Source organism: Arvicanthis niloticus, chromosome 10 (genome assembly GCF_011762505.2).
Source record: "Arvicanthis niloticus isolate mArvNil1 chromosome 10, mArvNil1.pat.X, whole genome shotgun sequence".
Classification (NCBI taxonomy): Eukaryota; Metazoa; Chordata; class Mammalia; order Rodentia; family Muridae; genus Arvicanthis; species Arvicanthis niloticus.
The window spans coordinates 26309786-26381874 of record NC_047667.1 but is presented as its reverse complement, the minus strand read 5'-3'; the positions used below and the strand labels follow the sequence as shown (position 1 = coordinate 26381874).

General features: G+C 40.4%; 1 pseudogene; it reads left to right on the top strand.

Annotated features, from left to right (window-relative positions):
• The first annotated feature begins 27034 nt into the window (after positions 1–27034).
• On the top strand, positions 27035–51378 carry LOC117716460 (heat shock cognate 71 kDa protein pseudogene; annotated as a pseudogene).
• Positions 51379–72089: the final 20711 nt, after the last annotated feature.

Here is a 72089-nt window from a genome sequence, read left to right as displayed (position 1 = left end):
TTTGTGGGTTCTTTTTTCTCCCACCTGTCTCCACCCTATCTAACACCAGATAGGAGAGTGAAAAAGGATAGAAAGGAAAGGGGACAACATTCTCATTAGGCTACTTCCTGATGATTAGGGACATCGAGTCCCTTGGGGCAAATTTGATCTTCACTGTCATCTTCCTCTTCCTCGTCTTCTTCCTCCTCTTCTTCTTCATTTTCTCCTCCTCCTCCTCCTCCTCCTCCTCCTCCTCCTCCTCCTCCTCCTCCCCCTTCTCCTCCTTCTGCATTTTGGGGCCCAAACATTTATATACCTTCTGAAAGGTTCCCAGTATTCAAAAAAATCACACAATCATAAAAACAATCTGCCACTAGCAAAATCATACTCCCAATAGAGCACAAGGCAAATCATAGTTGCCTCCTATGGACAATCTGAAGCATCCCCGTATCCCACACCTGGGATTAGAATGAAAACATATTTTCATAGTATTTCTGTGTTTTTAAAAGAAACTAAAACTCCAAAATTGTCCCTTTGGAGATCTAATTGGATAAGCAGCAACAGACCAGTAATAGATGGCAAAGTATACCAGCAAAGCAGCGTACATAATGGCCACCAGTTTGTAGCAGCCCAATCCACCATTCTTCTAAATAATTGATCGGAATCCCACTCAAAGACACCTATAAAGGACGTGTACATTGTGCTGGGTAGTACTATGCCAACTTTACACAGCAGTCATTTGACAAGAAAAAGCCTTAACTGAGAAAATTCTTCCATGAGATCATCTTGTAGACAAATCTAAAGTGTCTTTTCATAACTAGGGTTTGATGGGGAAGAACCCAGCCTACTGTGGGTGGTACTACCTAAGGGTGGTAGGTGGTCCTGGGTGCTATCCAAAAGCAGATTGTACAAACCATGGTGAGCAAGCCAGTAGGTAGCTTCCCTTATGGCCTCTGCTTCAGCTTCTGCCTCTAGGTTCCTGCCTTGAGTTCCTGTCTTGACTTCATTGGATGATGGGCTACGAGGTGGAAGATGAAACAAACCCTTTCCTCTACGATTTGCTCTTGACCATAGTGCTTTACCACAGGAATAGAAACCCTAACTATGACACGTATGGGTTCCTTCAGCTGTATACTGCAATGGTTAGAAAAATCTCATGGCCGAAGCTTTCTCTTATTGTCATGTCCAAATTAATGGAATTTTATATAAGAAAGAAGAAAAGGAATTAGTACATTTGCAATTCTAACCCTCTTTTCTCTGGTAAAATAGAGGAAAATGATTCCTGGAGACTAATTTCCTCCAGATGACAGAGTAAAACTGTTCTGAGACTGTGGCCCTAGGTGGTGACAAACCAGCGTCCCAAATGATTTCCACTCTGAAAACACAACACATGCTACAATGAAACAGCCAATATAGTATCACAAAGTTCCTTAAAGATGCAATATATATTTATAAAAAAATATACAGAAAGCACTATTAATGTGTTTTAATATGGCTGCATTGGTTAAAAGTGAATTTGAATCACAATACGTTAAGAAATTAAAATCTCAAAGTCACTCCCTGCCTGAACACTGGTTCCTCCCTGTCTGGGCCAGAGCACTGAGCAGATCTTGGATGGCAGCTCTGCCCCCAACCTCTAAGAACCCAGAGGAAGCAGGGAGCCCAGGCGCTCTAACTTGGACAGTGTCTTAGAAACTAGTTCTCAGATCTGAGGCCTGGATCAGACCTCTGCCAGGTCTTCTATTGTGTGGACCCCGGATTCCACCTGAGACATACTGGAAGGTCCACTCAACCCAGAGCCACAGAGGAACAAATGAACTCAGAGCTTCAGACAACATATCCTGAGATATTCTAGAGGAGACACTACACCCAGAACAGCAGATACCTAGCTGGACTACTACCTTGGAGGCACCATATCCTGAGGCATCCTAGAGGTACCACTGTAATCAGTGCAGCTGGAAAAGATCACAGAGACATCTGGACCCCTAGGAGATCAGACAAAAGCTAGATAACTAGAAAGACAAGCTTCAGTCAGAGACAGCAAGTACAGGCAGCACTAGAGTTAACCAGATGGCAAAAGGCAAGAGCAAGAACTTAAGCAACAGAAACCAAAGTTACATAGCATCATCAGAACCCAGCTCCCCCATCAGAGCAAGCCCTGAACACCCCATCACACCAGAAAAGCAGGAATCAGAATTAAAATCACTTCTCATGATGATGATAGAGGGCTTTAAGAAAGACATAAATAACACTCTCAAAGAACTTAAGGAGAGCACTGGTAGACAGATAGAAACCCTTAAAGAGGAAACACAAAAATCCCTTAAGGAATTGCAAGAAAATACAACCAAACGGGAAAAGGAATTAAACAGAACCATGCAGGATCTAAAAATGGAAGTAGAAACAATAAAGAAATCACAAAGGGACAATACCCTGGAGATAGAAAACCTCAAAAAAAGATCAGGAGTCATAGACACAAGTATCACCAACAGAATACAAGAGATGGAAGAGAGAATCTCATGTGCAGAAGATACCATGGAAAACATTGACACAACTGTCAAAGAAAGTGCAAAATACAAAAAGCTACTAACCCAAAATATACAAGAAATCCAAGACACAATGAGAAGGCCAAACCTAAGGATAATAGGTATAGATGAGGGGGAAGACACCCAACTTAAAGGACCAGTAAATATCCTCAACAAAATTATAGAGGAAAACTTCCCTAACCTAAAGAACGAGATGTCCATAAATATACAAGAAGCTTACAGAACTCCAAATAGTTTAGACCAGAAAAGAAATACTTCCCGCCATATAATAGTCAAAACATCAAATGTACAAAACAAAGAAAAAATACTAAAAGCAGTAAGGGAAAAAGGCAAAGTAACATATAAAGGCAGACCTATAAGAATTACACCAGACTTCTCACCAGAGATCATAAAAGCTAGAAGATCCTGGACCGATATCATACAGGCCCTAAGAGAACACAAATGCCAGCCCAGACTACTATACCCAGCAAAACTCTCAATCATTATTGATGGAGAAACCAAAATATTCCATGACAAATCCAAATTTACACAGTATCTCAACACAAATCCAGCACTTCAAAGAATAATTGGTGGAAAACTCCAACACAAGGAGGGAAACTACAACCTAGAAAAAGCAAGAAAGTAATCTTCCAAAAACCCCAAAAGAAGAGAGTTACACAAACATATCTCCATGGATGTTAGCCCAAAAGCTTGGATTAGCGAAGACTCGACCCACAGACCACATGAAGCTCATGAAGAAGGAAGACCAAGAGGGGATGCCTCAGTTCTACTTAGAACAAGAAACAAAAATGCTCAAGGGAGCAAATAGGGAAACAAAACATGGAACAGAAACTGAAGGAGGGGCCATCAGGAGACCATTCCACCTGGGTATTCACCCCATGTACAGCCACCTAAGCTAAACACTGTTGTGGATGGCTAGAAGTGCATAATGTGAGGAACATGATATAACTGTCTCCTTAGAGGTCTGCCAAAGACTAACACACTCAGAGGACGATGCTCACAGTTAACCACTGATATGATCAGGGGTTTCCCAATGGAGAACTTAGAGAGAGGACTGAAGGAGCAGAAAGGGTTAGTGACCCCAGGTGGAAAGCAATAATACCAAACAACCAGAGCCCCCCAGGGTCTAAACCACCAGCCTGGGAACACATAGGAAGGGACCCAAGACTCCAGAGGTATATGTAGGGGAGGATGGCCTTGTTGGACATAGGTGGGAGAGGAGTTTCTTGGTCCCATAAAAAAAAAAATGAACACACAGTGAGGGGGGATGTGAGGGCGGGGAGGGGATAGTGAGGGGGGGTAGGTGCGGTCACTGCCTCATAGAAGCATGAGGAGGGGGATGGGATAGGAGGTTTCTGGGTGGTGGGAGGAAGTAGGCTAAGGGGATAAAATCTGAAACATAAATACTACAACCAATTTTAACAAGCAAAAATAAAAGTCTTCAGAACCAACATCTTTAAAAAACAATGTCAGCCCCCTGGGGGTGGGAAAATTTTTTTTTCTTGATACTAAAACTTGTTCTGAGAATTGTATATTGCAGAATACACAGCCTTGGTGTATCTACTCATCAAGCATACTGAGCAGACCTGCCCAAACCTCTGATGTCCTGGAATTCCATCTGGATTCAGTGAAGACACAGCATCAGAGGCTTATCAACTTACTCTTCCCCCCACCCCTCTTCTAAAATCTCAACTCCCTTAATCAGCTTGAAGAAGTTAAAGAAGAGTCAGCGCCCCTATTCCCTGAGCTTGGGGACTAATGTGGTTAATAATGGTCTGTCTTTCTAGGGACAAGTAGTGGTTTTGTTGGAACAGGGGGGATTAGCTAGGACTTATTGCATAGCCATAACCTATTGGTAGAAATCTGTATAATTATTATCAAGATGAAGTTATAATTTCTCAAATGGTACAAAATTTACTTTGATCTCAAATTTAAGGTTTTCATTGGTACAAGCCTCTTATTAATATAAAAATGAGATGAATATTGATATTCTCATGGGCATTGTGCCTGTATAACACATTTAGGAATACAATGCCTAGACCCAGCCCTTTTTTAACTTTTTTAACTGATTTGGGACAGTTAACCTATGAGTTAAGGGACTATAGCAAATTCATATTTTGAGTTTATTGTTAGGGTGTTTTCCATATTTTATTTAGAAATAGCTGAGAGGAGTTAACAGACAACAGTCCAGGTTACCTTACATGGATAGTTGGTTTTCAAAACATCAGAAGTCCATAGAACTGACGCTACAAATATTTATACATTAATGTTCATATTGATTAGAGACCTGTCTGCTCCTGACAGCTTCCTGTTGTGGCTTCTAAGAAGAAATTGAGCACCCTTGGACTTACTCCAGTTGTGTGGTAACAGCCACTAGGCAAGAATTGCCTCTCTCCATCTACAGACAAATTACTGTCCAGAAAAGGACACACATGCAGAATAGTTGACTGATTGTGTCTGCCTAGACAGAGTAATCAGTCCTTAATAATCCTGCATCACTGAGGTCTGTCAGATGATTCTGGGCCAGAAGGCTGAAGATCTGATGCTCCAACGTTCGGTAGTATAGGGGCTTTTCAGGTGTTCAGAGGTCTCTATAAAGTGGCTAAGTTTTAGAAGCTATGCTTTGTGCTTCCCACAATTATACTTAACTCAGTCATTCTGGATTTCTGACAGGGTTGAAAACTTATAGCTATTTACCGTAAGAGAAAAGATTTGAGTGGATGGTCGTCAGCTGACATTCATCCTAAAGCCAGGTTCAGAACTAAATGTTTTAGTTAGGATAGATGACAGAGGTGCTGGTTAGTCAACAAAAGGATGGACGGGGTATTAGGACTATCTTGTACCTCACTGGTACAAATTGGCATAATTATGCTCTAATTGTATTTTGAGAGAAAAGTTTCATTTTAACAGGAAGGGTGATGTGTAGGAGGAGCTAAGGTAGGAGGAGTACTGAGAGGAAGAAAAGGAGTAAGAAGAGGAGAAGAAGGAGAAGAGAAGCTAGGTGATGAAAGAGAGAAAGGGGGGGGAGACAGGGAGGCAGATATTCATGTATCTCCACCAGTCAAAGATAGTTGTTATATCTAGGTTGGTCAGTGGGTTACACCTCTGATTGAACAATTCCAAACTTATAAAGCTTATGATTAACATTATTTTAAAAAAATGTATAAATGCAAAAAGGAAAAGGGGGCATGGGTTAGGGGTTTTCTAAGGCGGGGGGAATGGGGAAAGGGGCTGGCATCTGAAGTGTAAATAAAATATCTAATAAAAAAAGATAAAAAAAAAAAAGGAAATTAAAATCTCTTCATGGTGGCCAACATGGCATAAAGTTTACATTAACAAAGTTCCACAGTAATACCTCCAATCAGGTAGCTTAGATAGTAAATGTCCCCAAAGCTAGTCTTCTGTATGCTCTATCATTTTCAGACAAGTTTATTTGGGTTTCTTTAAATTTTTGCATAGTAAGGAAATTGAGACATTTTCTTAGACAATAAAATTAACAGATTACCTTGGGTTTATGACTCTATTACTTGTGACTCTTGGTGATCTCAGAATGATTGTAAGATTCCATTCTAATTTTGGGCTGTTTGTGTCCTTTTCTGAGTCAATTTCATGTTGGAAACACATTCCTACTATGCACACAGCCTTGACACACAATCCTCCCACAATGAACTCAAATGTACTTTTTAAATAATGATGTTATTGGTGGGTATACATATACCAGTTTTGGACAGAACAAATGAAAGACTGATATACTTTAAAAAATATCAGTTTCCTTTCCCTCAAAAAATAACAATAACACTAATGTTAGCTTCATGTACCAAACTACAAAAGACCTTCTTAGACATTTGTCCTCAGGGTCTAAGCTACCCTGTATTTCCTACATTGTACTAGAGATGAGCTAAAATACACTGTTTAAGTCAACATTAATGAAATGTAGAATAGAAAATGGTCTTAATGTCTTCAATTCTAGATTCAATTTATAACACCCTTTTCATTAAAAAAAATAGTGAATTGTTTATTTTATGGGTAATTCTAAATAATTCAACTATCTAGGGCTTGAGCCATTGAAAAAATACAATACATAAAGTGCATGTGCATAGATTAACACAAAAAGGGAAAATCAGACTTGGTTTTTTAAATTTGCCTTTCAAGTCTTTATGTAAATAGATTTAATCCCACATAAAGACAAGAACCAAGTATATTAAGATATAAGACTGGTAACAAGAAGATCACCTATGAAGCTACTGGGGACGAAGATAAAGAGTAACTGTGAGAATCTCTAGCCCCCTAGCAAACCCTAAGTATTTACACTGAGTATACTAATTTATCTTCACCTCTGCAGAGCACTTTTCCCCATTTAGCCCTTGTTCTTTGTTCTACCTGTGTGCAAACATGATGTCTTCCCAAAGCCACAATAGTGTTTATGTAGTGATCCTGAGTAAGTAGCACTTGGGCCCAATAAATGGGCCAGGACTTCCTGTCTGCACACTCCCACCAAATGAATACGAGCCTACATGTACAGAACTGTAGATGGAGGAAGGTCAGCTAGCACGAATGTGGAGAACAGCAACCAGCCAGTAAGCAAAGACTGAAGCGAGCAGTCAAGAGAACACTTAGCTAGCCCTGGAGAGGGCTATCTGGGGATAGTCAAGTTTCCTGTAAGATAAACACAGAATGTATGCGCATATGCACAATGGTTTTCAGTAAGATAAGTTCAGGGTTGGCCTAAGAAAGGCTGGGCAGCTCAGGGAAGCTCCCTTGAAGTTCTGAAGGCAAAGTGGGTGTGGGGTGCAGTGAGAGAGGAATGACTGCTTCTGGGTGGCAAACAAGAAGGGAAGTAGGAGTGTATCTGAGCAATCCTGGGATCCTGAATGAAACCCTACAGAATAGGAAAGCAGAGAGCAGTGCATAGGAATTCAGTCACAATTAGTTGTTCAGTGGGTATAAAGAGATCCTTAGAACAAATGAAGTTTAAAGTTAGGAAAACTAAGGAAAACTACAGGTAAGATGTACAAAGAAGAGGATAAAGGGGAAAGCAGAAAGGAAGCCAAGTAGGAATGAGGGTAAGCTAAGAGGTAAGAAGATTCACAGGGAGGACACAATAGACACACTAAAAGAACATTCAGAAAGCTTAAGCAAGAAAATTAAGAGGAAATAACATAATTAAAACTAAATGTGAGAGTAATTTTTAATTTAAAAATGAAGTTAAATGAAAATACAATGTCAGTCAGTATCTCCTCCTTGTTGGAAGAGATGGAGATTCCTTGTCCCTTGAGCTGGGGCAACATTGCACTTTTGCAGTTAACACTGAAGGTGGAAGGACCCGATGATGCTGTTATCTCTGGAGTTCAAACAGCTAAGACCAGAATGGACTGTGTGCACAGGCTACCCACTGTCTTCCTTACTGGGTGAAATTCACCAGCAGTAGTCAGCACTCCCAAGAGATGGCTACGAGCACAAAGCCCACCCTGTCAGCTACTGTTTCCATGTCCTCCAGCCATGCTTTCTCCGAGATAACTGAGCCCTTGTGTCTGTTTCTGCAGTTCAATATCCTCATCTTACCAGGAGTTAGGGCTGCTTTTATGCCAGCATCCCAGTCTCATGCCTGAGAATATATGTGTCTACTGCATTGTGTCAATATCGTCTCCCATGTAGTGTTCATGTGCACCTCAGTATCTTTGCACAGTCAGTTAATGGGAGAAATGGTAGTCTGGGTTTTAAATGTCCCTGCCCCTGCTGCCCCTGCCCTGCCCCTGCTGCCCCTGCCCTGCCTCTGCTGCCCCTGAACCTGCTGCCCCTGCCCCTGCCCCTGCCCCTGCCCCTGCCCCTGCCCCTGCCCCTGCCCCTGCCCCTGCCCCTGCCCCTGCCCCTGCCCCTGCCCCTGCCCCTGCCCCTGCCCCTGCCCCTGCCCCTGCCCCTGCCCCTGCCCCTGCTGCTCCTTCCCCTGTCCCTGCTGCTCCTGCCCCTGCCCCTTCCCCTGATGCCCCTGCCCTGCACCTGCCCCTGCACCTGTTGCCCCTACCCAAGATTGAGGCCTGGAGAGTTGCCATGGGAGGGAGTGGGGTGGAGAACTCTTGAGCTCACAATGGAAAGGAAGGAGGACAGAGACAGAGACAGAGACAGAGACAGAGACAGAGACAGAGAGACAGACAGACAGAACAAAATATCAATCCCTATCTGACATACCCTACCCCCAGCCCTGAACTTGAGGGGCTGGGGTGTCCTTCTTCCAGAGGCTCCCTATATAATCCAGATATTTTTTTCTGTCTGTCTGTCAATTATTAGCCTTAAGGACACCCATCTTAGTTCCTTTTCCTATTGTTGTGATAAAATACCCTGACAAGAGCCACTTAAAGGAAAGGGTCTTATTTTAGCTTACAGTTCATCTCTCCTAGTGGGGAAGGCATAGTAGCAGGCAGAGAAGACATGATAGGTGGAGCAGGAAGCTGGCAAGTAATACCATATTTCTGCTCAAGAAACAACCAGTGAATAGGAAGTAGGGCCAGTATATACATAGTCTTAATCCATGCCTCCAATGACCCACTCCCTCACAGAATGCTTCCTCCTAGAGGCACCATAGCCTTCCCAAACAGTGTCACCATTTGAGAAACAAAAGTTCAACCAGACACATAAGCCTATATAAAAGAACTGTTTCTCTCTCTCTCTCTCTCTCTCTCTCTCTCTCTCTCTCTCTCTCTCTCTCTCTGTGTGTGTGTGTGTGTGTGTTTGTGTGTGTCTGTCTCTCTGTCTGTCTCCCTCTCTCTCTCCCTCTCTCCTCCTCTCCTCTCCCTATTCTCTTGCTCTCTGCCCCACATTTCCCCCCTCAGCCTCTCTCTCTCTCTCTCTCTCTCTCTCTCTCTCTCTCTCTCTCTCTCTCTCGCTTCCCTTTTCCCTTCTGGCCAATAAGCCTTCTCTATATTAGGTTTGTCTTACAGCTTGATTTCTCAGAGGAATACTTTGGCTTGTCCCTTCCCAAGCTCTCCCTTCTGTTGTTTCACCACCGCCATATTATAAAGCACATCATGGTAGACATTTCACATTTAAAACACACCATTCCCATTCTGACTTCTATAGGCTTGTGGCAATATTTTGATGCAAAATACATTGAGTATAACTTTAAATATCCCCATAAGCTGATAGTGAAAATACCAAAGACTATACAGTTCTGTGTCTGGCATCTGGGATTCATAAGATAATCATGACAGTCTGAGCACACACACCGTCTCTCCTAGGTTGTCACCCCTCTTTGCATGTACTGTTCTTAGGTACCATCTCACAGTCCTGACAATGTTAACAGTCTGGAGTCTCCACTACAGCTTTGGCCTGACCTTTACAGCTTCACAATGTCCTCTCAGGGCTTCCTTTCTCGGACTCCAGCTCTGATACACATTGTCTGACTGCAGCTGCGCTCTGAAACTCTGAAGTAAGACTCCATGACAGCCTCAGTTTTGTCTTTCATGCCTCCAAACTCAGCATCATGTGGACAACACTGTCAAGCTCTGGCACCAGCTTTGAATAAATAGATCCTGGGTCTCTTGGACCACAGTCGCATCTGCTTCTGTGTGCTGAATCTGGGGACATACTCTTCTAAGAGGTTGCTTTGGTGGAGTAGAGAAACCTCTCAGATTCATTTCTAGTTCATGGTTTCTCTTTTCACAAAATTTGCAAAGTGAGAACCTTTGAAAGGTGGACTCTTGCCCAAGACCCCTTTCCTAGTCTCTTAGCGTAAGAAGTCAATCTCTTTAGCGGTGCCAATCTCTTTAACAATCAAAGGAGCTTTGTTATCTGCAGTTTGCTTGTAAGAATTTTTGTATCTCATCAAAGACAAATTAATTCATTGTCTTTAAATTCAACTTCACTCTGATTCTCAGGACATAGGCAAGATAAAGGCAGATTCTTGGCCAACAGCGCATGAATGGCCCAGAGCTAAATTCCTTATTCTTTCTTTGCCTATGAAACCCTAAGAGCTGGATGTGCCTCCACTGTTCACATTTCTCCTAGCACTTACAATGTCTATGCCCCCACAAACAAAATGGTGAGACACCTGAGGGCTCCTCCAACCCAAGACTCTAAGCTCCTCCATAAGCCTCCTGAAAATCACCTCCAGAGTCCAAGAAGCACATGGTCACACCAACCTCAGCAACAGTTTCAACTTCTGGTACCACTTTCTGTCTTCGTTTCTTTTCCTGGTACTGTAGCACTTTACAACAACTCAAGAGAGAAAAGGTCTAGGCTGAATCAAGTTCAAGGCATAATCCACCATGAAAGGAAAGTCAAGGAAGCGTGAGCCTGGAGGACCTGAACAAACAGTGCCTAGGTCAAGGCACAGAGGATAAATGCACGTTTGTTACTGCCCAACTCCTCTCTCCATCTTGTACAATCCTTGTTTAAGGAGCGGTCCCTACAATTGAGGTGGATCGTCCCACAAAACTGAATGTGGGTTCATTTCAGAAAGTCTATAGCTATTATTCAAAGTCTAACTCTACATCGTCTTTTCTATTAAAAATAGTTCCTACTGGATGTCTTTCCCCTTGTACCAGATGAGGATCAAAAAAAAAAAAAAAAAAAAACCCACCAAAAAAACAAACAAACAAACAAAACCCAATTACCTATGAAAGAGAGGGTGAGTCTTCATCAAACAACATCAGCTAACACCTTGACCTTGACCTTGACCTTGGACTTTCCAGTCTACAAAACAATGAGAGATACATTTCTATTATTTTAAATGTCATCCAGCTTATGGCAATTTCTAGCCCATGTATAAGAGGACTACATGATTTATTATAACAAGATAAGATTCATAGTATTAAGTGGTCTTTTGTTTGTTTAATTTCATATATATATATATATATATATATATTGTCTGTGGAAGTGTTTTGCCTGCATGTTTGTCCATGCTGCGCCTAGTATCTAAGGAGGCCAGAAAACAGTATTGGATCCCTGGCATCTGAAGGTACAGATGGTTGTGAACCACCATGTGGATGCTGGTGATCAAATATGAATCCTCTAGAAGAACAGACAGTACTCTTAACCCCTGAGCCATCTCTCCAGCCCCGGCTCTCAGTGTTTTGCTATTAGGTTACTCTCCATACAAACGCTCACGCTGTACGTACATGGTCCTCCTATATGTCTTATAGAGAGGCAATTCATGAACTTCACTTTTACACCGGCCATAACACTTCCTAAACATCTTTCTTATTGCTTTTGTAAAAATCACATTAATCTGCAGAGGTTTAATTTTTTTTTTTGTCTTCATTTCTTTTCAGATTCTCAGACAGTAATAATAATAATCATTCATTGTGTGAAAAACATAGTAAATCGCTCAACGAAGAAAAATATTTAAAAAAAAAATTGAGAGAAGACAGGAAGCTTTTAAAAATCTGTCCCAAATGTCTCAGACACTTGGAGACTTTAAGAAAATATTCAGTTGATGTCGTGTCCTGTGATTCGGAAGGATATCCGAGGCATTGGGTTATATTCCAAACTACGTTTCTAAGTTGGTTAGACTGAGATGTCACAGAGATTGAAAGAGTAAGTAATGAAAACTGTCAGCATCCTGGTGAAAAACGTTGAATGGGTAGCAAAGAGGCCAGAGATAAGACTGGTTTTATGTACCATCTTAATTATTTGGAAAGAGGAGTAAACATTTACAGATTGCATTCTGAGATGGTGCTTACTTTAATGGTGCTACAAAAATAATTAACGAGGGAAATAAAATGTGCCATGGCCCAGAACACTTGGAAATATGATCAATGAAAGAAAAATAGATTTAAATTAAATAAATGGAAAAAATAATTCTGACAGTTATTAAAGAATAATTTTAAAAACAATGGTTCTGGGAGTTTTATAATAACTACTGAGGCTGAATATGACCAATGAAAGAAAAATAGATTTAAATTAAATAAATGGAAAAAATAATTCTGACAATTATTGAAGAATAATTTTAAAAGCAATGACTCTGGGAGTTTTATGATATCTCCCGAGGCTAACCACTTGTTTTACATGTAAGAAATGGGATAGTATGGGTTTCCACAGCTTTGTTTAGTTCACTCAAAGTCGATATGGAAAATTGTCTCTTAGAGTTGTGTAGCATCTGGAGGACAGGGAGAAAAACTTTGAAGGACTTTAAGGTTTCAGAGCTAACATGTGCTTTTTGTAATGGAACTGAGCAAGGGTTATAAATGTGTGTTGTATAAAGTGAATATTAAATGTTTTGCAATTGAAAAGATCCTTAGTTGGTCTGCTGGCTCCAAACTTCATGACCTTCAAGGACTCTTTATGACAGGGTGTCTTTAGCACTGGAGCCATTAAAACAAATGCCTTCTGGTTCCAGCAAAAGGGGGAGGTGATCAAACTTGACATCTTTCCTGCTATGACCATAAAATATTAAAGCATTTCTCTATTTTGATACACTTTTAAGATCTAAATTTAAAAAAAAAAAAGTAAAGAAATAATTCTGCATTCTGAATAGAAGAGAAACCATAGCATGAAGATCAAGCAACCAAGCTACTCCTGCATCTGCCCAAGGTGCTGCATGGGATGAGCAGCTTCTAATAGCTGTGTCTTCTCAGGAGCAGTTGAAGCAGAGTCAGCCCTACACCCTCAGGCTGAGATGAGGAAGCTGCACTCTGGGGGAGTGAAGGCTGCAAAGACGTTATCACTAACACGAGCACAAGGAGACAAGCAAGTTTGTTTCTGCTTGGGGTCTTGAGGAAGGGGAGAAATCCTTTGAAATTACTACATTACACCATTACTGCCATCTCGCACATGATGTGGTCTGAAGACCCAAATCCAGAAACCTGCAAAGTTTGACGATTCCAAAGAAGAAAAATTAGCATTTAAAAATATCTTTTACCTGGGGGCTGATGAGAAAGCTCATGGGGCAAAGTGCTTGCTCCATAGGCATGAGGAACTGAGTTTGGAACCCCAGCACCTACATAGGAGCGGGGCATAGAAGGATGCCCTGTAACCCCAGACCTGAGGAGGAGGGAGTGAAGAAAAGCAGATCCAAGGAACTCAGCCAGACTAGCCTAAAATGGTAAGCTCTGGGTTCACTGAGAGGCCTGTATTCAAAAGGAAGGTGTAAGGTAATAGAAGGTACCAGAGGTCAACCTCTAACTTCCACGTGCACAGGCAGGAGATAAAAAAAAAAAATCTCTGATACAGACTAACTTATAATACAAACACAATCAAATCTCAAATTAAAATAAGACCAAAGGAAATCATTAATCATGAATACATTTGTCCATAAAAAGCAAAAAAGTTGAGAAGAGAGAGGCAAGGGGAGAGAGACAAAGAGAGAGCCTTGTACTGGCTGGTTTTGTGTGTCAACTTGACACAAGCTGGAGTTATCACAGAGAAAGGAGCCTCCCTTGAGGAAATGCTTCCATGAGATCCAGTTGTAAGGCTTTTCCTCAATTAGTGATCAAGGGTGTGAGGTCCCATTGTGGGTGGTGCCATCCCTGGGCTGGTTGTCTTGGGTTCTATAAGAAAGCTAGCCAGGGGAAGCAAGTCACTGTGGCCACTGCATCAGCTCCTGCTTCCTGACCTGCTTGACTTCCAGTCCTGACTTCCTTTGGTGATGAACAGCAATGTGGAAGTGTAAGCTGAATAAACCCTTTCCTCCCCAAACTTGCTTCTTAGTCATGATGTTCTGTGCAAGAATAGAAACTCTAAGACAAGCTTTAAATAATAGTCTTGCTTGTTAGAGATGCCACAACAATGTACCCTAGATGGAGGCACTCACATAGTAGAAACATTGATTGTCTCAAGGTCCAGAGGCTTGCCACAGTGCCTATAGGACTGGTTTCCTCTGGGCCTCTGTCTTTGGGTTAGGGGCCATGCTTTCTCACGTCTTGATTCCATCTGCCTCCTGCATGTGAGCATGCACTGCACTGAGAGCATCTTTAGTAGGACTGTGTGGTCCTCACCGCATCTCTATCTTTCTTCTGGAACTATTAATTGTTTCAGTGTCTCACTTTGCCCCTTGTGCTACCTTTGCCTCAAGTTTCATTTCATCAGCTGATGAATGATGTCACTTAAATTGTCTCTTTAAAGACCCTGTCCACATGCAGTCATAGACCAAGAAAGTAGAAATGAAGAATTCAGCATGTAAGTGAGGTGGTGGGGAGGGACAGTGAGGGTCGTAACTGCGATTAACAGACAGGAAACAATGAGAAAGCAAGCAGAGCAGAAAAGAATTAGGACTGTAGAAAATATTCAAAGGGTACTCTAGAAAAGAAAATAGAATCAGTGAAAATAAAAAATCTATAACTGGCTGGGCAGTGGTGGTGCACGCCTTTAATCCCAGCACTTGGGAGGCAGAGGCAGGCAGATTCCTGAGTTTGAGGCCAGCCGGGACTACACAGAGAAACCCTGTCTCGAAAAACAAAAACAAAGACAAATCTACAGCTGGAAGAGCCAATTAGATATAAAAGAAAATGAGTAATTCAAGGGACACATTTGGAGAAATTATCTAGTCTGCAGCAGAGGTATTTAGAGGAAGAAAAACTAAAGTGGGGGCACAGAGGTCAAAGTTTATTTTTAGAAAAACAAAACAAAAAGAATAAAACCTGTATGTCTCAGGTGAGCTCATAGTAGAAGGTTTCAGAGGAGACAAAGGAGATAGTGGTTGGAGACACGTTGGATCAGAATGCTTCAAAACTGGGACGTTCTAGAAAGACACAGATGAGAAGCTGTCCCTGTGTAATCTGGGAAAGAAGAGTCAGGCTGGAGAGGTAGAACAGTGACAACTCGAGAAAAAAAAAGTGGCAGAAAATATGTAAGGTGAAACCCTCAAAACTCTCTGTTAGAATTACAGCCACGGGTGGTTGCCAGTTGGTTCCCAGATGAACCATGCTGCCTGTATGGGATCCGCACCAGGGAGGGCTTCCCGCTCCTTGGCAGAGGTCCCCAGGGAAACAAAAGCTGAAGAGGGAATGAATGGTTTGCACAGACAGCTGTGCAAACCTGACTTTCATAGAGACACAATACAGACAACACAGAAGTCTGAGGCTGAGACTCTTCCCAAGTAGTCCGGAATGAATAGCCCCTCCCCACTGTGACACAAGAACACAAACAGTATACTGATCCTGGCACAATATAAGTATGGATCCAAATATTCTCAAGAATGGTGGGGCACTGAGAGAAAAAAATAAATAAATTTACAACAACCAAGATGGATGAGATGAGACTATTCCATGGTTTAGGTAAACGCAGGGTAGGCATGCCTTCTGTTCTCTCTCCCAGCCTCGGACTGTGTGCAGAGTGCAATCCCCAGAAGAAGAGAGAGACGGGGTCCCACCTGATAGGTGAGATGGCTCAGAATTGTCTCTCAAAAGGGAGGGAATAGTCAGGCATCTAAGTTGTCTGAATGGTTGAGACTAGGTAGCCTCTTCCCACCTGCACAGTCAGTGACAAGCAGAGCCAAGAAGATGAAAGGCAAGGGACCATGCTAAGATGCTGAGGAAAAGAAATTGAAGATGACATTAAAAGACAGATAGCCTATAGGCTTAGAATTTTTTTAAACGTACTTTTAATAAGGGTTCACAAACATTCCAACCCCCTCTTCTAACCCACCATCTAAAGGTACGGGGGAAAGATGGTAACTAGGACAAGGGGATATGGACCTGTTTAGAAGTGGTTCTTTGGGGTGATTCCAATTTCTGATTGTCAGGATACCAACAGTCTAGTTCAGTAGTGTCAGGATAGCAAACACAAATCAGCAGTGGTGGATCTAATAGAAACCACCAGGCCTCTGCTAAATAAACATGAGTCAGCAGGATCGACCAGGATCTGTCAGGGATACCAGGAGAAGTTATCTGCCATGTCTCTCTCAACAAAGTGAAGATCAGCAGAGAAGAAGACCTAAGACCCATGAAGCATTGCAAGGCTAGCTATGCAAGCATGCCATCACTGTCCACTGAGTCCTATTTATACTCTCCAAACATCATGTGTCTTCCCTCGGGTATTGCCTCAACAAAACAAGATGGATCACCTGACATATCCAGAAACTTCCACTTCAACAGCCCTCCATGCTCACACAGTGGCAGAATATTGTGAGAACAAACACATTACTGAAAGCCATTTACAGATTCAGTGCAACCTCCCTCAAAACGCCCATGACATTCTTCACAGAACAAGAGAAGACATTTTAAAAACAAGCAACACAAAAAAAAGACATGTAGAAACCTACAACTGTAGAAGCTTCCTAAAACATTATATATAGTTAGAAACATATAAATCTGATTAACAAATTAACTGTGTAAAATACATGATCTTTATCATTGTATTTGGTAATATATAAAACTAATGTATAACATACATTAGTTACACATATAATGAAGAGTATCTTAGTTAGGGTTTCATTGCTATGAAGAGACACCATGACCAAGGCAACTCTTACAAAGGAAAACACTTAAATGGGGCTGGCTTACAGGTTCAGAGGTTCAGTCCATTTTATCATCATTGTGGGAAGCATGGCAGCGTGCAGGCAGACATGGTACTGGAGGAGCATAGAGTTCTACATTTTGATCTGAGGGCAGGAGAAGGGGACTATCTTCTGCAGGCAGTCAGGATTGGGGGGAGGGGTTCTCTTCTGCACTGGGTGCAGTCTGAGTGTAGGAGGCCTCAAAGTCCACCTACACAGTGACATGCTTCCTCTAACAAGGCCACACCTTCTCGAATAGTGCCACACCTCTTAATAATGACACTTCCTGAATAACAAAAATCCCAGGATAGTGAAAACTATTAAAAAAAAAAAAAAAAAAAAAAAACTTTCTGGGGGAATCACCATCCTTGACCTCAAGCTGTACTGCAGAGCAATAGTGATAAAAAACTGCATGGTATTGGTACAGAAACAGGCAGGAAGTTCAATGGAATAGAATTGAAGACCCAGAAATGAACCCACACACCTATGGTCACTTGATCTTTGACAAAGGAGCTAAAACCATCCAGTGGGAAAAGAACAGCATTTTCAACAAATGGTGCTGGTTCAACTGGCAGTCAACATGTAGAAGAATGAAAATTGATCCATTCTTATCTCCCTGTACAAAGCTCAAATCCAAGTGGATCAAGGACCTCCACATAAAACCAGATACATTGAAACCAATAGAGAAGAAAGTGGAAAAAAGCCTTGAGCACATGGGCACAGGAAAAAAATTCCTGAACAGGACACTAATGGTGTATGCTGAGATCAAAAAGTCAAAGAACACTCTCAATAGGACAAAAAAGCAACCAACAGATTGGGGAAAGATCTTTATCAATCCCACGTCCAATAGAGGGCTAATATCCAATATATACAAAGAACTCAAGAAGTTAGACTACAGACAACCAAATACCACTATTTTTTAAAAAATGGGGTACAGATCTAAACAGAGAATTCTCAACTGAGGAATACTGAATGGCTGAAAAGCACCTAAAGAAATGTTCAACATCCTTAGTCATCGGGGAAATGTAAATCAAAACAACCCTGAGATTCCACCTCACACCAGTCAGAATGGCTAAGATTAAGAACTCAGATGACAGCAGATGCTGGTGAAGATATGGAGAAAGAGGAACACTTCTCCATTGTTGGTGGGATTGCAAGCTGGTACAACCACTCTGGGTTCCTCAGAAAATTGGACATAGTACTACCTGAGGACCCAGCTATACCATGCCTGAGCATATACCCAAAAGATGCTCCAACATATAGCAAAGACACATGCTCCATTATGTTCTTAACAGTCATATTTATAATAACCAGAAGCTGGAAACAACCCAGAGGTCTCTCAACAGAGGAATGGTTACAGAAAATATAGTACATTTACACAATGGAATACTGTTAAAAATAATTACTTCATGAAATGAACATATAAACTCAGTGACTGGCAGCATGGAGCAGGGAACTGGGCACAAGATTCTACCCTGAGCTATGGCATTGGCATAGTCTTTGGCAGCTGTTAGCTCATGGGAAAGGGAGAGATAGTTTTCTCTAGAGTGTAGTCCCTGGTAACTTAGACCACTCTCCAATGGAAGACCACACATCCAAGAATATTTTGGCAGAACAAATTATTTTTAAGAGAGTTCACAAAGTTGGATGTACAGAGAATAGGGACTAGACCTGGGGAATGAACCTAGGAAGTTGGGGAAGGGGACGGGAGATGAATATGATCAAAATTTGTTATATAAAACTCTCAAAGAACTAATAAAAACAGTTGCTAACAAGTTTTGCTACATTTTTTAAATTTATGTGTATATAAGTGTGCACAGACACATGTGTGCATTACAGTGTATATGAAGATTCCAGAGAGCAACCTAGGAAGTCATTTCTCTCATCCCACCTTGTAAATCCTGGGACTCAAACTCGGGCCATGAGGCTTGGCCATAAGAACCTTTACCCGTGGAGCAATCTTACTAGCCTTCCCCCCAAATCTTGAGATTTATATGGAATCCACCAAAAAAAGGCCCAACTATCCACAGCAACTCCACAGAAAGAATAATGCTAGGGCTATCACAATACCTGGTCTTATATTACAAACCCTCAATAACAAAAATAGCATGGTGATAGAAAAAAAAGACATGTGGACCAAAAAAAAAAAAAAAAAAAAAATAGAAGACCCAAAAATAAATGCACACAGTGATAGCCACCTAAATCTGTCAGATACGTATGTCAAGAACATGCAGAAAAGACAACCTCCTTAACAAATGGTGCTGGGAAAAATGCATTTCCACACTTAGAATAATAAAACTAGATCAATCTTTTTCCCTGCACAAAATCAATATGGATCAAATATCTTAATGTAAGACCTGAAACTAGAAAATTGCTGGAGAAAAACACTTCAAGATATAGGTATCCACAGACTCTCTGAAAGGGACCCCAATTTACACAGTGGAACTTTATTTAGATGTAAAGAAATATGAAATCATGACATTTTCTTGAACTGGATGGAGGTCACTGTGTTAAGCAAAATAAGCAAGACCTGGAAAGAAAAGCATCATATGCTCTGTCTCATTTGCAAAACCTATATTTAAAGTGGTTTGTGTGTGTGCATGCATGTGTGTCTCTACGTGTGTTGTGTGTGATATGAAACTAGAAATGGAACACAAAAAGGAAGAAAGATTGATGCAAAATGGGGGAGGAACTAAAATAAAGGTATTATGTGAAGATCAATTGGACTTGATATGCTTTAAAAGACACACTAGGCTCCTGTCTGCAAGCATAACAAAGTATCATTAAGTGTCAGGGATTGGTTTTTGCCCATGGGATAGGTCTCAAATTGGGCCACTCATTGGTTGGCCATTCCCTCTGTCTATGCTCCATCTTTGTCCCTGTATGTCACTTCTCTATCTGACCAGCAAACAGGAACGACGCAACTCGGAGTTCTTCTCAACGCAGTTTATTCAGGATCCTTAACCATTCTCTCTTTCTCAAAACCCCTGTCTCCTCTCTCTCTCTCTGGAAGCCCTTCTCTCCTCTCTCTCTGGATGCCCTTCTGTCCTCTCCTCTCTCTGGATGCCCTTCTGTCCTCTTCTCTCTCTGGATGCCCTCTGTCTCAGCCCCTTAATGGCCGTTCTTTTTATACCCCTGCCTATCCCAATTAGCACCTGCCACGTGGGCATGCCTCATTGGTGCACCTCAAACAACCCAATCCTGCATGGCAGCGAGTCTGCACAGTAGTTCTGCAGTTGTGGCTCAGTTAGGGAAAAGCATGCTGTGCGCAAACCGCCAAGAAGAGGCACTCAAGTGCACCTGCTCCTCACAATTCCCCCTTATTTATTAATTTTGGCAGAGAGAGTGACTGTCTTAGGTTACCCCTTTCAAGCAACGCTCCTTACCCGTCATGGGGAGTCAAACAGCTTTGGTTTTGTCCCTGTCTTAGGTTGGTAACGTGCCCAAGGAGTCTTACCCCTCATTGACTACCTCTCTAGCATGCCAAGCCACACTTGAGGAGACTTTCCGTCTCCACTGCTGCAAATGCTTGTTCTGAGATGTTTTCTGTCGAGCTTTCATCTGACACATGCACCAAAAGGCAAGGCAACTGATGGGGACCAGGCACATAGCAACCTCCCTGATTCCCACCCACTCCTTGATGTGGGACATTGTTTGAAGAGTCCAGCTGGTCAATCCAGAGGCCAGAGAGGTGTTCACTCTGGTCGAGTTAATGTGAACAATGGAGTGTTCTGTAAGAAACTGAGAAAGGCTTTTGAAAAGATTATTAGCATGGCTTATAAAAGAAATACTGAGCTTTCAAAGGTAATAGAAACTAGCATTGCTCCTTATCGCTGGTAGCATCCACATCAGCAGAAGAGTCTTTCTTAGCATCTCCATTCCTGTCTTCTTGCTGTATAACCCTGGTAAGTCTTTCTGGAACCCAAATTGGCTGGTGTTGATCCTGAGGAAACACACAAACAGACCCTCTCGCCCACACCAATACTGGGTCAGGGCCACTCCATTTTCCTGTCAATGTGTCCTTCCATATTACCATGCCTTTATGGGTAGCATCGGGATCAGCATGGCGATCAGCTGCAGACCGTCCCTGCTTATCCAGAGTCAAAATATTTAGGGTAAAGAGGGCTATAGCCACTCTCTCTAGGTGTGCAGCTGGAGGCTATTCCCCCTCTTTGTTTAAGAAGACATTCCTTTAGGGTGCAGTGTGCCCGTTCAGCAATTCCCTGCCCCTGAGGATTATAAGGCAAACCATGGTTAAGGTGAACTCCCATGGTCTTACAAAAGGACACAAAGGAAGTAGAGGTGTACACCGGTCCATTATCTGTCTTTAAACATTTAGGCATGCCCCAGGCTCCCCAGGCTTCAAAACAATGAGCAATGACATGGCAAGCCTTCTCCCCAGAATGCAGGGAGGCAAACATAATTCCAGAAGCAGTATCTATAGATACATGAATATATTTTAATCTTCCGAACTCAGGGAAATGGGTGACATCTATTTGCCATAAATGTAGGGAGTGTAGGCCTCGGGGATTAACCCCAATTCCCATCTGGGGTAACAATGGGGCACAAGCTTGACAAGCTTTCACTATATCTCTAGCATCAGCACAAGGAATGCCAAATCGAGATGATAGGGTTTTAGAATTTACATGAAACTGGCTATGAAAGTGTCTTGCTAACTCCAGGGAATCATGGAGCACAAAATTTGCAACATTAAAACAGGTCTTTGAAGCTTTATCAACAATATCATTTCCTTCAGTCAATGGACTAGCTAAACCAGTATGGGCATGAATATGTTGAATGAAAAAGGGTTGTTCCCTATTCCAAATAAGAAATTGCAATTGGGTAAGTAACTCTCCTATGGTGGACTTTAGGTTTATTTTACCTACAATTTCCAATTGTTTAATAGCATTTACTACATATTGACTATCAGATATCAAATTAAAAGAATGAGAAAATCGTTCAAAAACCTTTATCACAATCTGTAATTCTATAACTTGAGGGGACGCTGGAGGAAATTGGATGGTTACAGGCAACGATCCTGCAACCAAAAATGCTCCATCTGGGGAGAGGGGGGAGAGAGGGGAGGGGGAGAGGGGGGAGGGGGAAGAGAGGGGGAGAGAGGGGAGAGGGGAGAGGGGGAGAGAGGGGAGAGGGGGGAGAGGGGGAGAGAAGGGGTAGAGGGGGAGAGAGGAGAAGAGAGGGGAGAGGAGGGAAAGAGGGGGGAGGGGGAGAGGGGGAGAGAGGGGGAGAGAGGGGGAGAGGGGGAGAGAGGGGGAAGAGGGGCTGTGGATCCTAGCTGTGGGTACATAAATATTTTTGACTTGAGATTTTTTGAATATCCTGCCCTCTCCAATTGTATGTTAGAACTTATGATTCTATTAGGTCCGATTTTCATCTTTTCAATTTTACTTTTCTTTTTTCTACTTTTTTTCCTCAAAGATGTGATTCATCCTTCCAATAACACTCCACGGGCATAACATGGCTGCATGTCCACACAAGCAAAAGACACTGAGCTTCAGCACTGTAGATAAATCTCTGTAAAAGAAGCAGAGAGATGCTATGGAGGGCCGGCTACATCCAAAGTCTCCCCCAGAGGGAAGACAATTCCAGAAACTCCTGCCGTTGTGAATCCAAGTCTTGGTCTGGATTTCCAGATGATCATCTCCAACAGATCCAGAAAGTACCTCATGATCCCACGAGCACACACCAAAGCACAAGCAGTTCCTCCCCTCCTTTCATATATCCGACTTGTAACCTCAGAAAGAAAACAATGCCCTGACAACAACGGAAATGTTCATTTAGAGAAGGGGAACTAGTTCTAACGGAGGAATCCCTGATCCAGAGCCGTTTTCAAATGCTAATTCCTACATTCCCTGACCTGGCCACAAAGTCCATGTGAAGCCACCCCGTAGAATGCAGTACTGGTCACCTGTTACATCCTGCATCTGTCACACCTCATACATTTGTTCTCTGAGACTCCCTTTTACCCTCTGTGCTCTGCTCGTGGCTACAAACCATGTGGTAATTGCAGGGATGCCCTCATAGGCCATTGTAGATTTGCAGCCCATTCACTGCCTATCCAGAACTCTGGTCGAAGGGTTTCTTGGGGAATTAGGTGGAAAGCAAGCATAGCGCTTGCTGGCCAGGCTTGTGTTGCTTTGAAAACACAATTTCCTGAGACGCTTAATAGGCTTTTAACCCTACATGTTTTCATGAGTTCCAGATGCAAGGATCTGCAGCCAAGAATCTTGCCTAGACTTAAAAACCACTCCCCAGGCCCTGCCTATCCCTCCTCCCAGCTTCAGGATGGCTTGCTTGAGGTCATGTATAACATGAGCAAGAACAGCAAGATGGAATTCTAGAATCTTCACCGCTGGAGTGGCTTGAACTGTGTGACCTAAAAAGGAAGTGAGTTGGGTTTTAATGTGAAATAAACTTATTCAAACATGTTGACTTCACTGACTTCTTGTTCTATAGCACAGATAATGTTATGTTCTTCTTCTGGAGGCTTCTTCTAAAAGAAGAGGTTACAAATTATTTACTATGCCAAAGTAAGCTGACCTCTGAGAGTATCTTTGTTCTAATGCCTTCAACATTCCGTGTGAATTTGGCTAGATATAAAATTGTAGGGCCAATGGGAAGTACTTTTCCTTTCCTTTATGGCTTTAAAAATATTAATCCTTTCTTTTCTGGCTTGAAATATTGTTGAGACTTTTTAAGTTAACATTACCCCTGTTCTTCTCCTTTTAGGACTTCCTAGATGTTTCTCTGTATGGTTATTCTAAAATGTGGTTAGAATGTGGCTAGTGAAATTTCTCTTGTTTGCCCTCTTTGAAACTTTATATCTCAGAAGGCAGAAATCACCCATCTTTTACTTCCTAGCTTATATGTAAACGGTCAAACCGAAGCATTATATATGCCACATCCAACACCCAAGAGCTAAGCATGCCATTCAGTATCTTCACACAGTGAATACACTTGGATTCATACTCAACTCAAGGTATTTGCAAATCCCAGCTTGCTGAGACTGTCTCTTAGTAATGTCAGAAGCCACACCCTTTAAGTCTCACCAACATGACTGCCTAAGCATGAGCAGAACCAGGACAAACCAAAGTGGACAGGGAAAGATCATGAGGCAACAAACCTATACAAAGAACTACACGCAACTGAGGAATGCTGAGAGGGAGAGATAGTCCCCCACACCAGGGAGGAGCACAGCCATTGGATATCCAACACCAAATGCTCAGCCATTATATAGATTGAGCAAATTATATTTATATACATGCATGTAACAATTAATGGAAACAGAGGCCATGGATTTGAAAGAGAGCAAGGAGGGGCATATGAAAGGGTTTGAAGGGAGGAAAGGGAAGGGGTAAATGATAAAGTTATATTATCTCAAAAACTAAAATAATAATAATAAAATAAAGATGTTCCCATGATCCCAGAAGGGAAACAATTTTGATTTCAATCATCATGTATTAGCTTTGTATATAATTTTTATATAAATAACATAACAATGTACCCTCTTGGGCCTTTTCCACTTGACATTGTATTCTGTCAGACTCGTATATCTTGTGAGAGGAAAGTGGTTTGCCCTTTTCGTTACTGTTTAGCATGCCATTGAGTCTTGTGATTATTTTGTCGATTTATTCTAGTTTCTCTTTTTATGGACATTTAAAGGGCTTCAGGTTGGGACTATTCTAAATATCACAATGGGACTTTTATTTTACATCTGCTAAATGCACATATGTGTGCACTTAGATTGAGTACAAACCCAGGAGTGAGACTGCTGAGTTGCCATGTATGCATAGGATTAGCTCTAGTGGGTGTTGTCAAACAGCCTACTAAAGTGGCTGAATTCATTTAGACTCTTGCCAACAATATATAAGGATTAAATTGTAACAAGATGTTGAAGTCTGCTAATTTTGCATGGTGGATACATAACGTTTATTGAATTATTGTTCAATCCTTTATGTTTGAAAGACTCCAAACTGTTTTGTATAAGTAAAACTTCTGAAACTGAAAGTAATTTCAGAAAGAATGTTCACTATAATACGGTTAGATTACTTGACTGCCATGGCCCCGTCCTTCCTGTGGCAGGATATATATGTAAAGGGTAGGAAGTACAGAGGTGCTGATCAGTTGCACTTAGGGTCCTTTGACACGAAAAAATGCAGCAACTGCATGAATAAGTTCAAGTTCTACTCAAGGCTCCTCTAAATTTCCTTGTAGTTGCTCTACGTTCAAAATTAACCAGTTAGCCGGATCCTGCAATGGCCCATACTCCTCCACCCCCGAAGCATTTATAGGAAAGCTAAGAGGGAAAAACCAAGGAGAATTCTGGGAGTGGTGGGAAAGCACAGGGCAGTGTAAATGAAAAGAGTTCAAACAGAGGGCTAATTCCTAACCTACCCGCTCACATCGCCAGTGCCTGAGTGAAGCAAAGAGTGGAATGAGGAATTGTGTGAATTGGATGTCTGTCGAGCTCCGTGCCTTGAACCAGAACAGGAATGTGGTCGACCAGCTGAACGAAAGCACCATTCTGCGTATATTAGTCTCACAGTGAGCATGTTTACAGTGGACTTTACATTCTGGTAAGTGCAGAGCCAACAGTTGTACTCGAATCAGCGTTTCCAGGGTAAGCCCTGGGAGTGTGGTCCACAAACAAGCTTCCGCGATGATGCTGGTGAGCAGCCAAGGTTGGGAACCACTAATATGTAATCTTTTGTATCACCGACTTTTGGCCCATAGACTTAAATAATTGAAAGTCACTAAACCATGGATACTTCTGGCTCTTTCCTGGATGTCAAGAAAAGTTCATAAAGGGGGTATGGGTTCATTTGGAGCTGTAGACAAAAAGTGATTTTTCTGCATCTATGATGAGAGAGCTCTGCAGTGCTCAGTTCCAGCTCGGTAATAATGAGTTGACCCACGCTACTCTGCCCACAAGGAGCCAGCACTGCTAACCTCAATTCTAGAACACAGTGTCTGTTTATTAGAAAGCTGCCCTGTGGCACTGTGCCTTTCAACAGCTATATATTTTGTTAGTCGCTACCTAGTGCTTTCCAGGAAACCTGAAGAGAACATTGGAAAAAAAAAAAAAAACCAGTGAGACAGTTAAATTAGATGTCCCTCATTCAATGTTCCAAAGCATTCAGTGGAGTACAGCAAACACTGATGTCGTACTGCAAACATTTCTGTCCCATTCCAAAGCAGAACATTTTATTCCATGTGACCTACTAGGAAACTCTACCAAAAATCACTTTTTTTCTCACATCAAAGAAATAATCACTCTTTGTTCCTTTTTTTTTTTTTTTTATTTTTCCCTGTATTTTTCTAAAGATTTGGAAATCCTTTCAATTTCTTCCAATACATCTGGCAAAGATCCACACAGTGTTACTGTGTGCCTCCTTCACAAGGCATGTTTTAGATACCGAGTACCTTGACATATAGTAAAAGATTTAGTGTTGGCAAAACCCCAGTGTAGTAAAGGTCATGATCCACTGGCTACCCAGGCAGGTCTTAGGGTGTGACATGTCTGGCTCCTGACACGGGACGAGTAGTTTGTACATTGTGTTCTCTGGAACCTTGGCATTCCTCCAGTAATCCACAAATGCTAAGGTAAACTTTCGGTTTGATGATTACAAATCAAATTTTAATGAGGCAAATATTGCTATCCATTAAGTGGTAAAGCCAGGCTCATTGATTTCTGTGCCCTACAATAAAGTAAAAGTTCATCTATCAACTACATGTAAACTTTGTCTAAACCTGCTGATAACTGGAGTTTTGTGCCTACCCCATTCAGCTCTAAAGCCATCACCCTGCTTAAAGTAATTCATCGCCACCACATTTCAACATCCACTGGACAATCCTCAGCCCCATTCACTGGCTATAACAACAGAACTGGACACAGCTGTCCGCCCCCTCTTTCTCTTTTCATTTTTTTTTTGTTTATTCAGATGTATTTATTTTGTGTGTCTCAGTGTTGTGTCACTGTGAAGAGATCTCACGACCACAGCAACTCTTACAAAGGAAAGCATTTAATCGGTACTGGCTTCCATTCAGAGGCTAGTACATTACCATGACGGCAGGAAGCGTGGCAGAATACAGGCAGATTCAGTGTGAGAGTGAGAGTTGTACATTTAGATGTGGAGCCAGGAAGAGAGAGACTCTGGGTCTGGCTGGAGCATTTGAAACCCCAAAGCCCACCCTCAGTGACACACTTCTGCCAACAAGCCCACACCTCCTAATCCTTGTCAAGTAGCACTATACCCTAATGACAAAGCATTCAAACATATGAGCCTATCGGGGCCACTAGTCAAACCACCACAATGAATGTAAGTGGCTTGCTCTCAGGTATGTCTGTGTTTGGTACACATGTGTTCCAAAAAAAAGGTATACATGCCTAGCACCCTGGAGACGTCAGATGAGAATGTCATATCTCTTGGAACTAGTTAGTCAGTTGTGAGTTGCCATGTTGGTGCTGAGAAGTGAACCCAGGTCCTCTGAAAGAGCAACATGTACTCTTACCCACTGAGCCATCTCTCCAGCCCTTCCTCTCTTCATGTCTAAGGCATCATGGCTTCCCCTTGCTTGGTCCTTCTCAGTTGTCATTGCTAATTCCTTCTCCCCTGTCATGTTGAACTGCTACCGAGATTTCCCTGTTGCCTCCTTTTCTCAATAATCATTTGACACAGTTATGTCTTTAAATGTCACCTATATGCCACCAGGCTTCCAAATCATGTCCCCAGTCCTGACACGCACAGGGACACCAGACTTAAACACCCAACCACCTGTCTGAAAGGTTTGCTTGTTTATTCACCAATATTTCAGACTCCAACCGGCAACCTTCTCCACCTACAATTTTTCCTGTTGCTCTGACAGCAACTTCATCTTCTTCAGCTGCCTGCAGTACAAATCTTAACATTATCCTTGCTTAATTCTTGTGCTTCATAGACTACAATCCAATTCTCAGAAAACTCTATGGGGTTTGTGTTTAAAATGCAAAGCACTACCAATTCTTTCTCTTCCTTATGACTCTCTTGCCCAGATCACCATCGCCTGCTCCTCAGATATTGCAATAGACCACTGAGGGTGTTCATCCCCAACCTACCTAGTGCCACTCTTCTTCTGACCCCCACTGAATACTCAGTAGACGACCCAGAATAATCATGTTAAAGGGTAAGGCAACTCGTGTCCTTCTGCTGGTGTTCTCTAGATGTCCCCATCCTATGGCACCTCTGACCTGCTTACCCCCTCCCTTCACCCACTCTGAAATCGCCACACTGAGCCCCTTGCTGCTCCTCCATTCATATGTGTGTCCCTGTGTTAGGCCTTTAAACTGGCTGTTCTCTCTTCCTGAAAACCAACAAATTCAAGTCTTTGTCCAGTGTCAACTACTTGTTGAGGTTTCCCCAAGCTCCTCCATTGAAAATGCAAGCAATACATATTCTTCCCTGTGCACCTTACCTCGTTCACCTAGAACATATCATCATGGAAGCCTTGTGTGGATTATGTATTGCTTCTGTCCCTCATTAGATATATGCCCGACGAGGGCAGAGAGTATCACATAATGAGTGGAGTCTTTTGTGTTAAAAGTCTTCCAAGTGTCTGTCTCATAACAAGCAATCTGAAAATATTTGCTTACCAAATGTTTTTTGCTTTACGATGCCAGGTAGTTTTTGCCAGCTCTCAGCAGCATAAATAGCTTGATACAGCTGCTCAGAAAACAGAATATTTACCCCTAATTGAAGAGCTCCCCTGCTGAATATTTCTGGGTGTGTATATGAGAATATAAATACTTATAAACAGCCTTCAGATTCTAGAAGTTCCTTCCATCAACTTAAAAATGGGAGCTATTATTTTTAAACACATTTCACTTAGGTCATGTACATTTTTCAACATTATTCAGTGCTTTTAAATCTGCCTTTATAAACTATGATGTTTTAACCCCAAAGCAGCATTATTTCAGGAAAAAATATAAAAATCTTGAAGTCAGTTTGTGGCTTTACAAATTAGTGGCTATGTGAGAGTAATGATAACATCTTAAAATCATTTATCAATTATTAAGAACTTCAAGTCAGTGACAGCTGACCACTGAGGTATTCAGGGGCTCTCCAGACCACAGGAAAAATTACACAAACAACTTGACAATCAATTTTGTCATTTGCAAAAGTTGTGAAAACTTATGGCATATTTTATGAGTGACATATTTTTCAAAGTCACTTACCATGATGCTGTGTAAACATACTGTACAACTCAATACAAGACATTAGGGTCCCACTGACTGCAACTGATAAAACATTACACTTTGACATTTAGCAGATTGGAAAGGTTTAAATGCTTTTGTCTAAAGCTATAGCTGGTGACTAGAGGGTAAATGACAACTGAACTGTATTGCTGAACATGTGAAACGAATGTAAATATATAAAGGAGTGTAACAGGAAGAGTGTAGTCAGAACTTATCATTATTCCTATTAAACAAGATGTTTTAATGCCCTGCCTTGTTTTCTCCATCTATACAACTGAGGGGACTTAACTAAGAAGCTTGAAGGCTTTGTTGTCCCTCAAGGACCCAAACAGAAAAAGGAGAACCCAAAGACATGGTAGACATGATCTCATTGAAAATGCACTTTGGGTTCCAGTCCTCGGATTTCACAGATGCAGGAACTACCTCTCACTGGTGTTTTGAAGCAATTGAATATAAAGAGAACTATTTGGGCAAACTAAAGCCTGAACAACCATTATTCACTTAGAATAAGCGATGTCTGATTAACAGGTTTTGGTCATGTAAGTAATCCTTCCTGTTGGGTCAATTTATCTTAGAGACTAAATTGGAAATTAGAAATTTGACCAAGAAGATGAAAATTGGCACTAAAGATAATTAAACCATTATCCATGGAGTACAGCAATGTGAGTTTAATTTCTTTTTCTTCACATGAGTTATTTTGCCCCCATGATCTGCTGGTCTTTTGGACCTAAAAGATCATCTGTCCTATGCTAACTTGAACATAATTTACTTTCTCCTAGAATCCTCCCTTTTTGTAATCTCTACATAGAATGCTGCCAATACATTAATAATCATTTCTCATGCAGTTATGTTAAATGTAACATACACATTACCTCTTTGGTACAACTTGGGCAATAAACTATACGTTGTCCACATGGATTAACCTGATTATACTAAACCACGAGTTTGCAAGCCATCTTTACAAGATCTCCATAGATACTTTAACCATTTCTTTAGAGATTTCGGTGTGATCACATCATTTCTCCCTTCCCTTTTTTCTCTCCAAGTATTCCACATCTCTCCCTCCTTGCTCACTTTCAAATTGGACCTCTTCTTTTAGTAATTGTTGTTCCATCTTCTTCCATATTTACTGCATGAAGATTGAGAACACATGTTGAGATGGAACCCACATTGGCTCATTTATAAGCAGAGTCAAAAAAGTGAGTTAACATCCTCACGTTATAGTCACCACCTGGAACACAGTAATAATAACACATAACTTAAATTTTGTTGAAAAGATAAATGAGATAACACTTATAAAGTTCAATGCTTTGGCCCAGGGTAGGGCTCAACCATAATCAGACTTAGACCATGACCCATCCAAGTATTTTGCATTGCTTTCCTCTCAAGTTGGCCTTTATCAAGGGACACATACATACTTCTGGACAACAGCCCTGAATCTCCCAGCACTGGCTTTCTGTAAGTCAACTCACATGCAAAAGTAAGGGCAGGTAGTCTTTCAAGGGCAATACACTCACAAAAGCTTAAGCCCTGTGAGCTGTACACTCATAAGCTAATAACTAATTACAACTTTTGTTCTGCCAATTCTGACGAGACATTTTGCACTGCAAATGTTCCTCTCTTGAACCCATCAGTTCATGAAAACAACTTCAGTATCCCCTTGTCATATTCAATATAAGTCAACTGTACCGTGAAATCCTGTTTTTGTTTAAGTTCACAAGAGTTTCAAGTGTGGACCATGCAAACTTCAGCCTTTTAACTCCAAGACCATTTTTCATTATATTTCTTTGTCAGAAAGATCTGTTTGTGTATAATTAAATGTGGCTTTCTTAAACCTTTGCAGTTGGTAGCTTAATATATTTTTGTTTTATTTCGAGTACAAAGGCTATATTATGCTTTTGTTGGCATTCATGCTAGTTAGTATGCCAGCTACATAATTTTGTTCCCTGCAATATGTCAGCATTTGAGTGCCTTGGGCTCAACAGGTGGTACTAGATAAGGTTCTGGCAAATCAAATGGGTAATGTGGTTATTTCTTTTGTCAAATTATAATTTAAAACAGGGTCTGTGTAAAATGAGACTTACATTTTCCTGGTTTAAAGAGGACCCGACATTCAGTACAGATCATTTTCTATAACAAAGACCCATTAGTGAGGAAGCATAGTGTCTGCATACATATGCCACACCTACTGATCCAAAGTCCCACTGCTCTCTGTAGAGTTTACCGTGTAACCCTGGGGTGGAAACCCTGCTACAGAAGATTTCCATGTAGCTATAATTCAAGAGTATGAACTTCAAGCCATACCCAATATGTTAACAGGAAATTTAAAGATGCTTATCCTCTACCTCGCAGAACTAAAGGACTCAGCAGAGCTAAGAAACTCTGAATATTTTACTTAATCATCTGCTTCCAATTTTTTTCTGATATGGGATCCTGGTCTCTGTTGATAAGACAGGAAAGGAAACTACATCCACAACCAAGAAATTAGAAAGATCCTTCTCTTAAACATGCCAACCAACCAGAGCTCCCAGGGTATAAACCACCAGCCTGGGAGCACATAGGGAGGGACCCATGGCTCCAGCTGTATATGTAGGGGAGGATGGCCTTGTCCAGCATCGGTGGGAGAGGAGGTCCTTGGTCCCGTGAAGACTGGATACCCGAGTAGGGAGGTCGGGGGGAATTCGAGGGTGGAGAGGTGGGATTGGGTGGGTGGGTAAGGGCACATCCTCACAGAAGCAGGAGGAGGGAGGGATGGGATAAGGAGTTTCTGGGCAGGGAGAAATGGGGAAAGGGATAACATCTTAAATGTGAGTAAATAAAATATCCAGAAAAAATATACAATGAAAAAGAATTAAAAAAATTAAATGCTTTCTTCACATCAGATGCTAGGCAATACCCCACAGTGTGAGTGGCAGAGAAGACTGTTGCTGGGAACGTTCTCCCAAGTGGAAGCCACTCCTGAAGGGCAGTTTTACATGCTGTTAACACTTGCTCTCATGTGTTGAAATGGCACACCAGGCAGTTCACATGCCTCCCCTGTTCACAAGAAGGAGCCAACAAGGCATGTTCTTCCGCCAAGCCAGAGTTATTAAGAGTCTGACTTGAGGTCCACTGCGCTGAAATCGACATGTTAGAGAAAGAATCTATCATGCCATCCTTTGTATTTCAAAAGTATTGGGTTCTAAAGCAATAATACATTTATTTGTGCCTATATAGAGGATTCACCTGAGGAGGAAAGACCAATGTCAAACAAAATATTCATCTACTCTTCTTAGCTGTGTGTCAGAATCATATATGCTTGACATCAGTAGATATGAAGCAAAAAAAAATTTACTAACCAAAATTTGGAGAGTGAAGCATTTGTAAGGCACAAAGTCCACTGCCATACCTCATGTTCCTCGCTGACCTGTGAAGTCAGGATGGTATCATATTCCTGTTTTAGAGACGAGGAAGCTGAACCTACAAGAGATGGGTGTGCTCTCACCTGGGGATGATTAGGGATAAACCTCAGGGCACACCCCAGAAGCTCTCAGCACTGCATCTTCCACATGGGCTCCTTCCCATACAGTTCACTCTAGTCAGGCTTAATAATTTTATTAAAATTCTGCAATATTCAAATAAGCATCTAAAAGTTCCATCAGAAGCATGAAGACAACACTTTAAAGACATTAATAGAGAAATAACCGAATGCCAAGTTCCATAGTTTAAAATTGAAGCCTGGAAGAACTGCACCTTTCTCATTGAACATCACATCAAAAGCAGTTGCTATGATTAGAAATGTTCGTTATCCTCACAGAACTTTAGTCCAGATGTGGAGTTTAGCTATTTTATACTGAGCATGAATCCTGCTCCATTAAGGAATACAGGGAGCCAAAGGTCTCCTTCCATTTTCTAAGACACCAAGTAAGAACAAAAGAGAAAAATCTCTCATTGTAAATATGTCAGTTCTCTCCAAATTTCTTTTTTAAACAATACCATTCTAATTATAATTCTCACAAAGTATCTTTGAGCATCACAATTATTCTAAGTTTAAGTTGAAAACTAATGTGTGAAAATTCTTGCAAAACAGTGGCATAAAAAAAGAAAGAATGAAATTTATTGTGAAGTATTAAACAAATTGTGAGCTGCACTAATTAAAATCTTTAAATACCAGTTTAGAATATAGATAAGTAAATAGAAGAGGACAGAAAACTTCAAAATAAACTAAAGCTAGCAGTTGTCACACTGTAAGGCCAGGGGGTCCTATTTCAAGGGCCTATTCAACATGTGGGCACTATTTCAAAGACTGTTTCCTCAGACCGACCAAAGTGCAGTACCCAGCATTTAATTTATGATGTCACATCTTAGCATCCTCTGTAGACTGTAGTCTATCATAGCCAATGCTGTTGGCCACCCTGGGCAGAGCTGGCATCACTCCTTTTGTGAGGAAGACAATTTTCACGGGATACAATCCACAGGCACATTTAAACACATTTGCACCTCATGCACACAACAATGAGGGACTTAGTCTTGCCCATTTCTTACAGTATATACTGTGAAGAGTTCACCCCACAGAGGCTTTCGTCTGCCTTCCTCTTCACACCTCCATGCCTTCCACCTCTGGGCTATTGTAACCTTCAGCGATCAGGACAGTCACCTTCCTATCTGCATCTTAATGCTTTTTAACTGAAATATATTCCAACCATCTCAGACAGAGAATGTGTTTTCAGTACCACGGCCTTTCTCTGTTTTCATGCCCCCCCATGGAAACAGCCACATGATTCTTGCCAAGGACCCTGTAGTTACGTGATGCCAGATTTCAGGAGCTGGCTTCTTGTCATTTTTGAAACAGCCCAATGAGTCTACTTCCATCTTTTTCCTCCCTTCAAATTTGGTTTCCACTATCTTGCCTGACACATTAAACTCTTAAAGACTCTGGTAACTATCTTATTTTTCTGGGTCCCCTTTCTACATTTTGTTGTCTTGAAATTTAAAAAAGACTTAACCCATTTCTAAACATTCATTAGAGCATTCTAATAAGTGTTCTTCAACATTTCAGCCCCTCCTCACTCACTGAGACATCTTTCCCAAGCATTGTACCAGGCTGTAAAATGCAGAAGTGCAGTCTGTGCCTTCCAGTAGGTCCACAGATTCCCATTAGGTGATGGAGTGGTCCTCCTTTGTCACCAGCTCTGCTCTGTGCATTGTGTATGAACTTGAGTGTAATGGGGTAGTGACACAGGTTAGGACAGGTGCTCCATGCTTTTCTCTCTGTGTAGGCAATTGTACTTTCAGGCCCTGACATTGAAACCTCCTCTAAATAGCTCTAGATCATGAACTTTGCCTGTAAGAAACCTGACATATGACAAGGAGAGGTAACATTCTATACTTAAGGAAAGGGGACCGAGTTCAAACAACTTTAGAGAACATTAACTGTGGTGAAAATCTCAGCTTCGCCTGAAAAAAAAAAAAAAAGACCATGTTATGGTTGTTGATGAAATGTAATTCATTCAACTCAAACTCTTTATGGCTTAACACAAACTGGTAGTAGGTGGGGAGAGGAATATCATGGTGAAAACCGAATATGGTTGAGTTCATTATATTACAAGCTATGTATTTAACCACAGTACCACTGAGGCAGGAGGTTCTCGATGAGTTTGAGACTCACCTGGCTATAGAGTAACTTCCAGGTCAGCCTGAGCAAGAGTGATATCAGAAAACAAAACTTTGATTTAATACTCATCCCTAAGAAATAGATTTTAGTGCCTGCATTTTATATAAGAGAGCATGAAATTAAATAGTTTACCCAAGATCACAGAAGAGCAACTGATTGCCCATGGTTAGCTGAGTCATATGCAACATTTATGCTATATCTCTTAGGGCATTTTCTATCAATTAAGAGTGTGTAGATATTTATATATATATACATATATATATGTATATATATATATCACATTCCTGATACAGTTCAGATTTGTTACTGTTCAAGCCACCCAAGTTTCTCTCAAACTATAATCATCACATAAATGGTCTGAGATTTTGTCAAAATGTAGATTGTGATTCAGTAGGCCTAGAATGAAGGCAAAAAATAACTATTTCTAAAATGCTCCTAACTTATATTGATATTGCTAGTTCACAGGATGTTCTCTGGGTACTAACCTCAGCCCACTCCAGTGGAATTTATGGGTGAGAAAACCAAGACCCACTTAGGACCAAGAGCCATTGCAAGAACCAATTAGAGAAAGATCAAACAAGACCAATGTTCCTTTTACTTCCCTTTACTTTACTTATATTGTTTACAACACATAAAATAAACCATTACTCATGATTATGTAACCTAACAAGTTCAGCAATAGATTTGAAAATTAGAAAAATGTATGCACCGATACAGCTTTCTGCTTCTTGGTTTTCAGAAAGGATCAAAATGTTAGGAGTAATTTTAAAAACCACACTTACACATCCTCTGGAAAATATTTTAATTATATATTGAATTTGCAAATTTCAGTTACTGCCAAATGTAAAACTTTTTACAGAACCATAAGTGAGTTACAATGGTTTTATAGAAGATTCTTCAGGGGCTGAAGAGTTAGCTTGTTGGTTAAGAAAGCTTATTGTTCTTGTAGAAGACCCAAGTGCACTTGGTAGTTCACAACCATCCAGTAGTTCCAGGGGATTTAATGCCTTCTTCTGACCTCCTCAGGCACCAGATATGAATATAGTGCACACATATATATGTGGGCAAGTGATCATACATGTAAAATTAAATAGATACATATTTTATTTAAATATGTGTTTGCATTTTTAGTTTTTATTTTTACTTAAGAAACCATTTTAATTATAAAGGACATTGCCAAAGGTCTTACTCTCGACATAAAAACTTCATAAACTTAAAAAATAATTCTTCAAGTCTTAAGCCCCAGAGTAAGTAATGTTAGAAAATGAAAGGCAGTATAAATATGCATTAATACGCAAATACATAAGTGGTATTGGTTCTCAGTTTCCATGCACATTGTATATTAGGTCATAATTTTTTCATGTTTTCTTAACCATAAAAGTAAATTTCCCTTCAAATTTTATGCATGCCAAAACTACATATAGACACTCTCTGGTATCAACAGTAAGGAAAGGAAACTTGAAGAAAACAAACAAACACCAACAATTAACAAGCTATAGAGATTGTTTTTACTATTATATTAAATTCCCAGGTAAAGACACAGACTTGATTAGAGCAGTCATCGCATGAATGTGTTAGTCTTAGGCTAATGTGGCTTTAAATGTTGCACATCTCAACTTGTCCTGAGATGGAGCCAAGGCAAAGATCATCCAGAAGAGGAGGAAGAGCAGGAGAAAGAGCAGGAAGAGGAGGAGAACAAGGAAGAAGAAGATAGGCTGATGTGGTTTTAAATGTTATACATCTCGGCTTTGTCCTGGAGCCAAGGCAAAGCTTATCCAGAAGAAGAAAAAGAAAAGAAGAAGGAGGAGGAGAAGGAAGAGGAGGAAGAGGGGAAGAGGAGGAGGAGGGGGAAGTGGAGGAGGAGGAGGAGAAAGTGGCTGGCAGAAGAGGAAGAAGGGGAAGTAGAGGAGGAGGAAGAGGGAAAAGAGGAGGAGGAGGGGGAAGAGGAGGAAGAGAAGAAGAAAAGAGGAAGAGGAAGAGAAAGAGGAGGAGGAGGAGGAGGAGGAAGAAGAAGAAGAAGAAGAAGAAGAAGAAGAAGAAGAAGAAGAAGAAGAAGAAGAAGAAGAAGAAGAAGAAATACAATTATCTGTATAACTATAGGCTAAATAAGTTACTGACTTTTTTTCTTTCTTTGTGAGCATTCATTAATGTTGCCTTTAAAAAGTATCATACGAGCATCTTAAGTCCCTTTAAATTGCCTGGTACCAACATTTTAGCGTGCAAATTGTCCAAAACTGACTGTGATCCTCTTACCAACTCCGAAATGCCCTTTTGCTTAATCCATAGCTTGCCAAAAGGATGAACAGAATTTGGGACAAAGCGTGTTCCTATTAATGAACTTAGTTGTTCTTTCTGTGTTCATTCTCTATTTGCTATTTATAAAGGGTGATTAGGAAAGACTTGAGAGCCACACAGCATTTGAAGAACCATCTCTGGCTCTCCATTCGAGTAGAGGGAGACAGCAGTGGTAGAGCAGAGGCTCTCGAACAGAATGGCCAAGCTCTGAATCCTAGGGCTAAGATCTGTCTATGGGAAAATTATTTCAGGAAAAGATGCAACACACAGGTCTACTCACTCCAGATAGGGAACTCAAACAGAACAAAGTACAGACACCACCAGAGTCCACCTTGTGAAACAATGAGTTTTATCAGGGTTACTTACAGAAATATGGGTTTGGGTTACTCATAAATGACTCAAAGACAGCTGCATCACCAAAACTCACCCTAGCAGGGATGACAACTCACAATAGCTGGGAGCCTGGAGCACACTGCACAGCCTGCAGGCAACTCATCAGGTTGGAAAGTGTCCTTTCAAGGTGACTCTCATCTAAGTCTCTTCCAGGCATCTCAGCTGGTTTTTTCTTGGCATTCTTGCTGCTGTTTGTAGCTGTTCCCTCAGTTTCTTTCCAGTGGATTGTTTTCATGTCTAAGTCTTTCCGTCTGACAGCAAGAGAGTTATCACTTGCTATTGTCTGAAACTATTCTTCATTCTCCCAACATAAAGGGGCATGGTCCTCCAAACCTACAACTAATGTCTAGGATTTTCACCCCATTGGCCTGTTTGTTTCACATGCTAGATGCAATGGCTATGGGAAAGGAGGTAAAAACCAATGTATTAGGCTTGGGTCAGTTGCCTCCCTTAGAATCAGAGGTAAAGTCAGTCCCTGAGACACTTGGATTAAGAGGCAGGATGACCATCTCCCCAAATATTAAAGCTTTAACCAAAAGAAGTATAAATGAATAACAGCATACACAATCCAGAAAAGGTCAGATTTTGTTTCCTATCTTGTCTTAGTTAAGGTTTTACTGTTGTGAACAGACATCATGACCAAGGCAACTCTTATAAAGACAACATTGTTTGAGGCTGGCTTACAGGTTCAGAGGTTCAGCCCATTATCATCAAGGTGTGATCATAGCAGCATCCAGGCAGGCATGATACAGACAGAGATGAGTGTTCTATATCTTCATATGAAGGCTACTCATGGAAGACTGACTTCAAGGCAGCTAGGATCAGGGTGTTAAGCCCACGGCCACAATGAAACACCTCCTCCAATATGGCCACATCTCTTAATATTGCTACTCCCTGGCCCAAGCATATACAAACCATCATATATCTCTAACTAGTTACAATCATCAGCTAAATGCATGAATTTATATTTTGAGCTCCAAAATTTGCTCTAAATTTTGGTTTGGGGTCAATGACCAAAAGAAATCTTCATTTGAAGTTCTCACATTTACCTCAAACTCCAAGTATCTAGATTTATACTTGATCTCTTCTCAAAACTGAAATGGTATTTTATGTCTCCATCACGTTATTTCTGCCTACAACACAGAGAAATAAAGAGATTGTCCTAGATTCCCTCCTGCCTTACCTTGTACACAATACACCATATAGTCAACTCTACAAAGAGCTTCCAAACATATCCTCTCCTCAGCACATAAAAGTTGCTTTGTTTCCAGTTCTAATTCTGTACACAGACCTGTGTAAAAGGTTTTGACACTCTGGGTCACCAACATTACCAACATTCCTTCATCCTCCATACAGGCACAGTGATGGTTCTATCTGCCCTTGGTTTGTAAATCCTGAAAGTTTCACAGTGACTTGCCTTAGCTTCCAAATAAGACAGAAAGCTTCACAAGATAGAAATGCCTGTGCATTCTGTTCCTTCCCATGATTTTTTGTGAAGCCCCTGGGCTCCCTTACCTTTCAACAGAACTTGACAAATGGCACTTTGTATACCATACTGTTCTTTCTAACCCCTGACCAGAATCTCTCAAAAATCTAACTCTGTCATTAAATCTCCAAAAATAATTACTCGAAGACACTATCATATCTCCCTCTCAGCCCACTCATAATGCTACCATGTCCCGTTAGTGATTTTATCTGTTAGATCTATCTGCTGTTGCCTCTCCCATGGTCAAACAATCCAGAACAAAAATAAGGATATGTCTTTCTTTCTTTTATCTAATCATCTAGCCTGAATTGAGGTGCCTGAATAGACATGGTTAAGTGAGAAATCTGGTCACACTGCTCTGTGATGCTTACTGCATCCTGACAGTAGACATCACACGCATCATGTGAGACCCACAAAGTCAGAGAGTTAGGCAGTATTCAAGACTGTATCCTTCTCAGGTGTCCTACACACTCCAATTTCTTGGCTTTTACTAGTCCTAACATCTGTTAGGCACTAAATAGTCACTTTCATATATGCATTTCAATGTTTATGACTAAATGCATAATTGACATGCATGTGTGTGTACATGTACATACAAATATACAAATATATAAGCATATGAACAAGTTTGGGGGTCAGGCTGCATTATTATGCAACAGGTAGCTGTTTCCTAAATCCCCATCAGCGGTCTCCTTTGCTCTGTGGTTCTTTTGCATCTGATAGATATTCTGACCTTAGAGCTGCTCCACCTGTGTTTGGCTTTATCCACGCCACCTCTCTGAAGCTGAACATGAAGTTGCTTGGAATATAAATGACGGTTCCATTACCAATTTTCTCTCCTATCTAGATTCTAAATATCTGGAGACCTCACTATCTCACATAAAGATTAGACAAGAAATTACACAGTAATATTTTACTGGCCCCAGTGGTTTAAGCTTAGTCCATTTCACAAGGAGGAATTATTGACAGATGGATCATCTTCTTTATTTAGTATGTCTTCTTTTCAGGAATGTTTGGATTGCCTTCCAATTTTAATTCTGAAAGCATAAGGGTCTTCTCCCCCCCCAAAAAAAATCACAAAATATAGCCTTAATAATAAAATCCAGAAGAATTTCATCACATGCCCTCTCCCCTTCCCTCCTCCTCAGACAAGCACAATGAGCCTGTGGAAAATGGGCTCTGCTTTACTGATTTCTTTTCCCATCACCTTCTTCTTCATGAGATGAACCTCAGAAATCAGAAATCAATAGATCCGAGTAAGTTCTTTAGCAAATCGAATGTTTAGGTCCTGAATGTAAGATTTCCCATAGATTCCCAGCCAGCGATTCTCAAAGGCCTCTCTGGTTTTGAAGGTCTGGGATGTACAATCCAAATGGCAATGCCACAGAGGCTGGCTTGGGTTGTTCTGCACCTGCAGACGGTTGGCTGGTATATTTAGTTGCAGACAGACTGATAGTTGTCAATCTGTCAAATTCAGAATACAAAGACTAAGAGAAGCGAGAAGCAGGACTGGTTTGATGCTTCCTGGTTACTACAAATTAAGAGCCAAGGAAGGTGATTTGCAGGGGAAAACTGTGTCAATTTACTGTCAAGTTTCGTATGGAAATCTCTTGCAAATAAACTTTAATTGGGTTCTTGCACATTTAGTCAGATCTATTTGAAATATCTTTTGAAGTTAAGAAGCCCACTCACCCACGATCCTCAAAAAAAGGGACTGCAGAGTAACCTTTTAAAAAATAGCTCATGAATACAAATGGATTTTAATAGGGGCATATTATCGCCTCAATGCTTGTATACAACTCCATTAATATTAATGAGAGTTAGACATATGCATTATGAGAGATGAACAGACTCTTATTGTGTTTACTGCAGGATCGTTTGCTTGTCCACAAAACCTAGAGTGTTGAACCTAGCCAGAGTTCCTAGCAACAAAGATATGGGCTTTTGTTGTTTGTTTGTTTTTCATATTAAAAGAAGGCGAACCCTTCTCCAGTCTGTATTTCTCTTTTCTCCCACTCCCTTAAGGACAAACCATTTCCTATGAAAAGGGAATTAAAAATATATGCATTTCTTGGTTTGTAAACTTTTGCCTCATCCTGTATAAATAATTAATGTGATAGACATGAATATGCAGCAGCCTGTTTTCATTTCTCGGTTGGACAAAGCTCCATCTCTGTTAGTTGGTTTGTCCCCATTTCGGTTCTGTGCATCTTTACCTCTGAGTTCTTTTTGACTCCTTCCAAGTGTTCTGAGAGAGTCAGAAAATTGCTGGTAATTGACCTGTTTGGACTGCCCATGAGTGGCATCTGTTCAAAGATAATGTCGTCTTGCTGTTGGCTATTAAGCATTGGACACAGTATTAACTTGTGGCCAAGCTAGGATGGAGACTCCCAAGACATCACTTACACGAGTCCAGCCTCTTACCGTAATCTCCATTAGAAATGAAGCACTTTGGTTGAGAACAAAGATGTGTGTTTCATACTGCTTGTCAGCCCCATGTTTGCGGTAATTGGTTACCCAACTCATTACAGACTCATTTTCAGTCACCCTCTCCTTCCTTTGACAGGCTCCCCATCCCAAGAATAACAACCTCGAAAATCAACCACATTGTTCCTCTCTAGAGAGAGGGGATCAATACGACGGGAAAGCTGGATGAGTTAACCTCTTTCACTTACTTAAATGATGCAGCCCACTCCCACTAGCACAGCATCTCTCAGCTGAGAAGATGGACAGGTCTTGTGGTTTCTTTCCAAACACCCAGAGGTGCTTTGTTTGACAGAAAATGCCAACATCAGAGAAATTCTTGCTTCGCCCTCATCACACTAACATGTTGCAATTTAAACTGAACTGAAAACTTCATAGAAAGGCAGAGATTACTGAAGTATGCATCTGCTACCCCTGTGGCAGAAGAGCAAAGCAGAAATCTTGCTAATCTGTGCTTTTGGGGACAAGGATGCTAACAAAGACATTATGCAGCCAGCAATGACATAGAGGCTAATGAATGGTGCCTGAAGAGAAGGGAGGTTACTTTCTCAAAAAGTTAAACTGAGTTCAGTTCTCGTGCCCTAAGATCAATAAGCACATTTAGACATCCTGGCTAAAACGGCCCTGAACACACAATGAACTATGGTTAGCAGAAAGATGTATGGTCCAAAGCCTAGGCCAAATATGTTTTACTTTAGATAAGAAGTCCCAAGGTGGTTTGTTTTTTTTTTAAGAAAGAAAGAAAGAAAGAAAGAAAGAAAGAAAGAAAGAAAGAAAGAAGCAAAGAAAGAAACAAAGAAAGAAAGAAAGAAAGAAAGAAAGAAAGAAGCAAAGAAAGAAACAAAGAAAGAAACAAAGAAAGAAAGAAAGAAAAAGCAGCTGTAGGTGTGTCTTAGCAGGAGAGCATTTGTTTTACACATGTACAAGACTCTGGACTTAATCCCAGCATAATTGAATTCATGAATGAATGAATGAATGAATGAATGAATGAGTCGGGTCTCTAAAGAACAAATGTGTCCTGTGAACACACCACTTATTTATAGCACTGCAATAAAAATAAATCACATATTATACTTTTAAAACTTGAGAGGTTGTTTTTTATTTTGTGTTGTATGCCTTTTCCCCACAGACCCATCTCTCCAGTCATATATTCGTAATTTTAAAAAATACTTTTTAGGCATAGGGAAATAGTTTAGTCGGTGAAGTGCTTGCTTTAGACTCCAGAACCTACATAAACAAAAGCCAGATAAGTAAGCATGTAGTCATGAGTTTGTAATCTTAACACTGAGGAGGGGGGAAGGGGCAGAAAATGGCAGATCCCTGGTGCTCTCTGGCCGGCCTGTCTAGCTGACCTGGTAAGTTCCAGACCAATAAAAGACCCTATCTCAGACCAAGGAAGGAACGTCAGATTACCCTCTGGCTTCTCCATGCATGTGCATTGACATACAAGCATACACACAGACACATACGAGAGAGGAAAAAAACACTTTGTAGTTTAAAGACTTTGATTAAAAGAAATTTTGACTCACAAAGAAGTTTGAAAGCACTAATTACAGCATCATCTTAAATGAAAATATGTGGTATTTTTCATAGTATATCCATAAAATACTTGAAAGTATAAGAGAGTATATACAGGGAGCCTGGGGTTCAGATGACAAGGATGATACAGAAATGTGACTGCCTTTGCACTGACTGAGTTATTTAAGTACTCTGGAAGGCAGGTACAGCAACCAGAAAGTCCACTCATTGAATTATTCAATGTACGGGATAATACCATTATGTCCCTGATAGAGGTGTGGGATCACCTGATTTAAATCAGACACACACCCCCAGGCAATATTTGAGGTATCTGAGAACTGACAAAAGATTGCTGAGGTATAAAAGTCTGAGGCAATTTTACTAACGTTCCAGGAAAATATAAGGCCAATAGGAATGATGGGTATAGTCAGGACACTGAGGCAGAACTAGACTCATATTACACACACACACACACACACACACTGGGTTGGGTTCACTGGTGAGAAGCAATACAGCTTAGTGGATCTACAAGTTCCAATCGGAGAAGGGACCTTGGGAGAAAATAGCTTTGGCCAATCTAGGAGTCTTAGCATTCTGCAAACTGTAAACTGTAAACATTCCCTCAGGCTCGGAGTGGAACTGACAGTAGAACTGAGACTACATGGCTGTTGAACAGCTGGTTTTCCTTTCTTCTTGAACATCTATCGACGCCTTGTGAGATACACATCATTGCATTTAGGAGAGGCCAAGAGATATCTCTGCTCAGTGAAGTGGATGATGAGTAGATGCAGTGACCATTGACTGCAGTTCAGGTCCATGAAATCCTGCCTCTCTGCTGCTGGGTGAAGGGAAAGGCTCCAGGGACCCTAAAGCAAGATGGAGTTACAATAGGGCAGAGCCAGAGCCCACAGCCGTGTGGAAAGCTTTTGTGGTTCTTCCCATCCCTAGTGCTGACTGAACTGCTACAGAAGTGAAAAGGCAGCCCTTCCTGCTCATCCTTTACTACAGCAATCTTACTTCTTTAACCTAAAAGCTCTAGAGTCACCATTCTACTGGAAAATGTCACTCCAAATTCAGCAGGTCAGTGGGATTACCCCAGTTCAAACTCAAGTTGTGTAAATGTGACTTTTTGAAAAGACTAAAATGAATATAATTAGCATATTAAAAATCAACAAAATAGAAAAAAGCAATGAGACTCGGTGAGGTTATTTGACAAAATGAATAAAATTGATGAAACTCCAATACAGTTGGTTAGAAAGAAAGAACATGCAGCTCAGTTTGGTGGGGCAATTGCATAAAAGCCCTGGGTTTGGTCCTCATCGTTGCTTTAACCAGATGTTGTTGTGTGTGGAGTGGAGTGCAGTTTGCTTTCTCTTCAAATGCATGTGTCTAGTCAGGAGGGTCAGAAAAATAAGCAGGGACATCAGGTGACATACAGGGATTGGACCTCAGAACCACTGTCATGAGGGTGCATAAAACCTGCTGCATCCACCTATGTCACACGGCTTGATGCTCTGCCCTCAGTGGGGGTTTCATGATGGTGGCCAAAATCCAGATACAGCTTCATTCATTCTCATTTCTGCTGTGTGAGGTATTGAGATAATCTGTCCAGAGAAAACTCCAGCTAAGGAAACTGGCTTTGTGACTCTTTGTAATATGGAACAGAGAAACAAAGCTGTTTCAAGGCACTCTCAACTCAGAGCACTCCTGACTGACCAGCTGGAAATGCAGGTAAAGAGAGCGAAATATTCTTCAGACTTCCCTCTCCAAAGTAGACATACCCAAGAAAACATAGGAACAAGTATCTACTCAGTGGGTGTGCAGGGATTGTTTTGTTTAAGTTACTTCCTATGTGAATATATATATATATATATATATATATATATATATATATATATATACACAAGTATCTACTCAGTGGGTGTGCAGGGATTGTTTTGTTTAAGTTACTTCCTATGTGATATATATATATATATATATATATATATATATATATTCATTTTTCCCTTCTCCTCCTAATAGCCAACTTCATTTTATTCTTGCTGTATTTTCCTCTTTGTTTTTGTAATTGCTAACTTTAGTTACCATCTTTCTCTTGTCTTCTCCCTTTTCACTTTTTTAATACTCTGTTTTCTTTTGCTTTCCAGTTTTCAGTTTCTATGCATAGTTATATTTTTCTTTTTCATCATCTTTAAAAGTTCTCTAAGCCGGGCAGTGGTGGCACATGCCTTTAATCCCAGCACTTGAGAGGCAGAGGCAGGCAGATTTCTGAGTTCGAGGCCAGCCTGGTCTACAGAGTGAGTTCCAGGTCAGCCAGGACTACACAGAGAAACCCTATCTCGGAAGAAAAAAAAAAAAAACCTCCTCTAGTTTGCCCACCATTCCTGCTCATTGTTGTTAGACTTGTATGGATGTCATAGTAAGTTCTTGGTTTTCATGTTACTTCTGTTCCTGGTTCACTGTATTCATCTCTTTCCACACAGTGCTGGGGATTGAGAATGACATTTGAGTACGTTGTGTATGACGACATGTCATTGAGCAGTCCCAGGAGAGCTAAAGCCAGCCGCCCCCATTTAAACTTGAGAGAGTAGTATAACTCAAAGAATTGGACAGAGATAATCCTACAACTGGTCACAAGCCTCCAACAAGGGCACAGTTTGGGAGGGCGGGGCTAGAAGACCTCCTGTTGACAAAACCGGAGGAGGATTTTCAACAGTAATACCTATGCACTCCATTCTCTGTAACACGTAGAACCGATGTTAGACTGGAAGCCCTACTTGCCCTACACAGGCTGGGAAACCCCATCTGTCTTCCTTCCCTCATCTGCACTGCAGAGAGAAAACTCCCCCACATGCTTGCAAAAAAACCTCAGGCTAACATGTCATCATTCCTTATCTCTACATATCTGTCAACCCACCCAAGAGTGCCGGCCCAGGCTTTGCTCATGTATGATCATAATCTCAGCGCCTAGCTAACACGTCATCACTTCTCATCTAACCTCTGTAAACCCCCTCGCTTTAGCCTGGATGCGTGACGTCACCTGTGAGATGGGTGAACCCACGAAAGTGCTGCTTCCTGATACACTTGTCTTTATTGACTACTTTTAATCTAGTCTAATCTGGTTTATATCTGTGTCACCGAGGAAGAGAAAAAACCCATCAGACATAACACTTCACAGTAACACAGTATCTCAAGACACAGCATCAAAATATGACTGCTTTGTAAAAATGCTCTCACAGAAAATTAGAAGAGATAACCATTCTGACACACCAACCTCAACATAGAAATACAAGCAACACTTAAAAAGTATCATGCAAAATGACTCGTTAAAAAGTTTATAATTCTCCCTTCCAAAAAACCTCACCCCAAAAATACTGAAGTGGGTGAAATGCCAAATGAAGAATTACAAAAATAAATGAATAAATGAATGAATGAATAAATAAATAAATTTTTAAAATATTTAAAAGGAGGCCAAGAATACTTTTTCCTCTCTTCCAAGAATGAAGTTAGGTTCACACCACTCACATCCTGCAGCATACAATCACCTATAACTCCATCTCTAGAGGATCTGACCTAGTCTCCTGCACACACACACACACACACACCTTTTAAAAAAATATTTTCAAAAAGACTAGTGAAGTCCAAGAAAATGCTTTAAAATAGTTGAATAAAGAATACAGCCCAGATGATAAGTGACAGTTTGATAAAGAAAGCAAGGTACTGAAAAAATAGAAGTTTTTGAAATTAGTAGCTATAAAGCCTAGAACAAAACCCAGCAGAAAGCTTTCCCCTTAAGCTAAGTCTAGCAGAAAAGAAAAATTGCAGAATTCAGGACTTGGACACTATTGTGTGGTGGTTTCTTCTAAATTGAAACATTCCACCCTGGAGAGAAGCCTGATAAGACTCCCAAAGTAAAAAAAACTCGAAAACCAGAAATAAACACTTCAAATGTTTCATGAAGTTCCTGAAACTTACAAGATTCACAAGGTCTTTGCCTAAGGTTTTACAAGCAGTACAGACTGCTAGGGAGATGAGATTCTCTGACAGCAGAACTTCCTCCAAGTCCTGTAGGGCATTTCAAGGACACAGTCTGACAGAGAGAGCTGGGCTACCCAGCTGTGCATCCAAGCCCAAATCTGGAGGCAGGCAGGGTCTTCAGACTGGCCAGACAATAGTATGTTCAAACCAAACTGTGTTAGTTCTAGGGATTGGGCAAGGTAATGATGGACTAAGTTCAGACAGGCTTACTAGGCTGGGCCAAAGCACAGGATGTACATTGCACGACAGGCTGGGTCTGAACATTATATATGACAAGAGCAGAATACGGTCAGGTGGACACAGAGGGCACACAGGGCAAGGATAGTTGCAGAGGGTAAAGGGGTAAGTATGATCTAAGGACATTATATGCATGTATGAAAATTTTACAATAAAACATCTAGCTTTATCCCACAAAAATTACAATATCCAAAGACATTCACAACAGCTCAAAGAAAAATAATTGATCTACACTGGTCATGGATCAACCACAAAATAATCACAGGAGGTGAAATAAGGCACACATGAACCAACACACAGCTTCTTATATAAAATACCAACCACCATAAGTAAAGAAGAAGCCTGTTAGTTGTTGCCTGGGGAACTATGCGCAGATAGGTGGATGACAAGAAGCACAAAGAAAGTTGTAGGAGTGGTGGGCATGTTCATTAACTTCCATGACAGTTTCACAGGTGTATGTGCATGTTAAAACTCATTAACTCCATGTTCCTAACATGGACAGTTTATCTGTGGTAATTACTCTTCAATAAAGCTCTTAAGGAGAGATTAACTAAAAATCTAGTTCTGGTCACTTCTACATATCAGAATAATGAATTAAAAAACAGATTGCTTTGCAGAGTTTGTGAGGCAATTATAGGATATTCCTATTTTTAAGTGTCTTCACTCATAATTAGACTATTCTTTGCACCTGAGACGGGAACAGGTGACATAGCAGAAGGAAGCAATCGAAAAATTGTCAAGTGATGTTGATGACTCCCAACTGTTCTCAAGCATTTTGTGTGCGAGAAGAAATGCTCTAAGCATATTAAATCCCCTCCCAAGTCTAACAGCAAACTAAGAAGTATGTTAACTGAGATTTATATCTGTGGAAGCTGAGACACAAAATCCCTCACTCATCTTGCTCAAGGTCAGATGTCTATTAAGTACTGCATCGTCCACATGAGCTGCCAAAAGGCAAACATGGGAATCATGGGAAATCAGAAGAAAATAATATTAAATATAGGTTTCTGAACTCCCAATCAAGTATCCATTGTATATGGATACAAGAAACAGATCACTTAATGACCAGCTACCATTTACAAAGTGAAAAACTTATTTTAAAAAACTGTTCATACTTTCTTAACATTGTCTCCTGCACCTTTCAGAACAACACAGTATACACAAGAAAGCAGTTGGACTTAGGTGGAGGAAAAAACCTATGCACAATACATACTGTTTAAGTGCTAAAGTCTAAAGCTGAATCTAGCTGGGGTGGTCACAGATTCCCAACACTTTCCAGGTCTGCTGACTATTATAAGTGTATCTTAAGTTTAAACGTAACAAACACGAGTAAATCTTTTGTGCTCAGAAAATAAAATCTAATTCAATCATTTATCCCTCTCTGATCTAAAATTCACCAACAGTACACCACCATTAACTACTGGGCAGAAGAGTGAAGTCACCAAGAGGTCTAGTCCAATTTCAAATTCCTTTTCCCCACCCTACACTGACAGTCTGCTCCCAGTATCATGTCTGTGTTTATAAGATGAAAAGTGTACTTGATATTTTGGTATCGGTGATGTTGCAAGGGTCTTTCTTGGGTAAGGGGTGGTTGTCTAGGTTACCATTGAGTTCATCCCATGGGACAAAAAAAAAAGAACACTCTGAGAAGAAGACCCAGAAAAGTGAAGTGCCAGTCAGAGAGGGGAGAGCCACTGACAGGGAGCTGAAGAGCTGCTGGGGCAGGGAATCGAAAGCAAGCAGAGGATGAGAGGGAAAGCAGCAGAGAGCTTGGGCATTCCAGACAGAAAATAACAATTACAGTTCTAAAAGTGTTAAAGAGGTTGCCACCATCCTAAAACAGCTGCCAGACTCCAGATGTTCTGAAGATCCTGAACACAATTTTATAGATCCCTATATCAGCCTTAAATGAATAAATAAATAAATAAATAAGACAAATCTTAATAGAAGAGACATCTCCCATCAATGAAATGAGAGAGGTACCAGAGATGAGAGTCAGCATGGAGGCCCTGAGTCAGACTTTTTATAGGCCATTGAGGCCCTACAGGCTCTGGACTCCTTCTCTGACATGTCCCTCCCAGGGGAACCTCCTTTGGATAGCCTGCCATTTTTTAAGTTGCTAGAGTGGAGTGGGGTATCCTACCTTAAAGGAACCTGTCCCTATTCTACAGATGAAGTTCTCCTGATTCCACTTCACTGATGGGTGAACAAGTTTTTTGTTTATTAATATATAGATCTTTTCTTCAGTCTGTCCTGTGATCAGACACCCTGTTAGCTTCCACTCTTACATGTGTAACTGTCTTTCTGTCCCCATTTGGACACATTTCAGTGAAGTACTTTTGCTAACATGGCTTTCTCTTGACCACCGTTGTGCATCCCACTGAAGTCCACATGTAACTTCCATTTGTTCTGGTCACATTTGAGGCTTCGCACATCCAAGACTTCAGTGAAAAACCATCAATCTCCACTGAGATGATTTATAGCAATACTCAACTTTCTGCTAAGCTGACCATCCAGAAACATTGGTCTATTTTACACACCAAGTCCAAGATGCCTTGAGAGCAATACAGTGCTGTGCTTGCCCACCTGACCATGCTGCTATCTCAATGCAAAATTAAATTTTTAATTTAACTAGTATTACCTAATTACTATCCAAGGTTTATTTTTGACAACCCTGCTGCTACAAATTTTGATGTCATCTTTGACAAAAGAAGGCAAAAGGTAGGAGCTGAAAGGAACGTGCTGATTTTTGACTTGGGAGGTGGCACTTTTGATGTGTCAATCCTCACTATTGAGGATGGAATTTTTGAAGTCAAATCAACAGCTGGAGACACCTACTTAGGTGGAGAAGACTTTGACAACTAAATGGTCAATCATTCCATTGCTGAGTTTAAGCAAAAGCACAAGAAGGACATCAGTGAAAACAAGAGAGCTGTCCAGCATCTCCACACTGCCTGTGAGTGGGCCAAGCACATCCTCTCCTCCAACACCCAGGCCAGTAATGAGATTGATTCTCTCTGTGAGGGAATTGACTTCTATAACTCAATTATATGGGCTCAGTTTGAGGAATTGAATGCTGACCTGTTCCATGGCACACTAAACCCTGTAAAGAAGACCCTTCAAGATGCCAAACTAGACATGTCACAGATCCATGATATTGTCTTGGTGGGTAGTTATACCAGAATTCCCAAGATTCAGAAACTTCTGCAAGACTTCTTCAGTAGAAAAGAACTGAATAAAAGCATTAACTCTGATGAAGCTGTTACCTATGGTGCAGCCATTCTATCTGGAGACAAGTCTGAGAATGTTCAGGATTTGCTGCTCTTTGATGTCACTCCTCTTTCCCTTGGTACTGAAACTGCTGGTGAAGTCATGACTGTCCTCATCAAACACAATACCACCATTCCCACCAAGCAGACACGGATGTTCACCATCTACTCTGACAACCAGCCAGGGGTACTCATTCAGGTGTATGAAGGTGAAAGGGCCATGACCAAGGACAACAACCTGCTTGAGAAGTTCAAGCTCATGGGCATGCTTCTCACACCCAGTGGGGTTCCTCAGATTGAGATAACTTTTGACATCAGTGCCAATGGCACCCTCAATATTTCTGCTGTAGATAAGAGCACAGGAAAGGAAGACAAGATCACCATCACCAATGACAATGACCGCTTGAGTAAGGAAGATATGGAAGCTGAGAAGTACAAAGCTGAGGATGAGAAACAGAGAGATAAGGTTTCCTCCAAGAATTCACTGGAGTCTTATGCCTTCAACATGAAAGCAACTATTGAAGATGAGAAACTTTAAGGCAAGATCAATGGTGAGGACAAACAGAAGATTCTCGACAAGTGCAATGAAATAATGAGCTGGCTGGATAAAAACCAGACTGCAGAGAAGGAAGAATTCAGGCATCTGCAGAAAGAACTGGAGAAAGTCTGCAACTCTATCATAATCAAGCTGTACCAGAGTGTTGGTGGCATACCTGGAGGAATGTCTGGTGGCTTCCCTGATGGAGGAGCTCCTCCACCTGGTGGTGCTTCTCCAGGCCCCACCATTGAAGATGTGGAATAAGTCAATCCAAGTAGAGGGTGTAGCATTGTTCCACAGGGACCCAAAACAAGTAACATGGAATAATAAAACTATTTAAATTGGAAAAAAAGTGCCAAGTTTTGCCTAGCCATGGAAGGAATAGCATGATAGGGTTCCCACCCCTGGAACAGAGCCAGTAGGATGTGGGCATGTTGACAAACTGCTAGGCATGAGGCTTGTGTATGAATACACACATACACACACACACACACACACACACACACACACACACTATATATATATATATATATATATATATATATATATATATATATTCATGTTTCTCCTTTGGGAAATATTTTCTCTGCCAAGGTTAATGACTCCATGATAATTAGAAGCAGCATGAGTCCAGGAGGGGAGGATTATTTATCTAATCTCTCAGCAAAATAGTAGAAAGCTGTGACCTTCGGGACAGCCCTTAAGGCTGTGGGAAAGAACTCTGAAAACATGAGTTCAAATACATATAACTTCTCAACTATGCAAAATATAAGGATGCAATATGAATTATATGAGGGGCTCATGGGTCTCAAAAAAAAACAGAGGCAGCTATACTATGAGCCAGCTTATTAGAAAGATACAAAGGCAAGCAGATTCCTGAGTTCAAGGTCAGCCTGGGACAGAGAGAATTTAGGCCCAGGCATGGTGAGAGTAGTGATCTCAGAGCCTGATCTCACCCATCCAGCTTATTGTCTGTGCTTACAAAGGCAGGCAGATCTTTGAATTCATTTGCAATGTTAAGAAATATGTGCTTGCTGTCTTTTCCTAGGAGTCAAGGGGCTAAGGTAAAAAATAAATGCTGATTGGTGGGATAATCGAAAGGGAATCTGGGGTGTACAATTGAATTGATATGTAAATAAAAGACTGGGCTTTGGTTTTCAAGAGCTGAGATATCCAGTGATCTTCAGAAACCTGTCCCAAGTAGAACACAGGCTGTCAGCTTGTAGCCACAATTTGACTTCTAGTTGTTCTTTTGCTGCTCACAAACACCCCTTCCTCAGAACCCCTCTCCATGCTAAGGCTGGTCCTTGGCAGGAAAGTTTCAAAGTTCTCATAGACATCATCCATCAATTGTTCAAAGCAGAGTGAGTAAAGTTTCCATTAAGTGCAATTGATAACAACATAAATATATTACTTGATTATAAAGTTATCATTTTATTCCATTAGAATATATTTAGGTAGTTAGCTAATTCTCAATGATGTTTGAGAATGAGAATATATATCTGATCTTAGTTTCCAATTTTTTAAGTGTTGCTGAAAACATTTCTAATTCTGTCATCAGACCAAAGGAAAATCAGGAAACAGCAATTTTAAAGATTGTGAATGCAAATTAACTTTTCTTATAATTGCTTCCACTTTGCCTTCAGTGTATAATACTCAAATAACTATAAATTCATCACACTGTAGTGACATGACTTGACCTCCATTTAGCAGCAAGAGAATTACAAACACAAACATTAGCATGGTACTACTTTACACGATAGTCTTAAATTATCCATGTTAGGTCTGTGTAGCTCCTCCATATTACATTTTAAATAAAAAGAAAATGTAAGTTTAAAAAATGTTGCCAAAAGCTTATAGATCTTGTAAAACACAAAATATCTCATTTAAATTTTGATATAAAAACCATCTTCCAGGGAAGGATAACTGCCAAATTAGCTTCCTTTTACAGAAATGCAGAAAATCAAAATAACTGCCTAGCATAATAAGTAGCAGAATTATGAATAAGCAAAACCAATCGTATGCCAAATATCATGTTTTTATAATACTGAAATTTTATACAGTTGCCAAGCTACTCTAATTAATCCATATTACATCATAGGCATACATGATATTACTGAATGGAGAATATGCATGAGAATCTGAAAGAGAATAACTATATTTACTGTCTACATCTTATACAACATTATTCCTACAAATACCCAGTGACTAAAGATATCATGCTAGAACTTGAATCATACACATAGATTCAAAGAGTATTGCCTATACGTTTATAAAACACCAGTCAGCTTCCTGAGTACCACAACAGCAAACTCTGAGCCCTGTAAGTCTGAGCCAAGCTACATCCTAGATAAACCCAGATTATGAAAACCTTAACCTTTCCTAAAAGAAACAGAATACCCTGGAAAGTTAAAACAATATCACCAGTTCATTCCTCCTTCTACCTGAACAATGCTGGTCATGGTTTAATTGTCAAATTCCAGTTATTTACTTTTAATTTATGCAGTTATATTTATTATGTTTATATAATATTGGTTTTGAGAATTTCCTAGCTGCTGCATATAATATATTTTGAGCATGTTCAGGCTTTACTACTCCCAAATCCACTCTCTACTCTCAAACCCCTCCCAACTTTGTACCCTCTATTTTTTTTAATACTCTACCAAGTCTAATTTGTGCTGCCCATATACTCCTGGGTGTAAAGCCATCCACAGGAATGGGATTCACCCATCAGAGGATATATCCTTTAAAAAACCAACTGCCCCTCACCTAGATGTCAGCTGCTACCCATAGCTCTTAGCCAAGAGTGGGGCTTTATCCCACACTAGAATGTTGGCTGGCTTGAGGTTGCACAGATCTTGTGTGGACAACCACAGTTCCTTGAGTTTGTGAGTGCATGCTTGCCACACACAATTTGCTCAACCTTCCTAACCCCTAGTTCTTACCGTTTTTCTGTCCTTTCTTCTGCAGTTGTCTCTAAGCTTTAGGAAGACAGGGTGTGATGGTTTGTATATGCTCGGCCCAGGGACTTGCAGGATTAGAAGGTGTGGCCTTGTTGGAGTAAGTGTGTCACTGTGGGCATGGGCTTAAGACCCTTATCCTAGCTTTCTGGAAGCCAGTCTTCTGCTAGCAGCCTTCAGATGAAGATGTAGAACTCTCAGTTCCTCCTGCACTATGCCTGCCTGGATGCCGCCATGTTCCTACCTTGATGATAATGGACTGAAGCTCTAAGCCTATAAGCCAGCCCCAATTAAATGTTGTCCTTTATATGAGTTGCCTTGGTCATGGTGTCTGTTCACAGCAGTAAAACCCTAACTAAGACACAGAGCAATACGAATGTTGTACTTGTAGCTGAGCACATCACTGTAATTCATTCTCTGAACTTTGACCAGTAGTAAGTTTCTGTGTTAACCACTGTCCATGGCACAAAGACATTCTTCTGGTGAGGTGTGAGGTCTTAATGAGCAGAGAGACATGAATTTAAAGGGCCAAGCTCCAATCTTTACAGTTTTGTTAAAATAGTGAAATAGTACTACAATTAATATGAGATTTAATATTTCCGTTAAATATAGATAAATATCTTAATGTTTAGCAAAAGATTTTAAGCCAAAAAAGACATATGTATGTCATATATATGTATGTATATATATACACATGTATTGTATATTATATATAATATTATATATTATATATAATACATGTATATATTACATATATTATATATTCAGAATATTTGTACATAGAAAAATTACTTTCAGATAATCTGCTCAGATTAATGAAGTTCGAGGTTCGAGCACAGAAAAGAGTTAACAATATGAAAGTTTGGAGAGCCAGCTTGGGCTTTGATCTGGCAGGGCCAGTGGCTGTGAGAGCCACTGGGAAACTCAGTGGCGGTGATGGCAGACAGCACCTTCAGTTTCAGAAAACTGCTGAAGCCTGAGGTTCCTGAAAGAATTGACACACAGCCAGTACCATCAGCTTCTAGCTTTGTATTTGCTCCAGAATGACACGAATTATGCAGGATGTCTTTGGAAGATGATAGCACCTGTTATAAAGTCTACTCTGAGTCCAAACTCAGAGGAATTTGGTCGGTAAAATAGTAAATCTGGCAGAGATCTTTGAGGGATCTATACACCCATCAGCGCTAAAAACCATTTGCTAATCATCTCCGACATGTGGTCAGAGACTGTGCAGCCAATCATGGAAGCCCTTAGAGATGCAATAAGAAGGCACGCCTTCGCTGGTCCTGATGCTCTGTCAAGCTTATACCTCCATCCAGAATTGCAGATGATCTCATGATTTCTCATGCATAGTTCTGTATGTACCCAGGTTCTCTGTAAGAACAGCAAGATGGCTCAGCGGTTAAGAGTATCTGCCGCTCGTGCAGAGAAGCTGGGTTCAATTCCCAGCACCCGCCTGACAGCTATCAACTTTCTGTAACTCCAGCTCCAGGGAATCTAACACCTTCTTCTGGCCTCTGCAGGCGCTGTCCACAAGTGGTACAAAAACATACATGCACATAAAACAAACACAGACATAAAAGTAAAGTTCAAAAAAATTAAAAGAACCAATAAAATTACACTTAAAAATAAATTTCATAAATATAACTCTCCCACAGTAAAAAAAAATGCTTGATTTATTATTTCTTGATTGTAATAACAATACACAGAATCAGGCTATACCTATGTCACAACTACAAACATAGAAAACTATTCAGTTACAAGAAGTACATTTTTATACATGGGCCTACTGGCCTTCATTAAGAAACTTTTCCATTAATGTAACTTAACAAATAAAGCCTAATCGAAACTAGTTGATTTATGCATTTATTTTCTCCACTGTTGTTAGTAATTTGCACTTATTGCATAGTGGTGTCCTCAGTGTGGGGCTTGGGACTTTGGAGACATATAGAAAATGAAGACGAATCCATCCCATTCACAGGAAACACATACACCTTGAGGAGCTGTCCAGGCAGCTGAGCGGCAGTAATGGGTTTCCCTCAGTCCAGGGTAGAGAAGCAAACAGTTTACCTGGTGGTAAACAGCCTCCTCCCTTTCCTTGCAGGCTCTGGCCTCTGGGAAATCTTCCCTCATCCTATCCTACGCCTTATTCTGAATCCGTGTGCACTGATCTTCTTTTGCATGCTCTTGGTGTATAGAGGTGACTTGACCATTATGTCAAGTCACCAGTGGTTAAATATGGATGCTTTCCCCAAATACAAAAGTTGCATTGCTTTTAATTTTTATAATTGTGAGTATGGGGTTCTGATGAGGAGGGAACACTTGGTTTGCTGCTCTATAAGGAATATCTTAAGTGGATAATTTCATTTTGTGGAATTTTGTACTTCAGAATTAACTCCTTTAGAATATACATAAAACTTGAAATAACTCAGGCCTCTAATCCCTATAGCATCTGATTAGTGGTGTTTGTATTATTATAAGAAAATTGTATTATTTCTCAGAAATTCTTCTAGTTATTTTTGATAATATGTATGCCTGTGTCTGTGTATCTGAATATGGGAATGTGCACGTGAGTATAGGAGCCTGCAGAGACCAGATCCCCCAGAGCTGAGGTGGCAGGCATGGTGGGGGTCTGACATTAGTGCTGGGAGCCAAACCCTGGTCCTCTCCAAGAGCAGTGTCCTAATTAGGATTTCTATAAACATCATCACCAAACACACCATAGGAGGAAAGGGTTCACTCCAGCTTACAAATGTACTCCATCATGAGGAGAAGCCAGAGGCAGGGACAGAGGGCATGGAGAAATGCTGCTTATTGGCTTACTCTTGGTGTCCTGTTCAGCCTGCTTTTATTATATAACTCAGGACCACCTGCGCAGAGATGACACTACCTCCACAGGAATGGAACTTCCCACAGCAATCATTAATCAAGAAAACACCCTACACACTTGCCTACAGGCAATCTGGCAGAAGTATTTTCTCAGTTGAGGTTCCCACTTCCCAGATGACAGTAGCTTGTGTTAACCTGGGGGGAAAAAAAGCTAACCAGGACAAGAAGTAAGCAGTTTAACAGTGGGTAGTCTCTCCAGATACTTAATCATTAAATTGTTATTTGTTAAACATTACTAAGCTTTCTGGGAGAAAAAAAAAAAGGTCTTCTCTCAAATTCTTTTAAAAAGAAACAAAAAGCAAGAAGAAAAATTCATGGTGATAATACAAAGGCATGTACAAACTTAGAAAGTCAGAGGCATCTATCCAATTCATATTTAAATCATCAAAACTACAAATCAAACTAAATATTACCTGAGATCAGCATAATGCCATCCAATACACATAGGCGGTGATTACATAGGGATTTGTTCAGATCTGGTATTCCCTTATACTAGCTAGCTTTGCTGAAACATGTTCACACACCCTACAGTTCACATCAGATGCAGATCAGTGAATTCACAGATACACTTCAATTTTATACCACACCACTTCTAGTGCCCCGCCCCCCCATTCTTAGGATTGCTAGGCAACCAACCGTTTATCTACCATCTCCTGTTTTAGCCAGTCTACGCTCTGCCTCCACACTTCCTATTCCAGACTTTCAAATTAACAGATTTTATGGACTTTGCCTGACTTCATTCAATATACTTTTGAAGTTCATCTCAATTATTAGTTATGTCCACACTTTGTTCCTTTTTATGGCTAATTACTATCCTGTAACATAGACCCGACATGTCTCACTTGCTCATGATTCCATTGGTAGACTGGTTTATTTTCAACTTTGGGCTGTAGTGATTAATATCGCTATTAAGATATGTGCATACATTGCTTTATAGACATACATTTTGTGTTTGCATTATACTAAAAGCAGGGGTAGACCATGTGCTAATTCATGTATTTAAAAATAATGTGTTAATAAAGCCAGGCCTCTGTGAATTCCCTCCAGCCATGTCTAAAGGTTCTACTTTCTTTGTGTTCTCCCCACCCCACCCCACCCCACCCCACCACCCTTATTTTCGAACTTTTAAATCTAGCCATCCCTGGTGGCTCATTTGTATTTCTGTCCTTCCCTAGAGACAAATGATGGTAACCATCTTTTCATGTATTTATGGGCCATTTGTACATCTCTGGTAAGTTTAGAACCCTTTACCATTTCTATTCATTTATTTCTGTTTCTAATACAGGGTTATAGGAATTGTTTACTCCATTTAGATACAAGATCTTTGTGATGCACATGATTCAGAGACGACTTGTCCTTTTTGTGGACCATCTTCTCATGAGGTTGATCGCATATTCGGAAACACAAAAGTTCCTGGTTGCATGAAGTCTGGCACAATTTCTTTTCTGTTTGTTGAACAATGTTTTCAGTGTCATATTGGAGAAGACTTTGTCAAATCAAAGGTAATAACAATTTACCACAATGTTTTCATTGAGGCTGTTGTGCATGGTCTTGGTTATGTTTAGCTTTTGAAAAAATAAGCACAAGACATGTATTTTATCTTTCTAATTTTGTTTTATGTTTATGCCCAAATGCACTCTGCCTTTAATTCTTACATTACAGTTCCTGGAATGAACCTCACTTTGAAACTCATCAACAAAATGAAATCATTTTAAATCAGTAGATGCTTTAGTCAGTGCCTGTGTTCTATATAAAAGATAACCAAATGCAAAACACGGACTTCCACAAAAATCTATTCTCTTCACTGAATTGAGAAAATGGAGGTGTGTGAAAATTACTAGATATTGAAGGCTAAGACCATTAGCAAACTTGTGGTTTTGTTCATCTTGTTTCTTTACAAGGCACATAATTAGCTAGGGACAAAGGGTAGATCCATTGAAAGAAAACAGGACTAGGAGAAGAAGTAAGGGAAGGACTAACCAGAAAGGGACTCTGATGTGGAATCTCCTAGGCCAGCCTGATGAACAGAATTTCAAAGTAAAGACTCTTGTGGATTCCTTGACTATCATCTTTCTACCCGATTGGGTAGATTTATAGAGGAATAAGATAAACCTTCACGTGGAGAGGCTGCTATCTTCTAGGTATCAAATATCCTTCAAAGGCCCAAGTGTAGGGATGTTTAATCATTAAGAGCAAGCACGGTTCTTGCAGAGGAACAAGATCCAGTTAGCAGCACCTCCTTGGGCAGCTCACAGTCACCAGTAACTCCAGCTGTAGTGGATCTAATTCCCTCTATAGACTACACAGGACCTGCACTCAAATATACATATACACATCTTCATGGATATACACACAGTTAAAAATAGAAATTAAAAAATTAAAGCGCAGTGTGTTAAAGGCTTGGCACCATCTCATGGTACTTACGGAAGATGGCAGGCCCTTTAAGAGGAGGGGCCTAGTAAAATGTCTTTTGGTTGTTGATAACAAGCCCTTAAAGGGATTGTGGGACCATGGGCTTTTCTTCAAGTCTCCTTTATCTCCCACCCATGAAAAAGGTGGCTTTGTTCCACCATAAATCCTATCATGACTACTGCCACAACTAGCCAGCTCTGAAACCTTCGGAACCATGAGACAGCATGATCCTTTCCTCTCTATACGTTTATTATCTTATGTATTTGTGAGAGTCACAGAAAGCCAGATAATACAGAAATACATAAGTAGGAAGAAAATACTTTTTCTCTACATTACAGATGGCATGTCCTGTCAAGCTTCTAAGATATGATGCTGAAGTCTGTAATTCAAACCTCAAATACTCAAAAAGGGAATATTTTCATATTTTCAACCCATTTTCATCCATGCATTATCTTACTTCAACTCCTTCTGGGAGAAGTCTATAAAGAACTGAATTTCCATATAATCATATTTGAAACACGTATCATGCGGTTTTAAATGCTTATGGATATGCTAAGTTCTTTTTAAAAGAATGTTTGCTATTTGGAAATAGTGTAAAGTAATTCTAAGTCAGATGTGCTTAGTAAAATGGGCAATTACACTACATAATGTTTTGGTAGAAAGATAATAATGAATGTGGTTATGCGTTGATCCATCCACTTATTTAGCAAACATTTCTTGTCCGCCTGTCATGTGCCAGGTTCCAATGGGGGTTCTGGGGACACAGTTCAGGACAAAACAAAGGCCTGCATTCTCAGAATTCACATTCTAAGTAAGTAAACACAATAAGACATCAGTTCAGTGGAGAAGAGTTAAGCAACTAGCAAAGGATAGAAAGGCGGGCTGTGTTAAGCAAAACGCTAGACAAAAAAGTCTACTCTCACCAGGCAACATGAAGTCTCAGTAGGGAAAACTCACCATATTTCCTGCTTACCCATTACTGTGCCCAGCCATTCAATATACTGTGTACCCATTGCTCTGTGAGACAGTCATTATCCCAACCTCTCTTGATAAATCGTAACTACACAGAAACACTGTCGTGTCTATACAAAGATCAAATTGATATTCAGATATCTCTACCAGGTCTAAATTCCTCATCCACAAAGACTGAGGAGGTTAGATCAGGCAGTCTCAGGGTGTGTCTAAATCTCATTAGGAGCTGATTTTCTTGTATTTTATAATCTTGTTTTGAAATTTAAAATTCTCGATTCTTTTGCATTTTCTCAAAGGGTTACCAGAGAAAATAAAAATATTATCTAACTTCTAAAGAGTATCTCATTCGCTTCCTTGCTTTTCTCGACACAGCTGAGGGATTTTTTTTTTTTTTTTTTTTTTTTTTGGTCAATTACTTTGGGTTAATTCCAGGGAAGAGACTCCACCCTTCCGCTTATCCTTTGTCTCTGTCACAAGTACAGACATAACTAGTTACAGATACTCAGGTCAAATGAAGCCCCGTTATTTTGAGTTTTCTAAAGCATATATTTTGCCTCTACTCCTCAAACAAGCAATTACTTGAGAATAATTCCATTCTACAGCTCTCCTCTGTTCAAAGTCTAAGAATCTGCTGGTTTTACTAGAGACTCAATTAGTGCCAGAAATATTTTATCTATTGCAAATTGCATTAGGCAGAAATTTGGCTCTGGAGTTTTTAGAGCAGATGCAAGCTTCTAACGACATTTTTAAGATGTGTTAACTATCCTCTGATGGAAAACCACATGCATTTAAACATTCCAGAGTCTCTGAGAGCCAGATTAAGTGTCTTGACCACCAGTTTTGAAATTCCCTTGATCTGATATTTCTGAAAATATTTGTATATTTCAAATATTCCTAGTGATCAGGAAAATAAAGGGAGGACGCTGAAAAGGTATTCCTTATTATGTTTTTTAGGACCAGTGAAAAGGAAACCAAAACAAAATCCTCACTTCCATGATTCCTTCTGCCACGCCCCTAGAGTCCCCGTTCTAATGGCAGTTCTTTTAAGAAGTGATCTCCTGTTACTAGCACAGTCTCTTCTGTTTTCCTTCTTAATTTACCCCTACTCGACCTACAACCATCTCGGTCCTACTCATTCTTGGGAAGAGGAAACAATATCTGACCAAGAGGAGCAGGAAGAAGGCCCAGATCTGTTTCACAGACAGGTAATGTCGAGGGGAAATGCCTAGTCGGAGCTTTCTGATTGTTATTTCAGGTAAAGTACAATCTTCACTTCAAACTGTCATCAAATCAGCTCTGCTCCGAAGGAATGGCTCTAAAGCATCCACTTAGAAACCTTTTTGTGGCTATTGTTGTTTTCGGTTGTTTGACTCTGTTCGCGTCTTTCTTATAATAAAAATAAGCACACAGAAAAAAAAAAAGACTGGAAAATAATAGTTGTGTAGAATATGCTGGTTTTAGTATTTAAGATTGTCTCCCAACAAAAATAAATCTCTGTCGTATCCCATTTTCTTCTCCACCAAGATATCAGCTCCATGCCAAAAAAAAAAAAAAGGCTTGCTTTCTAGGGCTGGGTGCAGTCAGGAAAGTACCCCCAACACAAGTGTGAGGACCTAGACTTTGGATTCCTGGCATCTATGTAAAAGTCGGTATAGCATGTAGCCCAAGGATGTGGTAACATTTCTGGCAATGATTGAGTCACTAATAGTTGGGTAGAGACAGGCAGATCATGAAGTTCTTTGGCCAGCTTTCTTAGGGGGCATTGATAAACTCCAGGATCAGTGAGAGAACCTGTCACATACACACACACACACACACACACACACACACAAGATGAAAATGCAGATGTAGAAGTTGTATCTCTATTAGCTTGCTTTCATAGGACTGGAAGGTGCTATACAAGCCACCTGAGGATCAAATTAATCAATCATGTGGCTGGAGAAGCCAAGAGTTCTACATCTTGTTCTGAAGGCAAACAGGAGAAGACCAGTTCCTCAGGCAGCTAGGAGGAGGGTCTCAAAGCTCACCCCCACAGTGACATACTTCCTCCAACAAAGTAGAGAAGGAGGTAACAATACCACTCCCTGGGCCAAGCACATTCAAACCACCACAATGACCAATGATTGGCCAAGGCTCAGAGAGTAAGAGATTGCAGAATGCTCAGCCCTATATAGAATATACATACATCAACCTCACACCCCTACTAAGCCTCAGTGATGATTTTGGAAAAGAAAGCACAATCGGCATAGGAACTAGAGGTGGTATGTTGAGGCCCACACTGTCTAGCTTGGGGGCCACTGTGTCCCGTCCGAGCTGCTGCTCCAGTCCTTGGGTCAGGGTCTAGCAAGAAAGAGAGAGTGGGGATGAAGGGAAGAGATGCAAAGAATGGAGACAAGACAGAGGGTCTGATCAAGTCTCCTTTACTGAAGGGAAATTTTATATGCTTTGCCACGTGCCTTGGAGGCGTGGATACCATGTGTGCCTTGCAGCTGGGAGCACTAAACAGCAAAACAAGATATGTGGGATAAACAAGGTGTTTATCAGAGTGTGCTCAGCTGTTGTAAGCTGTTGAAAAACAAGTCTCTTGTCAGGGTATATGGCTCGAGATGGCTGCAAAGATGGTAGCCGCTTTCTGCTAGGAGTTGGCTCCCAACATTGGTGGATGGCTGCAGTGAAACAGCTCCTGGGCACAAGAGGACATCTGTACATACAAACTCACAGCAACTGTGACAGCATCTAAGAAACCTGCTCAAATCCAAGCCTGAACAAATCTTAGCAAGTTTAGGCACACAATCTTACTAGCCATTGAGCAAGTGGCAATTGGTAACTGCTAGGAAAAGAAGAGTCCAAGTTCTCTAAGAGTGTAGGCCCTAGTAAGTCAACTCCATTCAAGTTGAAGACCACACAACCAAGAATATTTTAGACCTTAATGGTGGTAGTGGGGGGGGACACACAAAGATAGATGTCTAGGGAAGAGTAATGAATCTAAGAAGAATTTAGGTGTGGGTATGATCAAAACACATTGTACAAAACTTGAAGCTCTCTAAGAATGAATAAAGTAGGGAGTAATTGAGAGAGGCACCCGATGTCAACCTCTGGCTGCCACACGTACATGTGCATCTACATGCACATGCACACACACCCACATAAAGATGCATATGCTACACTACACACACACACACACTCACAAATCTTTTCCATGAGAAATTCTGTAAGGGAAAATATAATTCTAGAGGGAAGCTATTTAAAGCAAGCAGTACAGTAACAGAGCAGGTGAGCAACTAATTATTGCCACATGCACTTCAATCTATCCCATCCTACAAAGCTGGAAATGGCTTTGCCTCTCGCTTGGAATCCCAGGGCAGGTATCTCTGGATGCATTGGCTCCAGCCACCATCTAACAAGCAACTGATGCCATTTGAAATGAAGCGGGGCTTGTAACTTGAACATCAGCTTCCTCACACTAACAAGGCAGGAAGGACGCATGTGTACCAGGTTGGCGCCCCCCACGAAGTATCATTTGATATAGTTCAACATGTCATGTTCAATAATCGTATTTGCCTCTTCCTGAAAACAGTTACCACTATCCTCGAATCAATCTTTCCCCTTCAAGTGAACATAGATGGTAGATCAGTGAATTTTCTCTATCATGTAACTATGAAGAAGAACTTGCTCTAGGGCAGGAGAAAGGCCCAACAAGAGATCAGTTGTTCAAGTTACTCTGAACCGCTCAATAGACGCCATTACTAAGCACTCTCTACATCTTAGAGGCAGAAGCAGATACTCAGTTTGGTTCAAGAATGTGAATTGCTCATTTGGTGATGAGTGTATAAGGCCTGAAATGCAGCTGTAAGTCCTACACCCTGTTCCTTACACAGTGTTTGGATGCCACCCATAGCCTGAAAGATGGATGAGATGCACTCATGACAGTACAGCTTTTAACCTTTCCTCTCTTCTACCACGGCTGGGAGAATTACCGTAAATGATGGGTACCTTGTCTACAGTGTGGACAATTGATTTGACCTGACTGCCTCTGAAGCGCTAATGGATGCTGTGGCCAAATCCTCAGAGATAAAAAAGTATGTCAAAGCAAATTGGGACAGGTTAAAGAGCAGACCTGCTTTTCATTGATGGCTCTGGCAACAACACAACTCCTAGTTGTTCAGAGCAAATGATTAAGAATTATCAATAAATTATCATGAATTATCAATAAATTATCAACAAATCTTTCTTTGGACTTAAGTAGTGAATTTCCAATTCCACCTGCCTCTGCCTCCCAAGTGCTGGGATGAAAGGTGTGTGCCACCACTGCCCAGCTAGAAGCTATTTTTTAATGGGAATCTATTTTTATAGGTCTACTTCCCTACTGTGTAATTATGCTGCTTTTAAATAGCCTAACATGGGTCGGGCACAGTTTTCCACAAATAGCAAGGTAGCAAATATTTCGGGCATTGTGACCCATACACACTCCCCTTTCTGCCATGGGTAATTTACAAACAAATGAGCACACCTGTGTCCCAGTAAAACCTTACTCTGGACAATGGAATTTTAATCTTACATAATTTTCACATGCAACATAAATAATTTTCCAATTGCTTAAAAATGTTAAAGCCATTCTTAATTCACAGCTACAGAAAAATATATGCTGGTGGACTAGACTCAGCCTTTGGGCCATCGATAAAAGTATTAAGTATTAGAATTTCATCCTAGCCAAACATGTCTTTGCAATTATCATTCTATTATTCTAGCTTCCTCAGATTTTATCTTTCTAAATAAGGGGTGTGTGTGTGTGTGTGTGTGTGTGTGTGTGTGTGTGTGTGTGTGCTGTGATAAGTGTGTTTTTACATGTGTATACTAATGTACTCACCCATGGGGTTGCATTGGAGGTGAGAGGTTTATAACCCCGTATCTTTCTGTCATTCCCTATCTTAGGTTTTGGAACAGATGCTCTCGCTGTACCTGGAGCTTGCTGTTTTAGCTAGTCTGGCTGGGCTACAAGTAAGCTCCTAGTACTCACCTTTCTCACTCTACCTTCTCCTGTTGAGCCTAAAGATCTGTGGGGCTTTGCCTTTATGTAGCTGTTAGGTCCTTTTGCATGCACGACAAACACTTTACCCATCAATCCGTCTCCCCAGCACCACAAATAATCTATATATACATTGCATGGACACACAAACACTCCTCTCCCTGTACATTTTTTGTTATACCCCTTTGAAGCGATTTACGACTTGGCTGATTTTTCTAGAAAGAGTCAACATGTACGCACATGCCATGTGTTATACCATATTCAAGTTTCCTAAAAGGGCAAAGATACCACTTTGATTTGAGATCTACAGTGCAATGCCCTTCCGGTTAACAACATTTTATTTGTGTCTTTAGCAATAACATCTGAGTGAAAGATGATGTACGTTTATTGCATTGACAAGTTCACTAGACGCACAGGATCAGATGAAGCACTAAGAATACATTTGACCTTAGGAGGGAATCTAAAAGTGTTTTCTGACATCCACACTCATCCTTCAAGCATATTATGACCTTCAAGAAATAACAATCACAAAACTCATTCCAGGAATCTTAGCTCTGTGATCTTCCTTGATTTCATCCCGTTTCTACTTTAACCCTGTGAGACACAGGGTAGATTGTTTCTACTACTTAAAGTATTAGGAGATTTGGTGACTCACCCAAGTCTGATTCTGTGTGTCATAGGTAGTCATTTGCTTAGTGTACTTTTATAGCACAGATATTAAAATACCAACTAAACAAAGCAAGGGCACATTTAAATGCAAATTCAGTTAGGAGGAAAAGCAGGGTGAATATGATGTTTCCAGTACTTCCTACTTTGTAACCATAAGTAACTTGACCTCTCACACCTCAATAGTAACATAAATATAGGCAAAAGTAATAACTACCTCTATAAGAGTAGCACACATTAAATTAAGAATGAATATAAAGTTGCTGACACACGGCCACTTATTTAGTAAGCAGATGACAAATGGTGACATCATTGTTATATCAGTGATGGCTAGTCTGGGATGACATAAGCAGTTTGAGTTTCTGTCCTGACCTTTGAGGAAACTTATCTTACATAAACTATGTAAGCCTTTGTGTAAACACAACCTGATTTCCTCAATAATTGTAAATAAAATCAAGGCAATCTTTAACCTCAGACAAATAGTTTTCTATTTTCTGGTTTACAGCATAAGATTTTGGTATACAAATCTCCTCAAAGGAAGCACTTTTTGCCTGTGTTTCTCAAAATCTACCCTCTAAGGCTCATGTCAGATACCATTAATGACTTCTTCATGTAAACCCCTGATTCCCTTAACATCCCAGACCTGCAGCCTGCCTGAAGCCAAGGACTTCTGTGTGTCAGAAGCAAGAGACACTTGTGAGTAACCACATTGTACCTGCCAAAGGTGGTCTCCTTCAGCACAGAAATAGCCTATTCCTAACAGCTAATCCAACATTATTGTCTACATGTAATGATAATTAGGAGTCTGATGTGCAACCATTGTACCATAAGGTGTTTGTAGTTCTAATAATAATAATTAATAATAATGTATTGATAACAATGTTATCAAGTAACGATATATGAATTTAAAGGTTACTTTTTATTTCATTTTGTATCAACCTCTCAAAACCATAAGTACTATAATTATACTCATTTTACAACCAGCAAACACTTGACTACCACTTAATAAAACACAGCAAGATGCTAAGTGCTTTGCACAATATTGAGTCAATACTGCTCACGGAGGTAGGTAGCTTTGCTGTCCCTGTTTTCCAGTAAGGAAACTAAGACAAACTGAGTTAAGTAGAAGGTCACTGAAGTCATAAAATATATCACCTAGGATCTCCCTAGTGTAGACCACCATGCCCCCTGAGGTCAGGTTTAAGAGCACTCACTTCTCTTCCAGAGGACCTGAGATCAGTTTCCAAAACCCACCCAAACGCTAATAACAGCCCAGAATTCATGTTTCAGAGAATCTGACACCTTCTTCTGGCCTCTTTGGACACTACACACAAGTAGTACACAGACATACATGGGGGTAAAACACCTCTATACATAAAATAAAAATAAATAAAATCTCAAAAAAAAATAAATCTTAAATAAAACAACTTTAAATTGTAAAACAAATGTCTTTAGCAAATAACTTTGTTTTCAAAAATCAAAGACCCCAGACCACAGGAAGAACAAACTGTTGTCATTATCAGTAATGATGGTTTTCCAAAACTGTGACCTCTAGGAATTGAGGGTGTAGCTCAGTGCTAACATGCCTGTCCAGCATGCATGAGGTCCTGGTTTCAATTCCCCAGCACTATGGGTGGGGAGTGGGGCAACTTTTTCAATGAACGCAATCTCCTCCCATGATCTTTCATGCATGCTTACTTGATCTTTGCATTGCACTATACTGTCTTAAGATGCTAAATTATTAAGCTGTTATTTCAAATGATTTATCAGTTCATTGTCTCTCAAAAGAAATCTTTTTTGCTTAATTTTTTTTGCACTCGTCTTAATTGAAATACTATCTATATATAGGCCACTTTCATGTTGCTTGGCAATGTGAGGATGATAAATTGTTACGTTTTATGCAAGCATTATAGTAATATATGCTAAATAGTCCCAGTAAATCATTTACAGTAGTATTTCAAACATTTTTTTCATTTTGTTTAAATGGGTATTTTTCCTAAATTGCTCTTACACTTCTTAAGAGGAAAAAAAATCCCCTTAGGTAAAACTAATAAGATATCTAGAAAATGTTTAAATGTATAGAAAGAATACTTTAGAGATTATAATATAATTTCATTTTTCTATCCTTTTAGGGAGATGAACCTATTCTTTATAAGATATATCTGCTCTAGTGTGTGAGTCATACAATCAGATACTGACCTCTCCGGACCTCTGTTCCTGGAGATCTGTTGGGTATTGCTAGCCTCCTATCCCCTTAAAGGCCAAAGTTGAACACACCATTATCTGAGCAGACAACACCTTATTCTCATCCGCCAACAATTCTAAACCCCCACAGCCCCTCTCAGTGTCTCATGAACACAGATGTCATTTTAATAGGGGGAGAACTGAAGTGACAAGAAAGTGACCTGTGGGTGAACCCAAGAGCAGGTGAGGGCTGTCAGTTTTTAATTTGAAACTGGTGTCAGGACTGAGAAATGGCTGGTATAATCACATCTGTAGCTGAACTCCTATAAACTCTAAAAGCAGTCACGAGACAGCCATCGTGGGCAATATGAAATTACCAATTTCCATGCAGGTCTCAGGGCACCTGGCTAAATCGACTGTATCTTTGAAATCTGGATAAACACCCCATGTTCCTGTGATGAGATAGAAGAACTGAGACTCACAGACTGTGCTCTGAAGAGACCTGCTATCGGCTTCGAATTACAGAAACAGAAAGTCTTTTAGAGGAAGCTCTGTGTCAAAGAATACATTTATTTTTATTAGTTCTTTAAAAATTTTGTACATTTTTTGTTGTTATTTTGAAGTTGTGTTGTTGTTCTTGTTGTTGTTGAGACAGAGTTCCTCTGTGTAACTCTGACTATCCTGGAATTCTCGCTGTAGACCAGGCTAGCTGCAAACTCAGAGATCCACCTGCCTCTGCTTCCCGAGTGCTGAGACTAAAGGCGTGCACCACCACCACCCAGCTGTACAATGTATTTTGACATAGTCACTCCCTGCTTCCCCATGTACCCAACTTTGTGTCCTTTGTTTTTAAGACCCATCAAATCCAGTAAGTACTCCTTTATATACTCTTGGTCTGTGTGCCCATCTACTGAAGTGTGCTCAACCTACCAAGGGACACGCCCTTAAAGAAAGTTCTTCCTTCCCAGGAGTCATCAGTTACCAACAGCTCCTTAGCTAGGAGTGAGATTTCATCGAACCTCTTCAAGAAATCAATGTAAGTTATCACATAGTCCAAGAAGAAAACGTATGTCAGTAAAGACAGGTATGGTGCCTTCTACCCGCACTCCCAGCACTAGGGAGGCAGGAGGATACTTTGTGCTACACAGTGAAGGCTACAGACTGACATCTTCTCTCAAAAAGGTGGGGGTGTATCAAAAAAAGAAAGAAAAGATATTTAGAAGCTATACTTTAGACTAATATCCAGAATTTACAAAGAATATCAGAGATTAAATACCAAGGGATTAAAACTGCCAACCACCGAATGGGCAAATGAACTGAATAGACAGTGGTTTTTTTTTTTAAGTACAAATAACTAATAACCATTTTTTAAAATGTTCAGTGTTCTTAGCAATCAGAAAAGTATAAATGAAAACTGCTTTGAACTACTACCTGACCCCAGTCAGAAGGCCTATCATCAACAAATCTGACAACAATGTTGGAAAAATGATGAGAGGGGGAAAAAAGCTGCATTCATTGTTGCGGGGTGGGGGTGGGGGTAAATAAATGCAGCCATTGTGGAAACAAGTTTGAAGAGTCCTCAAAAATGTAGGAATACAACTCTCGGTGACCAGTTATTGCACTCCTGGTCAGATTCCCAGAGAACTCCACATCCCATCACCAAGATAACTGCATCCCATGCTTATGGCTGCTTGATTCACTAAAAGAATTAGAATCAACCTTATGGTCCATCAACAGACAAATGGACAGTGAAAGTATCCACGTGTACTTTTGGATACTGCTCATCTCAGAAGAAAAATGAAGTTAAAATTTCACAGGCAAATGGAAAGATTCAGAATGTACGATGTTAAACAAGGTCATGTGATCTCAGAAAGAGAAATAAACTACATGTTCTGTTTCATATGTGGAATCTAGCCCAGAATATATGCATATGTGTAAACAATTATGGATGTGGGTATAGTGTATAGTATGAAGGAAAGAAAACCAAAAATGGCTAAAGATAGGTGGACAAGGAAGGCCTGGGTGCAGGGACAGACATGGATTATAAAGGAAGTGGGCATAAGGTTCATTGTTTCTCTAGTTCTAATTGTGTCAGGAAGATTAGGTTTTGTTGGTGTGTAGATGCATAAGATATATTCAACAGTAAAAGTATAAATTTAATGTGAAGCTCTGTAGATTCTGCTCTGAATGCCTATTCTAACTATATAGACTTTGACTCTGGTTAATTTTGGTATATGCTGTTTTTATTTTTTACTTTTTGTAAGCTTTTTACAATACAGTTTCTTTTTAAAAAAAAAAAAGAGAGAGAGAGAGAGAGAAGATATATAATCAAATTCACTACCCCCACAACATAGCATTCATCACAAGGCTGTATGCTGGGTGCACACATCATAGAATGTGTGTGCTAGGACTGTCTTCTACTCAGTCCTCAAGACCGGTGCAGCACAAATCCATTCTAAGCATTAAAAATAATGAACGTATCTAAGACATAATCTTTAAACAGTTTCTGTGGAAAAAATATTAAGCTGGAACTTGCCTACAACACATGATTCAAATGTCCTGTGAGGTTGCCATAGTATCTTCATTAAAAGTGTATTCATGATCAGCCCTGAAAACATACATATGAGTAATTTAATACATACTGAGCAGGAGAGATATAGATATAGATATAGATATAGATATAGATATAGATATAGATATAGATATAGATATAGATATAGATAGATATAGATATAGATATATCAACACAATAAGCAAAATAAAATAGTCCATGAATTTGAAAAAAAGAACAAGGGTTTGGAGGGAGGGAAGGAAGGGGAGGGGAAATGTTGTAATTATATCATAATCTCAAAAATTAAAGGAATAACTTTTAAAAAGTGCTCCCATATATTCGTGTTTGTTTCATTTCCTATTGCTGAAATTAAAATACCCTGACAGAAACAGCCTAGGGGAGGAAGGATTGATTTGGCTCACAATTGCAGGCTAAGATCAACAAAAAAACCTGCAAGGAGCTGGGGAGTGACTCAGTGAGTAGGGGCACTTGCTGTGCAAGCATGAGGACCTGAGTTCAAATCCTCAGCATCCACATAAAAAGCAAGGCATGACCCATGTGCCTGGAACCCCAGCGTTGTGAGTTAGACTGAAACTAACTTCTGTTTCCATATGAGACCCTGTCTCAAGACATTAAAACAAAAGTAATAGAGAAAGATAACAGCCATCCTCCTTGGGCATCTGCATAAGCTCGAGTCCCTGCACACACACGTGTGCACATGTACAAATGAATAAAATAGCTAGCAATGCCGAGTAACGCTGGGGTGAGATTATTGGTGTACAATAGATCTGTTGCTTTTCTTCCATAGATTTAAGACAAGAAAAAAACAACTCAAGTTAATGGTGCTGTAATAATTATTGGTCCTATACTGATGAGTGTGAGTGTGTGTGTGTGTGTGTGTGTGTGTGTGTGTGTGTGTGTGTTTGTGATATGTGTGTATGTTTGTGTATAGCATGTGTTTGTGAAGATATATACGTGTGTGCATGTATATGAAGGTCACAAGTCAATATTGAGTGCCTTGCTTACTTTATCCTCCAACTTACTTTATGAGACAAGGACCCTCACTAAACCTGGAGGTAAGCCACTGGGTAGGCTGGTTAGCAAGCAACTTCTTGGGATTGGCCTGTCTCTGTGCACACAGCTGTCTTTTAAGGATCTGAACTCTGGTTCACCTACCTACATAGTTTACAGGCCAACCTATCTCAACATTCCTGTTGGGCATGGCTGTAGACCCTTCCCATGGATTGACTCCTGGAGTCTTCATGTTAATCCCTTGTATCATTCATCCTCTCTGGATCTTACAACCTTTTGGTAT